Raw genomic sequence first — 70,716 nt, 5'->3', positions numbered from 1 at the left:
GCCAGAGTCTCTGCCAACAATGGATCATATGATCAGTCCCTAAATCACTGATCTATCACCTTGTTTTCAAAGGAGAATGATTGAGAAAGCTTATTGGTTTCCATGCTCCACAGATCCAGAACAAACTCTCCAAAAACCTCCAGTTATACCACCTGTAGATCCAGACTATAAACATGTTTACTGCTGCTTCCCCAAAAAGTTGGAGATCCTTTTAGTGATTCATTTTCATCATGTCTTATTTATTTATTTTTATCTTCATAGTCAGTCGTTCTTTTAATGCATTGCTTGTCTTTTATGTTATTTTTGCTCAAGTTTTTAAGCATTTTGAATCGCTCTGTGTATGAATGGTGCAGTCTAGAGGATCATACCTTGCTTATTGTTCAAGGGGAAACAAAAAATCAGTAAATCCCATCAGTTAAGGAGCAAGAAAAGTTCTGAACAGACAGAATAGAGAAAAGACACAGAGGAAAAACAACAAAAGGAATGATGATGATGATGGCTGGTTTAATGGTCCGGGTGTGCAGCTTGTTTGTTGGGCTGATATCTCTTTTTATTTTATTGATATGCCCCCTGTGAAGGTAAATGCCATGATGGCCCATGCTGCAGATGTCTGCTTGGTGGACGATTGATCGCTTTGGCATTTGATCCCTCGGCTCGCAGTGAAGGATGGGCCGCTTCGAGTCGTGGGAGAGCTCCCACGGCCGGCCTCCGCTCTGCTCCCCGCCTTCTTTCTGTCCCTCATTTATCTGCGGGGCCATAAATCCCTCTCTGTCTCCTCTCTAACACAAGTGCCTTTTAAAAACCGTGGTGACGTGGGGGTTTAAAGGTTTCATCTGTGCTCCTGTGGTGCTAAAAGCCTTATAAACAGTGGACACAGAGAAAAAATCTGCAGGTTCCTCCGGCTGTCAGACAATAAAAGGGTAGACTAATGTAGCTCAAAGACGTTAAGCTGCAAAAATCACCTCTGCAGCTTTCTTTCTGCTCCCCTTGTTTCATTTGAACATGTCACTCTCATAAGAAGCCCCCCGTTTTCTGGCTGGATAGTTTAAAATCTGGATATCGTTTGAAACAGGGTGTATATGAAAAGACGCCTGAATGAGCACACAAACCTCCCTGAATGGATGAGGGGAATATGAGAGCTGTAACAGCTTATCTGTGAATTAATTTGTTCAGTGAACATACTATGAATCACATCAGGTCATAAAAGCCAGATGGAGCAGCAGGAGAACTGGCACAAGGTGGTGAAGGCAGATATTTAACTGATCGGCGAAGCTTTCAGTGGTCTGCAGTGCCACCATGTGGAGGTCTGCTCAGATTACATAAATGATCTTTAAAATCTGCAAATTCTTCATCAACCACTAATAAAACATGTGAGGTGCTAAATACCACAGAAAATAATAAAGGTGTTTGAGAAAAGATGAAAAGGAAGAAGAGAAAGTCGATAAAATCGATGTTTTTTTTCTGGTCGAGTCAGAGTGAAGGAATGCAGGGGATGAAGGGGGTCAGGAGCTGCTCTTATCTCTGCCACCTCCTACAGCCAAATTTATGGAGACGTTTCTTTGGCGTGCTCCTCCTCCACGTCAGTGTTATAATCCTCGATAATCCCCACGGAGCGGGTGATGGAGGACGTCTGGGACAGGGAGGAGCGGTACCTTTCCCTGGGAGAGGCTCCATGTTCCAGAAAACGGGACGGCTGGAATGTTTCTGCACGTTCCTGCAGCCATGCATCAACTTGAAGGATGGAGCTGGATCTAAAAGAGGATTCACGTCGTAAATTAGGTTTTAAAGACCTGCATGATATCAGAGTAGAACAAAGATTTCATCACTTGGTATCAGTCTGAGGGTCTTTAGTACAAAATGCATGAAAGACGGATGGGAAAAAAAAAACGTTTAACCTTTTCTTTCCATTCCCCATTTATGAGTAAAGGAAAATAGAAAAATACATTTTTTTTCACCTCATTAAATTTCATCGACAGGACAGTAACAGTACATGACTCATCAATGCTCATACATTTATTTTTTGTTGGATTTGTTTAAAAAAAACAATCTTATTTCTGTACCTCACAATGGCCCGTAGAATTTACTGCTTTGTTTCACTAGAGTCAGAAAATTACGTTTATTTCTTAGGGTGAAATGATGTTGCCAGTGTTTATCAGAACTCTCCCTTAATTTAAACTCTCAGCACAACCATTCTTAAGTTTATATAGATTTACTGACTGCATAAGTCTGCAATTGTTGCTTAAAGGCTGGACCGCTGTAATCCACTGATATCAGGACCCCCTCCTTGTCAAAAAAAAAAAAAAAACATGTGTTGATCCAAAGTTCTTACTAACTAATCTAAAATGGGAGGCAGGTCTTTCAGTTTTAGTCTGTGCCAGAGACGCCCTGTCTGCTTTTAAAACTAGGCTTTAAACATTCCTTTTGTGAAGGTCATGGTTCGACTGTCTTAAGTTATTCAGAGCTATCTCTGTAGTTCTGTTGCTATAGGTTCAGGTTGCTGGAGGACATGCAGCCCACCAGTAGCAGATGGTGATACGGGTGGTGGTGGGCCATTAGAGGTCGGATATTACAAAACAGCAACTGGTTCAAAATAATTCTGTCCACGGTCACTTATCCAATTGATCTGCACATGGATCCAGAACCACAATAGATGGAAATGTGCCGAAAAAAAAATAAGGTAAGAAAGTTCAAGGGCAAAATAAATAAGGCAAGTACATCCATAAGTAAAAGAACAAAATGAATTAAAGTAAAACTATATGAAAGGAGTAAATAAATGGAGTAAAAATTGGAATGCCAACTAAATTATAAAACCTTGTCTAAAGCAAATAAATTGGGTATTTTGAATCTAAAAATAAAAGCAGACATTTGTCAATTTCTGTTTTTATTTGTACTTCTGTCATCTTCGGTCTTTGGCCGGTAGGTGGCGGTAAGGCGCTGCCGGCCAATGAGCGTCAGAGAAGAAGAGCCAGGTGTAAACATGGAGCAGTGAAGACAGGAGAGGAAACGACATGCTTCAACATATCTTTCCCGTTTTATGTTGAATTATGACCTAAAGAGGGAGAATCTCGATACGTGAGTTTGATGTTTTCAGGAACATTAAGATTTATTGTGTTTTGCATTTATTGCCGATGTCTTTCTACCAATAATAGGGGTTGACTGCAGCGTTTCGTGGCAGAATTTAGTGTTTAGTGTAATTTCGAAGTGCAGGACAGGGCTACAGTTTTTACTAAACTGTGAAGAAAAAAATACTAAACCGAAGAAGCAAACAGCTCTAAGAGAAGAAGACGCTTTTAAACATGCAGCGATGCTGTAGTTCAAACATGTGTAGTCGAAATATCCAAATTATTCACATTTATGGACGCTTTTCAGTTAAAAAAAAAGCACAAAAAAGAGACGCCCCGTTATATATTCAGTTTACCATTTTACAGTAATATTTCAAAAAGTCTTTTTAAATTACTATTCTTAGGTCATATCGCCTAAAGTTAGATTAGATTTGGGTCCCCTCTGCCTGTTAAGCCCATCTCCACCACTAGGGGGCGTTTCCTCTTGGTGGAATCAGTGAAAAGGGGCCAAGTTTAGCTGGCTGAGCTTAAAGTAATCCCAGATAATTGGTTATTAATTGCTGAGATATATTTGTGAACAAACTGAGCTCAAACGCAAAGAAGATTAAACTTATAGTTTCATCATATTGTAAATATGGTAACACACCAACCAATGATAATTCATTCATTAAGCTCTTGGTAAAATATTTTCAAAAAACTGAAAATTTTAGATGATCTGTGGAAAAATTAAAGCATTTATAGTTGGCCCCTGATGGTTTGGGGGCCCCTAAGCAGTGGCTTGGTTTGTTTTGGTGGCATTGTTGACTTGCAGTAAGAAGGTCCTGGGTTCAATTCCCGGCCTGCAGTGTTTTTGCCTGTTCTCCTCCTGCATCACGGGCTTCTCTCTGGGTTCTCCAGCTCCATCCCACAGTCCAAAAGCATGACTGTCGCTGCCACTTTCTGGCATTTCAAGGCTCAGATAACACAAAATTCAGAAAGTTTAAGAAATTGTGTCATTCATGGTAAAGCTTGAACTTAATGTATTCATTAAAACAGTTTTGGATTAAAAAAAATTGTGTGTGTTCAACAGACACAGGTGTAGCAGGAAATGAGGGGGTGTTTAGTCCTGGAGGTCATATTCTTTAGTGGATGTTCTGCCTCAGCGGTGACAGGAAATATCTGTTAATTGAGTTGACTGGTTTGACATTTTCTTTTAATGAATGATCATTAAAAACAGAACATTATGCTATTAAAAAAAGGGATCCTATTTGTATTATTTTGCAAAGTAAATGTTATATTATAGCTTGTAAAATTAAAATCAAAATAAAGAACTTTTTTTAAAGAGCAGTACACATAGTTTGTACTTTTCCACCAAACCAGTCGCATTTCTTTATTCACCGCCCGTCTTTGCAGCTTAAACAGACTATGGTGGGTCTGGTTACCTCGTGGTGTTTGGGCAGATTTGCTCAACAAAAGGCCTAAAATCAGACATTCCCGCTGTTGTAATGTTGATTTTAATGAGTTAAAGGCCACGGCGTTTATAAGGAGAATCCAGGCGAAGGAAGAGAAGCTGATGGGAGAAGACTTTACCTTTTACAGTTAAATTCGGAAATTAAGAAAAATGTTATGTTTTTTATGTTTTATCAGATAATTTGTGTTTTATTATTAAAAGCATGAACTAACAGACTTCTATATGGTAGACTTAAATAAACTCCTCGCCTTCACTTACACCACACATGTTTTTTTTTTATGAACCGAAAGGGACATTGTTGCCCGGTTCTGTCACTTATAGAAATTAAACAATCAGATTTTTTTAATATATCTTTCCAGCCGTTGTTGCTGACCAGTTCCAGAGGAAAGTTGTTTGTTTAGCCTAAAAATGTATTTAGAGCATCGAATAATGGAAGTTAAAATAAAAAGCAGGCCTGACTTTGATGAGAACAGGCTCTTAAACACTGATCTGTGTGTTTCCGTCAGCTTGCAGGCAGATCTGAGGACAGCTAAGGATGATGTTTCGTCTCCAGCTCCTCCAGCTCCTCCAGTCTGGAGCTCCAGCTCCCCTCGTCTGCCGTCAGATCCACAAACTGGCCTCGCTTCAGAAAGCAACGTCGCTGCCTCCCAGAAAGATGCAGAGCTTGCTGTACCCCTTCAGCGGCCTGGAGGTACACCTGGACAGGTGCTGAGCTGTGCCTCTGTCAATGTGGCGTTCAGCCCAAGCTCTCAGCTGGAGGGTTTTTAATGGGCTGCGGTCACTTTTCAGGTCGGTGGACAGGATGCAGTTTCAGCTCTTTCACCCCTCTGTGGAGGACATGATGGAGGCAGAGAAGCTCTACTGTTCTTCACCGTCTCATAAGATAGATTACCACATCTCTGCGGTGAGGTTGGACCACGCTCCTGCTCTGACGCAGCCAGAGGTCAGCACACGGACAGAAAGGCCGCTCAATGTTTTTTACGCTTCTGCATGAACCTTTAATGATTCCTGGAATTTCTGCCCTCAGAGCCACAAACAGCTCATGAACAAAGAGTCTAAGCCACCTTTAGCACCGACATGTTCACAGCTATAATGTCTAATCCTCCCCCAGGCGGTGCGGGTCCCTTGGCCACCATCACCTTCTCTATGCACCAACACATCAGTAGAGTCTTGATGTTTGGGACGATGGATGCTGTAAGCTCCACCCTGCTTACAGCTCCTGCCACATCGCCTGTGATGGTTGCTTGGTGTTGAGGGGGATTTGGGCTGCTAGAGGCACCCAAATCACTCCCAGACCAAAAAACCTTTGGTTTATCTAAGTGTCCAAACCACGTCTGAGTGCTGGGGTCCCATCAGGTGGCCTATGGCTCCCAGGGATGTGTCGGCCCTGCTGGGTTCCCAGAGTCTTGTGCCTTGCGCTGCCAGGCAGAGGAGGAACTCTGTGTCTGCAGCGCTGCTCCAAAGTGGTTCGTCACCTTAGGAAGATGAACAGTTTGGTTTTCTTTCGGTTTTGATCCGTTTGAGTTAGAGCTGGACGATATAGACAAAAAGCATACAGAGAAAATAGAAATCATATTGATTTATATCGATAATTATTAACAAATGCAAAACATTTATTGTAAGTGCAGCCCTGGACATTTTATGCTGTTGGTTACCGACTTATTTTTAGATACAGACACAAACACTGAATTCCAAATCAACCCTCTATTCAACCAACTTTTTACCAAAACTGCAAGTTTTTAAAAACGAAAAAAGAACGTGTGCTCCCTGAACTCTCTGAAGGGGGCGGAGCTTGGTTCCTGGGTCTGAGTTTTTATTGGTTGGAAGGATGAAATGACTGTAATATTAACCTACATGGCTAGACTGCAAAATGAAGGAAAACTGTTATTCTATTGAACTTTTTATTTTTTGTCTTTTAATCGATATATATTGTTATTGAATTATCGTCCGGCCCTAATTTGAGTATCGTTTAAACTATATTCATATCTAGATGACTTTGGTTAAACCCATTCTGAAACAACAGAGCCATCAGTGACATTTAGTAAAATGTGTCGCTTTGCTCTTTAGGAAGTAACATCAGGAGGCCTATGAGCTAACCTTAGCTGGTCTATTAAGCTTTTTAGACAAACACAAACAGTTTTATTTTATTTTATTTTTAGAGCAGCAGTAACTAGTGTTTTAGGGAAGCCATGTTTCTGGTTTTCTCAGCCAGAAATAATCATCCCCACAGACGGCTCTGTCTTCTTTTAAAGAGGGACCAACATTAAGGGAGGGAAGTCAAAGTCCCATCTTTCCGGGTGGCGTCCTGATCCGGCAGGCGTAAACCAGCCTGGGGAATTAACTCCCGGTGTCCTGAGTTTCTGCAGAGCTCTGTTAGTGAGCTGCTCGCCTGATTCAGCAAGGCTGCACACTGCAAAAACGGATCTAAAAATAAGTAAAATTTTCTTAAAGTTGGTGTATTTGTCCTTGATTTGAGCAGGTAAATAAGATTATCTGCCAATGGAATAAGTATTTTTACCCCTTAAATAAGATAATTAGACATCCTGCAACTGAAATAAGATGATGGAGATCAGTTGTTCCTATTTTAAGTACAAAAATCTTATTCCGTTGGCAGATCATCTTATGTACCTGCTCAAATCATGGACAAATACATTGATTTTAAGAACTAGTCCAGGCATCATACACAGCTGACTGACAGCTCACAGCCGTCTAACTCTCTGCACAGTCTTCCCTCCCCAGGAGCAGCGGTTTGCCTTTAATCAGGGTGCCGCTCTGTTGCTATGTATAATCAATGCATCGTGTCCAGCGTATAGAAATGACTGACTTTCATTCCTTCCTATAACTTAGGTTAACATGAAGAAGTATTAGGAGTATTTTTCTTCTTACTCAGCCCTGCCTATGAGGGACTCTGGAGTCTATATTTTGTATAGAAATAATGAAACAGCAGAGTTTTCGGAAGAAAAAAAAAACAGGAAGTAAATCCCTATGGAAAAACACTGAGAGCGAGGGACCTGGTGTCTAAACGCTCTCCAGTACTCCTGAAATATCGACCCGGCCTGCAGAAAATCTGCCATAATACGTCTTTCCTCCCCTGCAGCCTCATGCATTAGTGAGCAGGAGCAGGCGGCTGATGATGAATGTGCAGATTTACCGCCGGTCAGACGGGACAGCGGGCTCTCTCCGGCTTCGTTCCCACCCTGCCTCTCTTGGAGGAAGATGTGCCCACAGATGGCTGCCATCGCCGGCCTCCATCCGTCTGTGTGCTGTCACGGAGACGGATGGGAACCAGCCGTGTCCCGCGGGACGAGGCTGGCCGCTTGCTCTCAGAGCCGGCGCTCTAATGAAGGCGTTGCAGTAGAAGATCCATCAGCCGACTGCAGCTCAGGGCTCTGGTCACATGTTGGAACTGTAGAAACCCACTGACAGAGATTTACCTGCGTTTGTCTTCCCAGGTGTGTTTCATCGGCAGGAGCAACGTGGGGAAGTCGTCTCTCATCAAAGCTCTGTTTTCCCTCGCTCCGGAGGTAGAAGTCCGGGTCTCCAAAACTCCAGTGAGTACTTGAACACGACTTAATGTCAGCCGGACTTCACCGCGACACCTTCAGCTTCTCCTCCTTCCTGCACAGACAGGTTGATTCCTACTTCCTGTCAGGTTCTTAGTTCCACTGCTCTCTGAGCTTAAAGGCGGGTCATCTGTTCATGTTCTGTCAGACGTGTTGCGCTCAGATCGGACCCGCTACACAAGTTTATTTTTGATGTTGGCAGCTCCCTTTCTATATTTTTATTTATTCTGAAGCAGAGGTGGGTAGAGTAGCCAAAAACTGTACTCAAGTAAGAGTAAAAAAAAAAGTATTCAGTAAGAAGGCCACTCAAGTACTGTATTTCTTGGACTATAAGGCGCACTTAAAATCCTGAAATCTTCTCAGAAATCGATAGTGCGTATTATGTCTGATTACCGTTGTGCTTACTGACCGATTTTATGTGGTACAATGCGAAAAAATATAAGAAAAGAAAAAATATACAAAGAATAACATAATTACAAAACATCAAAATCTTTAAGTTGAACTTGAATTACAATACTTACAGTAGTTAATGTATTTACAGTATATTAGAACAGTGAAAAGTACTTTCAATGACCTCCAAATGGCTCAATAAACTCAGCAGATAGAAAATAACTTTAAAATACCAAAGCTTGGTTACAAATCAAAAGTCTCACTTTACCATAAACTCCAGGTTTTAGTCTCTCTGGTGCATTTTTGGTTAAAACAAGTTTGTTTTTTATTCGTGAAGTTACTCGCAGTCGGTAGAGTAGCCAGAACTTTTACTCAACTAAAAGTAAAAAATACAGTGCAGTAAATTGTACTCAAAAAGTTACTCAAGTAAATGTAACATAGAGAAATCTCAGCTTAGAGTGATCTTTATTTGGAGAAGTCAAAGCTGAACTTGTGTAGAACTGACGGTAAAGATCAGTCAGAAAAACTGGAGCTGAACTGATTCCAGAGACTGATTGGCTGATTTTTATTTACTTTCCTGAAAAAAATTTAAATATATTCCCTAAATATTAAGGGAATCAAAAGTAAGAATCCCACTATTTCCGTTCTTTAAACACATCGACCAAGAGCCTGTGGTTGAGACCACTTTCTTTGTTTAATTAAAACAAACAAATAGGTTAGAGATTCATGTTTCCATGCATAAATGGAAATAGTTTTATCATTTCTTCATTTGCTTTTGGATTCAAATTTTCTTCCCTCTTCAACGGAGATGTAGCACATTTTTGTCTCTTGTTGGTGTTAAACTGTGTTAATAGAAATCAGAATCAGCTGATCGGTGCATGATGAATGCAGCCTTGTTAAGTTTTAGCTGAGGGTTCAGCTCACATTTATCCTCTAATAAGGTTTATTATTAGAAACAACAGAGGAATTCAAACAGTCAGTGAATGCTTTTTTCCCCCTGGTCTCCATCTGATGGCTGTTGTCTGAAACTTTAAGAACGTGATGCTGAGCGAAGAGGACGATAAGAACAAATCAGCAAATACAGGCTGGATGCAGATCGCTGCTCATCAGTCTTGTTCTCCCTTCAGATCCTTCAAGGATTCTGTTCTCTCGCCCTCAGGGCCACACCAAGAAGATGAACTTCTTCAGAGTGGGAAAAGCTTTCACCCTGGTGGACATGCCGGGTTACGGTCACAAAGCGCCCGGAGACTTCGTCGACATGGTGGAGCCGTATCTTTACACCAGGAAAAAGTAAGTGGCAGCTTTCTGCTTCTTCTCACAGACAGCAGGAGGAGAAGGAGGCGTGTTTTACGGCTGTCTAACGTTTCTGAAAGTCTTAAAACCTCTTAGATTCTGGGCCGTTAGGAAAGAAAGACACTAATGTGGAATTTTGGTGATTAACTCAAAACTGACTGCAGGTTAGACAAACTGAAGATCTGCAGATTAAATGCATCAAAACAGATCTTAAAGCTGCCTTTATTATATTATCTTTTAATGTGTGATGCCAAATCTGACTATCACAAAAATATGAAATTAAGCAACAAACTGGAAAAGATAATAGAATCCACGGATTGCCCTCTGTGACATCCAAGTCCAGCCCCTCCATTCTGGTGTTTCCAGGCCAGATGGGAAATATTTGTCCCTCCAACGAGTTCTGGTTCTGCTCCGGGGTCTTTGCCCCGTCCTCTGAGGGCCTCCAGGAGCTACAGAGGCCTCCGGATCAGATGAACCTCCCCAGCCGACTCCTTTTGATGCAGAAGAGCAATAACTTTACTCTGAGCTCCTCCCTGTATCTCCAGGGTTGGTCCTGCAGAGGAAGCTCATACCAGCCTCGTTTCCAGGTCCCATGACCACCTGCAGGGTTTCGCGCTATCTTGGCGAGGAGGCCGCCTCGCCAAACTCACGCTACCGCCTCGCTAACGTTCCAAAAAATAAAAAAAAAAAAAAAACCCCAAAAAAATAAAAAAATAAAAAACTCGATATGCTTGCATGTTTATTTGAAGTTAACACGCGTTTTTTTTGTTGCTGCTTTCGCGCGTGCATATAGTGAATGGCAGGGAAAACATGGATAACGAGGATTTTCTCATGTTCAGGGGGGGGGCTTAAGACTTTTAAAATGTCAAATGCCATATAGTTTTATGTTATGTTATCAAGTACTGAGAAAGTCATGTGCTAAAATATTTTGCATTTTATTCATTTAAATATATATATTTAACATTTATAAATATATAAATAACAATATACAAAAATATATTTACATATGTGTATACATATATACATATACACATACTTATATATACATATATATATATTTAATATGAATAACATGTAAAATATTTCAGCACCTAATTTCCTAGTAGTTGATAGTGTTAGTACATCCACTGACTGTAGAATTACCTATGAAACGTTTTCACACAGCCAGAAAACTGCTTGTTGTTGCAAGCAAATCCTATTGGATTCTGTGAGAGTAGGGAGGAGCAAGATGGCGGCCAGTGACTTCAGTTTTTCGGCAAAATCAGCACTCCAGTGTATTATATAGCTCAGTGGAAGCGACACGTTGGGAACTCAGATTACGTCCTGGATCTTTGTGGCTTTATCCACCAGGAGGCGCCATGGAGCCTCATGTTTTGTTGCAGGTCGTTGCTGCTGCGCCTGAGATAATTATTTGTCTTTGCTTTGAAGGAGGTGCTGTAAACCGTAATCAGTGAAGAGTTTTGCTGTTATTTTACTTCCTGCGACTGATCTAATGATGTCTTGTTTCTTCCAGTCTGGTGAGGACCTTCCTGTTGGTGGATGGCAGCGTTGGTCTCCAGAAGGCTGACCTGATCGCCCTGGAGATGTGTGAGGAGACCAGATCTCCATATGTGGTACAAATCTCACCTCTTTTCCTCTTTTGAAGTAAAATGAATTGAAATTAGCTTCAAAATAGCTGCAGTTTACTCTGACACAGACGTCATAATGAGACTGAAATCCTTTTCTGACCTACTGTAAGAGAACTGATGCGCGTTGTTTTTAACTTACCAAGGTTTAGAGTCTAAAGTCTTATAAAATTCAACTTAGAAATCCATAAAGCTGCTCTGAAAACGTCAGGGCCCAAAGTGTTCGGTGTTTCCAGTGCATGATGGAAACCGTGGGCCTAAACCCATTACTCCCTCCTTTTTAGCTTCGACTCATCCTTCTTCCAGATGCTCAACGTGTCCACAGTGAATTAATGCTGAACGTTCCCACTCAGCTATTTAAAAACATCCAGAACTGCCCCACTGCGACAGAATAACGAAGCACCGGCACTCTGAAGGGACTCGCCGTTCAATTATTCATCCTTTCGGGTTATTAAACTCTGTGAGAGATCAGCGGAGCTAAAGGGAGAGAGCAGTTAGAGGAAGCGAGGACGGAGAATCTGGACTCCAACAAGTTTTAACATCATTCCTGCAGATTTACTCCTTCGCTTTCTTACATACGTCTGGGTGACAGAATCTACTGAACTACAGCTGTCAGTGTCAGAACCACTAGTGACTGCTTGGATGCTATATTTAGTCAGATAATATACTTCAGTCAAGCTCTGCATATTGATAATATATTATTTTGCAGTGACAAAGATGAAAATTATGCCGTGTATCTGGTGAGTTAGATGGACTCCAACTGCCCTCAAAGCACAAACCTGATGAACGTCTTTAGTGGCTGAGCTGTAATTCACAGAGTGGTGGAGACGATATGCAATGATAAAATGTGGATTAATTATACCCGTTAATGATTAAATCATTCCCTGATGTCGTAGTCTGGGTTGTGATGAGACACTTATGAGCCACTTCATTGGAATCTGTTACTGCCTACACTGCTTCCTAGTGGGGAGCCAGTGCAAGTGCTCAAAGACATTTCTGGGATTTATCCCCTTAAGAACATCTTGCCTCTTCTATAGTATAACACTGTTGCAGGTAAAACTAATTGTTAACATCAATAGACATGTAGGAACTTAGAGAATTTCTAAAAAAGCTGGTTTTGTTTTATGTTGAAAGGAAATCGTGAATCAGTGGCGGTGCTTTATTTGAGCCTCTGACCGTTACTGTGGTGAAATGTTCTGGCAAACACTGAGTTGAGGTCCAGTACATGACCCAAAGACCTGCAGGTAGGGCTGGGAAGCTAATATTTAATCCCAATCAGGCCGATGCTTGTCGCGCCGCTCATGGGTGCCTCTCAGAACAGGAAGATGCATGATGTATTAGATGTAGGGATGTTAGAGCTGACGCTGCTGCTCAAGCTGAGGATTTGTAAGCAAGTATTCGTATAGCAACTTTCAAATATAAAACAACCCCAGAGGGCTTCATAATCAACATTAATCCCCATGAACAACTCTCTCCTGAGTACCTTAAGGCTCTGGATGTTGTGGGGCTGTGTTGGTTAACGCGGCTCTGCAACATTGCGTGGACATCGGGGGCAGTTCCCCTGGATTGGCAGACTGGGGTGGTGGTCCCCCTATTTAAAAAGGGGGACCGGAGGGTGTGTTCCAACTACAGAGGAATCACACTCTTAAGCCTCCCTGGTAAGGTCTATTCAGGGGTTCTGGAAAGGAGGGTCCGTCGGATAGTCGAATCTCGGATTCAGGAAGAGCAGTGTGGTTTTGGTCCTGGCCGTGGAACACTGGACCAGCTCTATACCCTCAGCAGGATTCTTGAGGGGGCATGGGAGTTTGCCCAACCAGTCTACATGTGCTTTGTGGATCTGGAGAAGGCATTCGACCGTGTCCCCCGGGGGATCCTGTGGGGGGTACTCCGGGAGTATGGAGTACCGGACCCTTTAATAAGGGCTGTCAGGTCTCTGTACGACCGGTGTCAGAGTCTGGTCCGCATTGCCGGCAGTAAGTCGGACTCGTTTCCGGTGAGAGTTGGACTCCGCCAAGGCTGCCCTTTGTCACCGATTCTGTTCATAACTTTTATGGACAGAATTTCTAGGCGCAGCCAAGGTGTTGAGGGGATCCGCTTTGGTGGCCTTAGGATTGCGTCTCTGCTATTCGCGGATGACGTGGTCCTATTGGCTTCATCAGGGCGTGATCTACAGCTCTCACTGGAGCGGTTCGCAGCCGAGTGCGAAGCGGCCGGGATGAAAATCAGTGCCTCCAAATCCGAGACCATGGTCTTGAACCGGAAAAGGGTAGAGTGCCTTCTCCGGGTTGGGGAGGATGTCCTGCCCCTAGTGGAGGAGTTCAAGTATCTTGGGGTCTTGTTCACGAATGAGGGGAAGATGGAGCGGGAGATCGACAGGCGGATTGGTGCAGCGTCTGCTGTGAAGCGGGCGCTGTACCGATCCGTTGTGGTGAAGAGAGAGCTGAGCCAAAAGGCGAAGCTCTCGATTTACCGGTCGATCTACGTTCCTACCCTCATCTATGGTCACGAGCTTTGGGTCGTGACCGAAAGAACGAGATCCCGGATACAAGCGGCTGAAATGAGTTTTCTCCGTAGTGTGTCTGGGCTCTCCCTTAGAGATAGGGTGAGGAGCTCAGTCATCCGGGGAGGACTCAGAGTAGAGCCGCTGCTCCTCCACATCGAGAGGAGTCAGTTGAGGTGGCTCGGGCATCTGGTCAGGATGCCTCCTGGACGCCTCCCTGGAGAGGTGTTCCGGGCACGTCCCACCGGGAGGAGACCCAGGGGAAGACCCAGGACACGCTGGAGAGACTATGTCTCCCGGCTGGCCTGGGAACGCCTTGGGATTCCTCCTGAGGAGCTGGCCCAAGTGGCTGGGGAGAGGGACGTCTGGGCCTCCCTACTGAAGCTGCTACCCCCGTGACCCGACCCCGGATAAGCGGAAGACAACGGACGGACGGACGGACGGACGGACGAACAACTCTCCCAACTCCCGACCCAGAGACTTGACACGATTATCCAAAGTAAAACCCGAGTCAAATGTTGTCACCTGAAAGAGTTCAAGGATAAACGAAAGAAAACGATCAGTTATCTAAAAACCCAGAAAGAAGCCGCTTCAGTGTGGGAGAGATGCTCACGTGTTGTTTCCACCCACAGATTTTACATATCGTCAAGTTAATTGATGACCTGTCTCCTCTTGGTTTAGTACCATCAACATTTGCTTAGGTTTTATGGAAATATTGCTGCTTATAATACGGTTCAATACGGATGGATGGATGGATACGGTTCAACAAGAGAAGGTAAAGAGAAAAGGTTGAAATTATATTCATTAATTTACTGTAAAATATGTGATACTTCACTGTTTTTATAGTTTTTACTGAATATCCTGCTCAGGAGAAAAATCCTGCCTGAATAATTTAAACAGTTCAAGCAAGAAAAGGTTAAAGTTGTTTTATTTCTAAGGTTTAATGTCGGTATTTTACAAGAGGCCATGACAGATTGCTCAGTACCTTAACGGTAATGAAGTCTACATGCAGAAACATCTGCTGTACAGAACCAGCTGAAAACTAAAAAAAATTTTTGTTTGTTTTAAACCCACATGCACCTTGGGACTAGTTAAGATGTAAAGCTGTTATTACTGGATAGAAAATGAAGCATGAATCTGATAATGAGGAGTAAAACTCCTAAATCTCAGAGGGTGAATTTAGCTGCCGCAGTTTATTTTAGAAGGTTTGTACATGCTCGTAAAGCTCTAAAGCGGCAAACATTTTGTGGTTCAGATGGTGGTGACGAAGATCGATAAGTGTGGACAGGGAGCTCTGTTGACGAACCTGCTGAGTCTTCAGGATGTGGTTAAACATCAGACCACAAGCTGCTTCCCCCAGCCCTTTCTGATCAGGTGACTTTGCTTTCACTCTTCTCTGTCTCTCACTGTTCAGCTTTGGATAGAATAAAACCACAAGTGATGCACATTGTTTCTGCGAACTTTGAATTTAGAGTCATGTTTAGCTTAATAAAGCTCCCTCTGAACACATTTTGAATGTAATCTGCTGCGTGCGCAGACCGGCGATGGGGAAACGGGTCTTGAATGTCCACCAGACAGAATAAGCGTTGTCATCAGGAAGTTACTGAAGCGTCTTGCAGTCAGTCAAGTTTTGTTACGATACTAAAACTTCAAACTCGATATCGATATTAAATTACGTCCAAGAGGTTTACTACTTCACTGTTGCAGGTACAGGAGCTTTACTGACCTTTTTGTTGCTCTCAAACATCAGTGTTGTAGCGTTAGCTTAGCATGTGACATCATTCTGCATTTAGATTTCTCTCATCCACCTGCCTTCAGGGAAAGTTTTTCTGAACAACGCGTTTGTGTTTGTCTTGTCGATAAAGAGGGTTGCATCTTTCTTTCTGGCTGAACTCGACATGTTAGCAAAGTTTGAACTTCTGACTGCAGACCATTGTAGAGATTAGCGGCTCTGTTGTTGCAGCGCTGCGGTAGGAAGAATTTAAACATTTGGGCAAATGTGAACGGGTCAGCTTATGTCGATTTCAATGCAAATGCGTAACTGTGAGTTTCTTTGGGGTTTTTTTAAGTATTGATTATATTGAGATATAAATTATTTAGAGAACCCTAGTCAGCACTAGAGAGAGTTTGTTGGGGTCAGATTGCCTATTTAAATGAAGCAGGTAGAGCTGTCCAGAATGTGATGTTTGTACCATTAGCCATAAATTGTGCTTTGTGATATGAATTAACAGCCCTTGGAGACATTTGTATGAAAGTATGAATTATTACTTTTACATGTTTTTCAAGTTTTTATGGGGAAAAATTATGGAGCAGGGAAAAGTGTTTGTATTTCCTGACATCTTTAAAAAAAACTGACACATTTAACACCATAATGTTCCTTACTTTCCCTCTCTCCCTCCCCTTCTTCCTTCCTTTGTTCCTTCCTTTCCTTTCTTTCCCTTCCTTCCTTCATTAATTTCCTTCCTTCGTTCCCCTCCCTTGCTTTCTGTCCTTTCCCCTCTCTTCCCCCTTCCCTCCCTTCCTTCCTTCCTCCCTCCCTTCCTTTATCTCTTTCTTTCTTTCTTTCTTTCTTCCCATCCTCTTTCCTTCCTTTCTTTCTTTCCTTCCTTTCATCCACAGCTCTGTTCATTATTGGGGTATCCATCTACTGAGATGCTTCATTGCTCATGTGACAGGGAGCATCAGGCTGAAGAACACCTCCAAAAGTGGATCAGACACCAGTCGTGTTCACTGAGGAGGAAATGGGACCTGGCAGATGTTTTCTCTGTTTGTTAACTGTACAGATATCGTAAATTATGACATGTCGGCCACTGCTCTGGTCTTGTTTTCTAAAAGAAATAAAGTTTTTGTTTATATTTGATTGATTTTCCCTTCATATTTTATTGTCATGTTTGGCATTCTCTTGAATTAAGATGAATATTCTTCCTGTCCTGTCAGCAATAATATTTTTTTTCAGAGTTATAGCAAATCTCAAGAATCATCAGGTTACCTGGTGATCAGAAAGACTAAATTGTTTATTTACATAGTTTACCATTGTGGTCTACATCTAACAGGTTCCTGAACACTGCCTCCCCAAAGAAAGATGGTACGTGTAGCATCATACTGTGGGGATACTAGATGTTAGAATGGCCTAGTCAAAGTCAAGCAACTCATAATTTGTGGCAAGACTTGAAGATAATGTTCACAGACCCTCATCATCCAATCTGAATCACTTTTAGCTGTTTATAAATGAAGAACTGGTGAGAGTTCAGTCTCTACATGTGGCACGCCTCCAAAGACTCCAAAGCCTTGACTCCAAGGATTCAAATATAGGTACGCACAAGAGGTCGGCCGATGTTTGCGGTGATACAAGACAAAAAAGCAACTATCGGCCGATAATATCGACAAACCCGCAAATATCGGTCGAATCGGGCCATGTTTGTGTTTTTGTCTTGAATCGGCCGATACACGTGCATGCGTTGGCCGAGCCATCAGCTCATTCAGCTGCCATGACGTCACGTGAGGCGCACACCTTGCCGCCGCCTCCCTGGCAGAGAGCGGCAGGTAATGTTGTCAGACTGATTGCCAACAACAACAAAAGTAAGTTTTCAACTTTTACTGTGTTTTTAATATTTCTAAATTATCTACATTTGCCCTTTGAATGTCTGCCTCTGTGAGCAGCGGGCGGGGGCAGCGCTCCGTTTCTCTCTGTGAACGGAGCGGCCGAGCGGGGCGGCGTTTTTACTTTCACTTGCACTCACTGAAACACGCGTGTCAACGTTGGTTTATAAATGATTGAACCGCTTAAAGTCTGTATAAAACTCATTTCCCACCGTCTAAAAGCCCATATGTGGCTTCCAGCTGACCGCCTGCCGCCGCTGCGTGAGTGCGCGTTAAGAGTCGTGTTATTTTCTGCAAAGTATTTCTGCAAAGTATGAAAACAATCACTAGTTTAAAGCCTTTAACTTTGCAGAAAATAATGCTCAGCGGTGGTCAGCCTTTTTTCTCCTCCTCTTCCCCACAACAAAAAGTTATTTTCTCGCTGTGACGCGTTCCTTAAATTTCGTTTAAGAGTCGCAACGCTATGTGAAGCAAGACGGTGTCTAAGCAATAAAGATGCGACAGTGTGGTGGAGATTGGCTACTAGCGCGCTCTTTCTACGTGCGCGTGCGTAATTCTTCCTGTGCGCGCACGTCTTTCTCTATGTACATCTTTGACAGTTTCCTTCTGGCCAGTTATGTATGGTTAAAACATGGTCATTTAGAAAAAAATAAGTTTGATATATAAATTAAACAGAAGATGTTGTCAGGAAGGTGATTTGCATTGATGACCTGGTGTAAAAAAAAAAAACCCTCCAACATTCAGATTGTTCACATTTCTTTAAAACGTGTTATATTGCTGTTTAAAATGTGATTAGGAAGGTAATTTGTACTAGAAAGGCCTGGTACTGCTACACGAAGTGCACAAACAAAATGGTGTTTATTTTTTATTGTTAGATTTTAAATGTTCTACATTGTTTGCTATCCATTGTTAATCTTTTGTATTTTAAAAAAGGAGGTTTGCACAAATTAGAAGCTTTTTTTATTTTTATTTCTTATACATGTTGGACATGTAAAATGAGTTTTCCTCCATTTACTGGTGTTGTTTCTACAGCAGGGGTCAAAATTGTCAATTCAAAGGAACTTAAATTAAAAAAAAAATATCATGTTATTGTTTTACCTGCTCTACCAAATATATTAATTTTAAATCAATAAATTAGTCAGATTTTTTATTTTTATTTATTTATTTCAGATTTATTTTTTTACAGGAAATGAATGTGTAAATTATTGTAGATCCAAAATAATAAAAAAAAGGATTTTGCTCATTTGTTGTATTTATCCAGTTTGTTAATTATTTTTGAATAATTTAATTTGTCTCTTTAACAATAATAAACTCTTATTAGAGTTTATATTAATAAACTCTTTTTGGTCAATATAAGAACAATATTTGGGTCAGTTGTTTTTTTAAAACACTTGCTGTAATTAGGGCCGTACTTTGGACATGCCTGCTCTACAGGCTTCATTAGTCAGTTTAGGAGAGTGATCAGGGTCGTGTTCCCTGTACTTTGTGTAGTCTCCTTCATCATTGATGCATTAGCGAGAGAACGCAGCCTAACTTCAATATTTAGAGCCATTTTATCTTAGAAGACATGACACCCAAACAAAAGAGCTGTGCAGTCGCAGCAGCAGATGCTTTTCCTCTTCTCCCATGCACAACAGTGGTGTGATTTTAATGTCTGGCCAGAGGGGGGAAACTTTTGCAAAGATGGAGCTATGCTTCTTTTAATTAATGTTTCTTTTTTGGTTTACATTGACACCTGTGTAACTTTTGTTAATATTGTGTCATTTTTCTTCTCATGCAAATGGAAGAAGAAAAATATATCAGCTTCAAGAATCGGCCCAAAGAAATGAGCCCCGCGTATCGGATATCGGTTTGCCTGATGTCAAAATAATCTGTATCGGCCTTAAAAAACCTGTATCGGTCAATCTCTAGTCCATACAACACTTTCCATGTTTTTATCTGCAAATAGATCTCCCTCCTCTGGACTCAAAGATTTAATTTATTGATATCCACTACACAAGGCAAACACAATTTAGTTTTATTGTATAGTTTTATAAAGGAAAATAATAAAAGATGCTTGTTATTTGCATAAAAATATCCTCCTTTTAATTTAAGACCAAATGCATGTTTTTCTAGATGAAATGGTTGTTTTTTCAAACTCAACCCTCTTGGATCAGAGGTTATGCACATAATCACACTGTGGCTCATTTAAATGAAAGACTTTGGCCGATGTTAAAGACTGAATAAAAAAAAATCCCAGTCAACCTTTTTAATATTTAACCTATACTCATTGGCACAGTCGCTTTGGTTTATTTAGTGTTACGAGTCTGAGGACATTTCAGTGTTTTACTTCACTGTTCTGGCATTATAAAAGTAACAAAATTAGACATTACATGCTGCATTTAAATAATGTTCATAAAACCAGTATTAAAATGCTATTTATTGATTGAAAAAAAAGTAATTCAATTGAAAATATAAGGAGTGTCTGCTGTAAAGATGTCATGTAGAACTAAATGTGGTCGATCAGATGCTGATGGCTTCATCTGTTGAATAAAAACCTGCATGATCAGGGATAAGCACTCAGGGATTAACAGTGTTATGTGTCTCATAAACTTTATATAATATTATCTCATAAACTTTATATGATTACATGAAGCCCAGGTAGTATAGGCAACTCATACAACATCCATAAACAAAAGGAATTAAATAAATCCCAACATAAAAGGGAGATAGACTTTTTTATCTCACCTGTCTCACCTTTACTGACAGATCTAGTAGTTTGACTTTTACATCTTTAATCAGCCTTATAGTTTTCCTTTTTTTTTCCTTCTTTCATAACACCTACATATTGGTTCACCACTGTTAGAGAGACAGAGAGAGAGATAGAGAGAGGGAGAGAGATAATAATTCATTGATCGTGTTCATCAGAGACAACCTGAGGGAAAACCTGTTTCTGTTGTGGTTGGTTTTAAATAGCTCTGTAGCGCCGACCTGCAGGTAAAAGTCTAAACCGTTTGTGTCCAGGATGTGTGGGGTCTGCAGAGACGTTATCTACCCTTATCCTGACCCTAAACCTGTACATGTCCTGTTTGGACGGACGATCTGCCGCGATCTTCTCAGCAGGCTTATTTGTTTGTAGCAGTTAGGACCTGTCTTGTTGTGCAGTTGTACAAGAGATCCAACTTAATTACAAACCAGCAAACAATTACAACAGGAACGACGAGATGTAGCTGGAGATGAAATGAAAGGTCATAGAGGCACATTGATGGTCTGATTTGCTGTGGAACAGAATCATCCTCATGTTGCATCTTGTAACATTTTGGCCTAGCTGGCCTTTGACATCTCCCAGGTTTGTAATTGATCAGAGTGGATTTCTGAGCTGAAACGATGTTTGACTTGGAAAAGATGAGGAGACCTCGCTGGTCGCAGAAGGAGTTCAACGCGGCACAGGCAGTCTGTAGATACATTTTATAAAGGAAGGCTGTCCTAAGCACACATTCTTTGTGTAGACATGTGTTTTGTTAAAAGATTGTAGCAGGGTGCTTTCTCCGAAGGGCTGACATAAGGTAGTAGGAAGTCCTTTGACCTAATCTTCTGAGTCTGTACCAGTGGTGAAAGATGGATGGCTGCCTGGCTGTCCAGTCTAAACTTAATAAAGATCTATCACACCTAAGTAAATAAAGTTTTTAAAGGCGACATAACATGAAAAATCGACTATTTCAGCCCTTAAATACATTTTGTTGTGTGCTCGGAGCCTCTGGAAGAACTGAAATTGTTCAATTTGGTCTTGTAAAGTGTTGTTTAGATATCTTTTATCTTTTGAGTCTTTTTGGCCTCGGCTAAAGTCTTCGGTGCTGATGCAAAGAGAAGAGAGGGCAGAGGACAACCCTGCCTGGTACGTCTTTGCATGGCAAGGCTGATGACTACACAGTTTGTTATAACACAGGCTTCTTGATCCATCCCATAAACCCCTCCCCCTACGCAAAATGGTTCTGATACAGTGAATTGGTATATCCTCTCTAGTCTATCAAATGCCTTTTTTGGATCTAAACATATGGCAAAGCTTTGTAATTTGCCTGATTTCAGTATTGTATAATGCTTAGTAATCGTCAAACATTTGTAAATGGAAATCAATTCTGAATAAAGCCCGTTTGATTGGGGTTTATAAGAAATGAGAGCAAACCCTCCAGTGTCACTACTAACATTTTGGACAGTCATGAGAATTAACACTGATGAGGCTGATTGATCCAAACATATCTAATGATTTGTCTTTCTTTAAAATTAATGAAATATTAGCCCATTATAATTGTTGGCAAATGTCTTCTGTCCATTACTCACTGTTCAGACTTACTGTTGGATGCTATGGGAACTGCCAGAGAACGTTGCTTAGGTCCAAATCATTGCATTCTTTCTGGATGCTCAACTGGCTTTTTCAACAATGTGTGCAGTGTTTTAATCAGAAACTACTTTATTTAAGCTTTGATCTCCAATCTCAGGTTTATAAACCCTTGTAGAAATTTGGTAACAGTTTAAACACTTTTGCACTTGTTGTAAATTAGTATTGGAAAGATTTCCATTAGGCTTCAGTCACGTAAAGGACTATAAAGCATTTTCCAGGGACTTGCACAACTGAATTTGAGGAAACATAAAGGCGTGTTTGGTGTGTCACTGTCAGTGGTATGAGGAAGGGGATCCTGAGCCTCCCTCAAAGGGAGTCTTATCAGATTTTATGTGACCAATCAGCTTTTATCTTTTTATCTCCATCTAGCTTGTCCTTCGTTCAGTTTGCAGTAAACTTTAAGTATCTTCTGCTTTTGTTGTGTAACAAAGCGTGCAAAGGTTTGTGAGTTCGCTTGACCATTATCTTTGGAGATCAGCCCTCAGATAACGATCTGATCTGGTGCACGCACATTTCGCACTGCTAGAGCTCTACAATAAAATAGGGAAAAGAGATAAAGCATTTTGGGATTTTATCCGACCAGCTGGATCGTCTCTGATGTAACCAGTGGACTGTGCACAAAATAAAGGAAAAGCTATGAAGACCTTGACCCCTGTAGAAGTTCGTCTATATAAAATTATGAGTCAGATTATAAAGCAATGTGAATAGGTTTTATGGTCTCTGTTTGAAATGTGGCTGATTTAAACAGGAAGCAATAGATAGTAAAGAGCAATTTATTTTTTAATGTGTAAAAACAAACAGAAAACCCTGGATACAATTTATAGAATAACATGTCAAACGTGAAACCCCGTAGAATCGACTTTCTGACATAAAATTAACTCTAACAAATGACATATTTAATAGTAATAAATGTGTTTCTTCTCTGATGATTAACCTATTATAGGTTTAAGATTAACAAATGATTATTATTATTGTTGCTGTTTCAGATTTTCCATTTCAGGGATCACCACAGCGAGTCATGTGTCTCCATCTAACTATATCTTCCGCATCTTCTTTCACACCAACTACCTTCATGTCCTTTTTCACTCCATCTATAAATCTCCTCTCTGGTCTTCCTCTAGGCCGCCTGCCTGGTAGTTCCAGCCTCAGCATCCTTCAGCTGATGTCCTCACCATCCCTCCTTTGTACCTTCTCAGTCTGGCCTATCTGGCTTCACCTCCAACACATTAAACTTGTGCTGTCCCTCTGATGAACTCGTTTCTGATCCATCCTCACCACTACCAAAGAGAACTTCAACATCTTCATCTCTGCTACCTCCAATCTCTGGCTCCTGGCTCTTCCTCAGCGCCTCTGTCTCTAAACCAGACAATGATGCTGGTCTGCCTCTCACCACCTTCTTCTACGCCTTTCCTTTCAATCTGATCACAAAGTTATCTGCATACATCACAGTCCGCTCCAGAATCTGTTTGGTTGCGGACTGAGACCACCTTAAAAAATGGGTCTTGGTCTTGTTGTTTGTTCGGGACCAGGGTTTGCTTGAATGTATTCACACCTACAGAAAAAGGTCCAGCTCCTCTTTCGTCTCTCTGTCCTACCTTTTCTCTAGATTTACAAAAACACAATGCAGCTCCCTCTTGCCTTTGTACATATCCTTCAACATCCTCAAAGCAAATTCTGTATCTGTAGTACTTTTTAGCAGTCTGAAACCAGACTGACTCACAGATATTCACTTCTGACCTCAGTCTAGCTTCCAGTACTCTTTCCCATAACTTCATTGTATGTTTCATCAATGTTATTCCTCTGTAGTGCAGCACATCTCTCTTGTTGAAAAGTGTACACATCTCCTCTGTTCCTCAGGTATCTTCACACACTCTAGGATCTCATTGGACAGCCTAGTCAAATACCCTACTCCTGTCTTCCCTAGACACTTCCATACCTCCACAGGTCATCAAGCCCAACTGCCTTTCCACTTTTCATCCTTTTTAGTGCCTTCCTTACTTCATCCTCGGTAATATTTGCTACTTCCTGATCCACAATGGTTGTCTCTTCTGGTCTTTGTTCTCTCTCATTTCCCTCATTCATCAACTCTTCAAAGTACTCCTTCCATCTTCCTATCACTGCACCTGTCACTACATTTCCATTTAAATCCTTAATCAGCCTTAACCTCCTGAACATCTCTTCCTTGCCAACATCTATAAATCCTTATATAGATGTTGGCCTTAGCTACCTTTACCTTTACTTTATGCTGCATTACATAGGAACAAGTCATGATGATCTTTATCTTTATTGCTGGTGACTCTATTCAGTCCTCACAGTGTCCCACTTCTTTGCTAATCTCATTCTCTGAACACACTCCTGTACTTCCTCCTTCCACTTTTAAGTTTCCTTGTCAACTTTCCTGCCAGAACAAACACCAAGTACTCTCCTACCTCTGTCTCCCTGATAGCCTTAGCTGTAGTTGTCCAGTCATCTTGAAACACCTCCTTGCTACCCAGAGCCTTTCTCAACTCCTCCCTGAAAGCCACACAACTTTCTTCCTTTCTCAGTTTGCGCCAGTTTGTCCTCTTCATCTTCCTCACCAACAGAGTCCTACATGCCACCATCCTTTGCTCTCTGGCAAACCACCTCTCACCAACCACTACCTTGCAGTCACTGGGTTCATTCAGGTTACATCATCTACACAAGACTTAATCCACCTGTGTGCTCTTTCCTCTGCTCTTCTAAGTCACCTCGTGTTGCTGCCTTTCTTAGAACAAAGTATTCACTGCAGCCATCTCCATCCGCTTTACAAAGTCTTCCATCATCTTTACTTCTGCAATCCTGTTCTGGATACCAAACCTGCCCATCTCTTCCTTCCTCGTCTCTGTTCCCAGCTCCAATGTGTCCACTGATATCTGCCACTCCCTCATCTCTGGTAACATTCTGCATCACTTCTTCTAATTCACTCTAGGATTTCTCCTTCTCCTCTAATTCACTCTACCTGTCTGGTATAACCACAAAGAACAATGAGCATCACACCTTCAGTTTATTGCTTCAGACTCATCACCTTATCTGACACCATATTTATCTCCAGAACATCCCTGACAAACTCCTCCTTCAGGATAACTCCTACACCATTTCTCCTCCCATCCACACCAAGGTAGAAGAGCTTGAACCCCACTTCTAAGCTTGTAGCCTTGCTACCTTTCCCCTTGGTTTACTAAACACACAGTATGTCCACCATCCTCCTCCACATTATGTAAGCAACTTTTAAGCCTTTCCTGTCACAGTCCCAATACTCAAAGTTCCTATTATCAGTCCAAGACTCTTGCATTTCCTCTTCTGTCTCTGTCTACAGACACATCGTCCTTCTCTTCTTCCTCTACTTCTTTGCTGACCAACAGGAGCCGGATTTCCACCGGCGCCCTGTTGGTCACCAGTACCAAAAAAAGTAAAAAGCAAAGCAACTGGACGTTTCGCTTCCTCTCCAGGAAGCTTTCTCAATTCAAAAAGTCTGGAGTAATGTGCAGTACCAAGCTTTATACTACTGCCCAAAACAAAGGCCTTGTAATGGCTTAGACAACATGGAAATTCAACCGAAACAGTTGGCTTGGACACAATTTGCATGGTACTGCACATTACTTCAGACTTTTTGAATTGAGAAAGCGTCCTGGATAGGAAGCTTTTTTTGGAATGACCATGACCTGGATGACTGAGAACCTTCACCAGCAGTACTAGTGGCAGTCGTGGTTGAGCTGTGCCTCGACCGTTTTCTATGGAGATCCTGTTCTTGACTCACATGGTAAATGTGGCAAAGATTTTACGCCAGATACCCTTCCTGGTGCAACCCTCTGCATTTCTTTGGGCTTGGGATGATCACAGAATAGGACACAGCGCACTGTGTCCCCTTTGGGGCTGCATTTCAAGATCCACAGCTTAATAAATGCTATTCTGTAGCCTAAAGATATAGAAATAAAAAGATTAATTCTCAGGGTAACTATCTATTCCCACAGCTATTTGTCTGAATTTAGCATAATCCTATTTTTGATCACTTTCCTAAAACCCACATCATGATGGTGCCACCACGACTAGGATGGTTGTTTTCAGACTTGTGAGGTGTCTACTACAACGGTACATACCTTAACAAGAGACCAACTGAGTGGATCATCTGATTTGTTAAAAAAAAAAAATATGCAAAAGGGCTTTCACACATTCACCCCAACCAGGGGGCGAGTTGTTCCTTCATCACTGAGCAGGAATGTCTTCCTTCTGGAAGAGGTTGGATGATGTTGAGCAGCTGTTCATTTGAACTGACCGATCAACCACAGAAAACTTTGCAATGGTCCTTTGTGTCTCTGGTCGCAAAGGCTTGAAAACATCAGCCTGTGTGTAATTACTCCATATGGCTACAAGCAATTCAGCGAGCTGATACAGAAGGCCGGTTCTGTTCTGAGGACTGCTGAAGAACCTCTGGAGATGATCAATAATCCTAAAATAAAGAGCAACCTGATGAAGCATCCTCTTCATCAGGTTGTCATACAGCAACAGACCTGCCCACAGCCGTCAGCATCTACAACAACTCTAAAGAAATCTGTATAATATGTTACCACAACATTTATTTTCCTTTTGGCAATAATAGTGTTTTTGAATGTAAAACATTATTATACAGGTGTGGATATGTTGTAAGGGCAATCATCATCTCATTCTCTTTAAAGTCGTGTGCCAGTAAAATCCTTTTTTTCTGCCAGTAACAACTCTCTGGATTTTATGTTCCTGTCACAATTTTAATGGCGTCTCCGTTGGAAACACTAGGTAACCAAGGTAATGGCCGTCTGCGTCACTGACTTTTTAACAAGTGCGAGCAAAGTGCGACTTGAAACAGCACATTTTGAAAGACGTGCGTAAGCCTGTAACGGCGGTCTGTAAAACAATGTGACCATAAATCAGCGTGCCGCCATCGTCCTTCCACAGCGAGGAGCCATCATCAGATGACCACGTTTTTAATATCATTAAGACTAAATAAAGTGCTGAATAAAGGAGGACTGGTGCCGCATGAAGAAATCCAAAATATGTTTTGTTCCTATGTAAATATTTAGGGGACACACTCTCAGCCAGCAAGTTGTAGATTTATTATACATAAAAATGTAAGTTTTTTTCACATTTAATTGGTATGTGTGTTGCCAAATGAAGCAAAATTAAGTCAACAACATCATGACAAACTGGATTTATTCATTCTTATTAAGCAAAAACTCATAATATATCAGAATATGCATTCTAAACAGGCTTGTTTGTAAGATTAAGAGTGCCTTTTGAAAATATTTAAGCAGGGTTTTTTTAACATACTTTTCAATGCGATGTTTCTGTATTGTAAATTGTTTTTCATATATAATGATGTAATATTCTGATCATGTCTCTCTAGTCATGATAATCAGCAGAAATAAAGGCTTGAAAACCTCAGTCTGTAATTGGGCTATATAATGTTTCACTTATTGAAATAAATTACTGAAATAAAAGAACTTTTCAGTAATGTTCTCATTTATTGAATGGGTCTGTAAATGAATATATATATAACCACATTCTACATGAATTTAACTGACCTTTTAATTATTGGTTGGCTGGTTGGTTGTCCTTTAACTACCCAGTTAGGCATACCTCTTCCCGACAAGCACAAAGCGACATCAAGGTAAGAACATTATATAGATTTAAAAGCTATTCTTTTATAATAAGTCGCATTGAAAATTTCTTTATTGTTTTCACACCTGGCATGTGCAGCTTAATCAAAATCTATAAAACTCCTTCTTGGATTGTTTTTATTTTATAGTTTTACTACCTTGTAATGTGTATCGCTACACCCTCGACCGGGAAAACATTGTGAGGATGCAAAACAAACTTTTACATCTTTGCAAACATAAAGCCGAGACTTCTTGTGTTTTATTGTATTAATTTATGCCCTTCAGGCTGTAGCACATTCCAAAGCAGGTTAACTTTTCAATCTTTCACAGACTTCAGCCATGTTTCCTGCAAATACGTGCCTGCTCCCTGGGACTGAAATGCTAATTATATCATTTTCTGTGCTGCCAAATATTCAATTGACACATTCCCATTAAAACAAACTTTTTTTGTTAAGAAAACAATCTGTTTAGTGATTACTGTGAGAGATTTCCAGATAGTGCCGTTACACTTATGAGTTTTGAGCCGTACATGGTTCCAGTTTCATTAGACCCGACTCCAAAGTCTAGAAAAGCACATTTTGAAATTACTTAACCTCTTTAAAAAAACAATAAAATGGCTCAATATATTTCAAATTACAGAGATTTTTACATTTTCTGGCTGCAATTTTCAGTTTTATTTATTTCCCTGCTCTTGAAGTTTTTCTGATTTGCAGATTTTAGGATCTTTTTTTTTTTTTTTTTTTTTTTAAAACAAATAAGGCGCTAATACTTTTACAATGCAGATAACAAAAAATAATCCTGTATGTGCACCACTTTGAGCAACGTTTAAAGAAATAAATGTAAGGGTGCTAATCCAGTTGCAACCAGAAATGTCAAAATATATAATATATTTGTGAAGTCAAACCCAAAACTTGCCTGACTGTGGAATATGATAAGAAAGAAAAAAAAGTGTGACTAAGAAACAAGACATTCAGAAAAGAAAAACGGGTTTAGAAATGGAACCTAATCAGGATTGCACTCTGAGATGGTTTCACAGAAACCTTTAGTCCAGTAGCAGTAGAATACACACGGTGTGAATTTAGGCATAATTCCCTATGGTTAAAGCTACATAAACTGCTCACAGGGAGATAAATCTGTGGCCATAAAAGAAGTTTAAATAAAAAACATGCTGAATATTTGACATGAGCAGATCTAGAGTGGCCACATCACCACACGCGACGCCAGGGGTCTGCAACCTTTATCATCCAAAGAGTTTTTTTCTGCCCTTAGTAGCACAGCTGAATAACTTTAGAGCCGCAAATGTTCTAACACCTTTTGAAATAAGATAAATAATTGTATGTCAAATAACTATTAAAGAAAATTTGTTGTAATTTTTAAAAAAACACCTTTATATTATTGTTATGTTTTAAAATAAAGGCTAAGACGTTTACAAACAGGACGACTGCATTTTATTGTATGGGATGTTAATTTAATGGAAAAATGTAAATAAAAAGAACATAGTTTTCAATGAAAGGACAAGACAAATAGATCTAAAAGGTTATCACTGGTCATTTTAATGTTATTCTCTTGTGGAAAATCAAATGCAATTATTCTGCATTGGTTATTATACCTATATTTAAAAACTCATTTTTAGCCACAGAGCTGCAGCTGGCAGACCCCTGGTCTAGTCTCAACCTTTTGTGGTAAAATCTAAAAACAGCCCAGAATCATATGTAAAAACTGGAAAAGATGATAAAATATCAGTTCAGTCCAACTTTACCTGACCCGTTTAAACTTTGAGTGGTCTTCATGCTGTAAAGCATGGCTGAGCTATGGAGCTCCTAATCATGCTGAATGTTATTATGCTTTATTTGTTAATGCTATAAACACTGTTATATCACAACAGTAAGCCACAGTACGCCATTAGCGATCAAGCTGCATGTTTTAATGTATTGTTAGATTTTCTAACAGAAATCTGCTGAACAGTAATTATTTTCTGCCAGCACCCCTAAGTACCTGATTCCTCTGTTTAACTGTAAAAATGTTTTACACTCAATCAAGGTCATAACTTTATCCTATTCCATATTAATAATAGTTAATTATGCAAGATATCCGCCAAAGTGGCTCATAAAACATCAAATCCTCAAGACCTTGAGCAGAAAATACAACTCTGCATCAAGCTGAGTCTGCTCTTTATATTCGGGTGGACTTTAAGCTTTTTTCTCACCGATTCTTGTAAAAACGAATGTAAATCATTTCTACACGAGAGAAGCTCGCCACACCCGCTGTAAAAAAAAAAAAAAAATTTTTTCCAAAAACATAAAATGAGGCTGGAGAAGGTAACTTTATGGAAAATGTGCAAACACGTGCTCTTCCCCGTCGTCAAGACGTGCAAGCATCTTTCCCCGTAGCTGGCAATCCGTGCCGATGATGCTGCACAGCGAAACTGCCCAATAAAGTTTTAATTGCCCACTGGCCATAAAAAGTTGCAGCCAGAGCCATGTTTCAGTTGTGTTTTCTTTTTTATTTGCACAATCCTTTGAACACTGACCCCATAAAACATTTAAGTATTGGTTAATTTTTTATTTTTTCTTGCTCGATTATCCCTCCCAACCTTATTTCAGCGCGGCAGCGTGGGCATAAAGAGCAGAGAGCGAGGCGCTTCCTCCCACTGTCACCACCATCCTCTGGAGCAGAGCCGAGGGACACACTGGGATCATCCTGTGGGATCTAGGAGCTCGACCTTCTCCGTCCATCATGTTCTTCACAATGAAGCAGTCCGCTGTGGTAACATCCACCTGTGACTCTCTCGCCACGGTCTGTTCAGGCGCAGACTGCCTCGTTCCTCCCAGTAACTTTAACGCCATCCTGAGCACCGTGTTGAGCGCGGTGCTCACCGTGATGCTGGCCTTGGTCATGTTCGCCATGGGGTGCACCGTGGAGGCCTCAAAGCTGTGGGGCCACATCAAGAAACCCTGGGGCATTGTCATCGGCTTCCTCTGCCAGTTCGGCATCATGCCCTTCACGGCCTTTGCGCTCTCTTTAGCCTTCGGGGTGCTTCCAGTGCAGGCCATCGTCATCATCATCATGGGCTGCTGTCCTGGAGGATCCAGCTCAAACATCATCTGCTACTGGCTGGATGGAGACATGGATCTGAGGTGAGATGGTTAGACTGGGTGGACGGTGCATTGTTGGGTTGGGTTTGTAGAAACTCCATGGTAGTCTACGTCTAGTCTAACTTTGAACCAGTTTATTGAACCATTTACTGCACAGTTTTATAGGTATGGGGGGGGGGGGGGGTTCCTTTCCGTTAGGATAGAAAGAGTGGTGGTGGCATATCTAGCACTTTATCCAGGAGTTTGGAGACTGATGTGTACGAGGAAGGGGGCAAACTTTGATTTGCCCAAACTACTTCTTGTTTATCGGGTCAGTACAGCGGTCTGGCTAATCCATCGCCATGACCTCTTCATCCTCATCGGTCATTGTCTGACAGTGTGCCTTGTTCTGGACATGGAGAGGTGTTGGGCTGGAACCTTGCTTCCATTTACCTGTCCCAAAAACCTTAATTTTGGTGGGGATCGCTAAAGCGCATTAATGGAAGCCAACCATGAGTAGCGAAATACTGGCAACTTTACATTTACCCCTTATTTGTGCTTTAGGCATTTAAGTTCAATGCCAACATAAGTGGAAATTTAAGTCTTTTTGCTCCTCAATTGATCTTTCTTTCTTTTTTTTTGTTTTGCGTAACTCCATATATTCCCATTGGGTCAATGATCTTGGCTTTCCTTCTTCGCAGTATCAGTATGACTGCTTGCTCCTCCATCCTGGCCCTGGGCATGATGCCGCTCTGTCTGTTCGTTTACACCAACACCTGGACTTCCAGCGACTCCATAAAGATTCCTTTTGACAGCATCGGTAAGCCTCTATGCTTGTGCAGAAGCAGTTACTGTTGACATTTTGAAATGTCTGGGCCTCATTTGTGCCATGTTTAGATTATTTATGTTTGGTGTCTTGATTCAAATGACCATTAACTGACATTTTACTCGTTCTTGCTCAGGAATCACACTTGCAGCCCTCCTTATACCCATTGCAGTGGGAATTTATGTAAAAAGCAAGTGGCCTCAAACGGCGAAAAAGATCCTCAAGGTAGGAATGTTTTGGGTTTGATTTTAGCGTTTATGAAGAGTCCTGGACAGAGTATAAAGGAAGCGTTTTTCTGCTGGTTTTCCACAGGTGGGTTCTATTGCCGGGTTTGCGCTCATCATCATCATAGCCGTGGTTGGAGGAGTCCTCTACCAGTCCTCCTGGGTCATTTCTCCCTCCTTGTGGATAATTGGAGCCGTCTATCCGTTCATTGGGTTTAGCCTGGGTTTCTTTTTGGCCCGGTTTGTGGGCCAACCTTGGTACAGGTGGGTTCGAACAGGAAATGTTCATGCTCAGAACAACTTAACCATTTTACTTTCTTACGAGGATGCTCATTATTTCTTCCTTTGTTCAGGTGTCGAACAATTGCACTAGAAACCGGTTTCCAGAACGCCCAGCTGTGCAGCACCATTGTCCAGCTGTCCTTCAGCGCTGAAGAGCTGGAGGTCATGTTTGCGTTCCCGCTCATCTACAGCATCTTCCAGCTCGTAGCTGCACTCTGCGCCGTGATCGGTAAGAGTCTCCCAGAGAAATAAGCTAGCAGTAAATGCTTTATCTTAATTAAGATTAAGGTGGTAAGGCATGTCTCTCACTGTGTGTGCTTCCCTCTGCAGCCTTCCAGGGATATAAAAGGTTGTGTGGAAAAGGTGATGATGGGCTGGACAATGAGGCCAGGACCCGAGACGATGACGACACAATTAAACCGACGGGCTACGCTCTGGACAACAAGGCTTTTGACTCTGATGAACTGAAAGGCACCTACACAAACATAAAACTGTGAGACTTTAAACCTGCTGAAGACCATGGCGTTCTAGAACTGTGAACACACACTGCCCTCTGCAGGCTGAAATGTGCAAAACATGCAACAGTTGGGCTGTCTGCAAAGATTTCTGGCTGAAATACCAGCAGTCACATGGGGGAAAGTGCTGGAAAGTGTTTTAAACATACAGTCCTGATTTCTTTTAATTTATTTATGTAGATATTTAAAAACAGCATCCGGTAACTTCCTGTTTCCTAGTTCAGAAACTGAATGTTCGGGGCTGTTTTAGAAGATTTACTCAGATATATTTTAAACTTAGTATAACTGAAGAATAATTTTGTGACTGAAATGACAGAATAGGGACACTGAAAGAAGGAGAAACGAGGTTGTGACAAAGTTAATGTTTACAGGAAGCTTGATTTCAGGCTCTTTATTATGTCGAAATTCATATATTAGAACTTTGGTCACAACTTGTGAGTGAAATCCTCCTTTCAGAACATTTACATTATCCTGAAAGTAGACCAATAAAAGGGGGACTGAAGTAAAGCAATCACCCAAAATTGCTATTTGTTCTGATCCAGATCCAACCTCCTGTGGGTTTCTTCTCCGTTTCGATTTTCTCATTTTCTACTTTGTTTTTAACATTTTACACTGAGACTCTTTTTATAATAAAACAATTTTTGTGCAATATTGATAATTTTTCATCAAACTGAAGTCACATACACAGTACCTACTCTTTACTGCAACAGCTATGTATTATTAAATATATATATTGTATTACTTGAGTTTTTATGAGTACTGAAATAAAATGCTTGTATAAAATGTAATTTATCAGCTGTTGTCAAAATGCTCTCTGAGAAATTGTGGATTTGTTGTAATAAAACTGTATTTTTGTTGTAATGGTTCTTGTTTAGACATGAATGAAATTACTTTTGACATCTTGACTTGCATAAATAAACTCCTGGCAAGCTGTGCTGTCTTACAGGCAACTATTCAGAGGACAGAATTGTTTCAAAATCTGATGGTAAATGAATGTTTGGATATTATCAAAATAGTTCAACAAATGCAATGAATATCTACTTTTTAATTTCTAAAAGGATATGGATTTATACATGAACTGAACAACAATGTAAAAACGCTATCAAACATGGACCCCAAATGCAGTATGTAAAATGAAAACAAGACAATCCCACAACGGAGCCTGGAGGAGCTCTAAAGCTGAAGAATATTAATTTACAGCACCCTCCATGATTATTAGCCACCTGGTAAAGGGTAAGTAAAAAGCCATTCAAATAAGTGAATCTGTTATTGTTGGATATCCTCACACTGATTTGTATTTTAGAAATCTAACCTTACATTAAATATCATTAAGCATTTTTCTAATGTATACTCTATTAAGCTGATCAGAGTGTCTAGAAACCTTTTCTGAAGGATCAATGTCCTCCATTTTCCCAAGAATATAAATATGATGAAGCGGAAAACTTTCTTTTAGCGACTCTTCAAAATGGGAAAGTCAAGGAGCGTTCAATTCATTCAAGTCAGGCAGATGTGCGTTGGTCTTCATATGTCAGGAAATATGTTCAGGAAATCAACTGCTGACCTAAACCTCCCCGTAATCTATTCAGTTCAATTCAATTTTATTTATATAGCACCAATTCATGAAACATGTCATCTCAAGGCACTTTACAAAGTCAAGTTCAATCATATTATACAGATTGGTCAAAAATTTCCTATATAAGGGAACCAGTTGATTGCATCAAAGTCCCGACGAGCAGCATTCACTCCTGGGGAACCGTAGAGCCACAGGGAGAGTTGTCTGCATTGTACATGGCTTTGCTGCAATCCCTCATACTGAGCAAGCATGAAGCGACAGTGGGAAGAAAAACTGGGGTTACAGAAGACAGAACAGAGACAAAACAGGAGAGACAAAAAAGCACAGAAGCACACATTGATCTAGTAATCTGTTCTACATTAGATGGTAGTAGCGGGTGAGCCGTCTTCCCTGGATGATGTCACAGTTAACAGAACGCCAGACCAGGTGTACCTACTATGAAGATAAAAGAGAGAGAACAGAAAGTTAAAGCAGAAATGACAACACATAATGCATAATTGAAGAACAGTAGAACTCTATAGAGGGAGAAAATTAGATCCTGATATCCTCCGGTAGCCTAAGCCTATAGCAGTAAAACTATAAAGGTAGCTTAGAGTAACATGGGCCACTCTAGTTATAAGTTTGTCAAAAAGGAAAGTTTTAAGATTAGTCTTAAAAGTCTACAGTCAGAGCAATATTTGCAAAGTTTGAAACAGCTGGAACTGTGAAAATCAAGGCTGGACAAAGACCCAAGTTTATCTTCCATCTCTGACATCTCCTAAGCTCACTGATAGAGAACATATAATGACTGTTATGGAGACTCTGCCTACCAAACTGGTTGTTAGGGAGTCATGCGTCTGGACTAACTGTCAGAGAAACTGTATTCTGGTCAGATAAAACTGAGCTTTCCATTCATAAAATCACTCCAAGTAGTTTGAATGAAACAAACAATGGATATTTGGAAAAGCACTTCATGTCCAGTGATGAGTAAGATGGAGAATGTGGGTGATGCTGCAGGGCTGTTTCCCCTCCCTGGGAACTTTGTTAGCGTGCAACCTCATGAACTCTGAAATACCAGGAGGTTTTAGGTAAAAATCTGAGGAGATGTGCCTGAAAACAGGTCATCAATGAGACATTTGGCTAGAATGGCCAAATCAGCGTGATTATAGTAGAGCTCTATGAATTAACATGAAATATTCAAACTATTAAAGTAGTAGGGTAATCTTTAAATTCAGTTGCCATGTAGAAAAGTTTGGAACACTTTTCTGTGGAGGTCTGAACAGAGAAGGCTGTTTAGAAAATGGAAAAACACTGTAAGCTCACAGTGAGTCATCAGAGTGAGACACATTTCAAGCATCCAAGATCAGCTACTACATCCCCGTCCCTACAAGAAAAAAAAACTGAGCACTGACGGATTTGTTCTTACTACCGTTGTTTTTGTCGGCAGGGTTCAATAAATCAATAGAAAGATTTTTCCGTCTCTGCAGCTTCATTTCTCCACGTTTTGCTGATGGAGGATTTTCTGAAGTTTCATGTTCAGTTCCCATTCAGCCACAATCTTCCTGTTTTTCTCTAACTCAGATGTTTTGGAAATTTCTCTGTGACAATGCTATAGTAACACATTCTTTTGGTTTCCTTATAACTTTTTTCATTTGAACCCACAATTAGTAAATAAAACGGGTTCCTAGTTTCAGTTTATCTTCTTTTTTTTAACATGTCCTGTCTGGCAATGTGGCAATAAGAATTGTTGTCTCAATGCCAAAAAGAGCCCAACAGGTTTTACTTTCATAAGTGGAGCTTTACTGCTTTCGCCATAGTGCTCTGCTTGATTTATATATGCAAGCTTTATTAGATTTTATTCTGGGACTATTTCATGTTCAGTGGACAGAGAAACAGGTAGAAAAGGAAAAAAAGGAGAGAAAAAGATGAGACAAAATGCTAAAAGGGGGAAGAGAGGAAAGAGAGAGAGCAATATAACATCCTGAGTCTGCGTCTACACCTGCAAAGACAGATTTAAAAAGAACAGCAAAACCACAGATAAAGTATTACAGGTACAGACAATCAATGCCTTGATAACATCACTGAAGAATATACAGTGTTATTTAATACTAGATGTAGAAAGTGACAGGAGAAGATAATACCAGGGGTTTTCTGTATAGAAGTGAGTCTGTAAACACCTGAATCCAAGCACCTGTAGGTGTTTGTGAGAGCGCTTATGTCTGTGAGGTTTATCCATGACAAAAAGGCTCAATAGTTGCTGTGGGGAGCTAAAAACCTGTCCCCAGAGCACCGAGGCAGACGCCAGGGGAGCCAGGAAACTAGATGCCCGAAGGGACCCCCAAGGAAAGGTGCCCGAGAGGGGCAAACCCAGAGAAAGCTGCCTCCCCCGCCCAAGGGGAAAAGCAGAGAGGAGCCCTAAGATACCCTCAACAGCCACAATACTGAAGCCCCCGGGAGCCGCAGGGACGAGCCTGTGGCCTCCACTGGCAGCTACGCCGGAGGGGATCCAGCCATAGGTACCAGGGACCCGAGGCCCATTTAGCAACACAACTATCAGTCATGCGCTCCATAAATTTAACCTTTGTGGATGCAAGACAAAGTGCTGAATGAAAGCCATTAAAAGTCACATTTAAAGGGTGCCACAACCTTCGTTAACACAGAAACCAACATGGAAGAAGGTGCTCTTGGTGGATTAGATCAAAATTGAGCTGTTTACTTGCCACACTCCAAGTGGAGGAGGTCAACATTGCATATCATCTTGACCACTCCAGCCGTGAAGTGAAACATGAAGGTAGCAGCATCATGCTGCTGTGGGGATGCTTTTGCCCATCAGGGAAATTCAATTAAATTCTATTTATATAGTGCCAATTCATAAAACACGTCATCTCAAGGCACTTTCCAAAGTCAATTTCAATCAGATTATACAGACTGGGTCGGATTATACACATTGGTAAAAAATATCCTATCTAAGGAAACCAGCAGATTGCATCAAGTCTTGAGAATGTGAGCAAATGCAAATTACTTGAGACAAATGCTCATCACACGTTTGATATTTTGATTTTCACAAATAATTTTCCTTCCACCATACAATTATGCACTATTTATATTTATCACAGGAAAATCCAAATGTTTTATCAATGCCATCCACTGGGGGTAATGCTTTATAGCTGATAATACACCACTTAGAATTTAGGTTTAAGATTGTGGTATTCAGTAACTACTTCAGATTATCAAGCATTACATTAAAAAGGTGAACTGTGATAATAATATGGTCTGAACGTATTTAACCTTATAACTTCATCTGCTAGGATGTGTGCATGTTGTAATCACTCACATGGCAAATGCTTGTGTGCACTGCAGAGCTTTAATTGTGCTTCAACACAGCAGAACATGGTTATTTACATTTCCAGTGCAAATCTCATTGCTCATCCATGGATATAAGTCTTTCCAGCTGTAAAATCAACACACATAAAATTTTTAATGGACTTCAAAGTCCACAGTGTGACAGTAATCCCACGTCCCACCCTGGTTCATTTTACATCCACCGTGCTGTGCATGAGACATTCCGTGATTTTCAACATGGAAGCCTTCTAAACATGCCTGGTTCTGTTCCTTGAACGCCCCTCCTTATGGAGCTAACTTCACTGTCACACGAAAACCTGCGTTTTCTATAATTTAAAACACGGACCCCCTGGATTTTTCACAGGTTGCGTGACATATGTAAATACTCCACTTTTATAGGTTATTATACTGATATAGGACTACTTTAATTTTTGATCTGGAACAGAAATGACACAGAACTAGCTCATCACATTTATATTCACGTTTACTGATTCTTTAACAGTACGTTGGTTGAATATGGTACAGAGAAAGTACCAAAATTATTTGTATTATTGATGCTACGTCGACGTATCCGATCACAAAAAGTGTGTCAATAGCTACGAGCTAGATTGTTTTCCGTAGTTGGATGAGTTGGTAGATTTCCGAGGGGTCAGTGAATGCACCAGATGTTCACGTTCTAACCTGAACAGTCGAAGAACGAAGAACGAAGAGGCCCTGGAAAGTTAACGGAAGAGTAAGATGAACGTTCTTTATATTGGTACACCAACGGGTTTTTTTGTTTTTAACAGAAACGGGTTTTACCACAAAACCAGTTGTACAAAAAGTTTTATTTACTCAAAGATATTTTTATTTAGTTGATTAACGGTCGTAAACGATCCCAAAACGTGTCGTTTCCTCCTCCTAAATGCAGGTGCTTCAGATCGTTTACGGGCAAAAAGGAACGTGTTTCCTGAGCTCGGTGGGTCGTGTGTGTTCAGACTGAGGAAACTAACGTTGGGCTTCGGTTTGTGTGAGTTTTCGCATTCATAGCGGCTGTCCCGCCTCCGTTACGGGACGTTACGGGACCGTTTCCTGACAGAACGGTTTACCGAACCGCGGTAGCAGCTACTCCGGGGGGTCCAACCCGTTTTTTACGATTAGTTACCGTAACTGGCTTTGTTGAAGTCAGACACTATGTTCTTTCTTCGCCCCAAAACACGTTTTAACCGGATAAACAGCAGCTTTGTCTCCAAAATGTGACGGAGTTCGGTTCGGTTCGTGTTATATAGTTTAATATTGTTATATGACAGATTTCCTAGAGCGTAGAAAAGTCCTTTAATTGCAGATAAAACAGCATCCTTCTCTCTTTGAGGGCACAAAATCAGTAGGGAACTTAAGAATGCACAAAGTTGAGGTTTTCTAGCCGATCTCTAACCTACCGATATTATTGGGGACGGGAATATATATTTTTTAGGTTCAATATTTAGTATTATTTATTGTAATGACCATAAAAGTGATCGTGAAAATCAAAATCCACCAGTTATTTATCCGAAAACATCACATACCACAATCAAACACCCAAAAAAACAAACACTGCTCTGAAACCTACCAATTATCAGATAGGCTGCTGCTGTTATAGGGTTATAAGTAATTACACCATCATACTGCCTCCATGTTGGTTTCATTCCATCTCTCACAGGGGTGTGAATAGTTTTGAGCCAACTGGAGAACGCAGCATGAAGGAAAAGGGTTTAATAGATGTTCCTGCTTAACTCTGCAGAGAACAAGAAGCCGCTGGTAAACTTCAGGAGATTTTAAGGTCTGTAATAAATGGAGGGAAATAAAAATCTACAAAAACTGGGTCTGGTGCTGCATAATCAACTGGGGTAGTCTGATTTTCTTGTGTCGACTACGCTCCTTTAATTTAAAGAAAACCTGTTGAAACAGATCTACCTTACAGCCTTTACACAATAACAAAGGAAACAGCATTTTTTCCCACTTCCTTTTGAAGCACCTCCAAAAAAAACAAAATAGCTAACTTGGAGTCATCCTCGTTAATCGCAGTCAGTTTAGTTTGTCTTCTCTTTTTTTTTTTTTACTTTTTTTTTTTTAATTGTGATTCTTGCAGGGAACAAGCTCAGATCCAAACAAGATCCTTTAGAGCCTGGAGAGCCTGCACCGATCCAGTTTTATCCGATCCGATACCGATACCTGGGTTGAGGTTATCAGCCGATACCTGATACGATCCAATACTACTTTTGAATGAATAAACCGTGTACCTCGGTCTTTAACACGGTGCTTTAGGAGGTGCTTATTTAAGTTTGTGGTACTGTGTATGATATTAATTAAAATAAATGAAATGACAGGATCAGAGTGCAATGCCCTTTATTGAGTTTAATAAAAGCCAGATAAAGGTTCGGGTAATAAGGACAAACTTGTAACTTCTTAATTTTCTTTTGCATTAAGAACTACTTCCTTTGTGAAAGAACCACATGTTTCTGTCATGTCAATTTGGTTAAAATCAGAATTGGCAGCTCAGACATCAAAGAAAATCGGAAACCGTTACTAGCCAGGCAAAGCCTCATCGGTGCATCTAGTGTTTTTGTCCTGGGCGTATTTTATTATTATTATTATTATTATTATTATTATTATTATTATTATTATTATTATTATTATTATTCAGACAGGTTTATTAATAGACTATAATAACTCAGAATGTGTTTACCTGAAACCACGTGCAATCTGTAGAGTGTTTAAATCAGCAGAGATAATAAAAGTAGAATCCTCACATGAATATTAACAGAATAGATATTATTTTATGACGCAGCCGCTCATAATTTCACCCCGCCTGGATCTTGTTACACACCTACGGTGTTAAATGTTTCATCATCTGAGCGGCTCAGGTGTCGGAGCGCAGCGACCAGCGACCCGTCGGGAAACCTCTCTTTGTTTTTTGTATCTCGGATTTTTAAACTCCCGCTGATTGACAAAAACGCGGAAAAGAGAAAAAACAAATTTTCTTTATTGTGGTCAGGCCAGATGGACGATCAGCGTCGCCAACACGGATCATGAGTGGATGGTTCTGGCGTTTATTACCATGTAGAACCAAATCGAGAATAGAAAACACTATTTAATGTCTAGAAACAGGAAGGATGTGAAGGGATGTTTGATCGCCCATTAATGAAGGACCTGCTGATTAGACAGTAACAGTGCAGGAGTCAGGCTCTGGCGACTCGTGACTCCTCCCATATCGGTAGTCAGGTGAGTCAGAACATCTCAGGTGAACCACCTGAGCAACCAAAGCTGCCTGGCAAACCTCTCCGCTGTGCCGTGTCTTATTTTATCATTATCCCAGCGGGTCTCCATGGAAAGTTGCTAATGGTGGAGTTATGCTCCAGCTCCGTTTATTCTTTTTTAAATTTCTGCAGTTTTCTTTTGTGCTTATTTGAGCAGTAAACAGCAAAGGTGTTTACTTCTTCTTATTCAAATCAGGTGCGACTTTTAAGCGTAGCCTCCAGAGCAGCAGCAGCGTTAATGTCTGCCTTTCTGACAGCTTTGTGTCTGTTTCTTGTTTCTCTCTGCAGAAAATGCTCCGGCCCGGCTGAGAGATGCCCGCCACGGGTCAGACGAGCCCCTGCCTGTGGACGCCGCTGCCCCAGAGCCGCCTGGGTCCGTGTGACCGCTACAAACACGCCTGCTGCAGCTACGACGGCACCGTCTACGTCCTGGGAGGCAGGGACAGCGGCTGCCTGGGAGACTTCTGGAAGTACAGCGTCGGTAAAGGCCCTCAGCGACCCGCTGGCAGAACCAGAACGCCACCTTTCTACCTGGTTGTTGGTCGGGTTTCTGAAGTTACACACGTTAAATTAGAAAATGTCATCTTTTTACTTTGGTCTAAACCGAGAGACACGAGTTTGAGGGACTCTGGGAAACCAGGAACTGTTCACAGAGCAGTTTCTCCTGTGAGGCTTTTATCGGCCAATCTGGATGAATCCCGTCTGCTGGGGACTCTTTCCTGTCTTCCCAGCACTTCCACTTGTTGACGTCTGTTTCTCCTCCTGCTTTTTGAGAACTTCACCACAGTGGGGTTTAGATCATAGTGTTTCTGGATCAATGGAAGACGTTCTCCTCCAGGACCTTTGGATCTGACTCTTGATCTTTGGCAGAGTTCAGAAGTCCGCTCCAAAAAAAGTAACTCCAAACACGCATCGTGTCAGGACTCAGGGCAGCTCTCCATCTCCCAGACAATCAGAAGGATAAATCAGAGAAACCTGGGTGGCCCCCTACCTCTGTAGCACCCTCCTGAGGACGAGGTGGTCCTAAAGCTTCCTGGAGCCTTTGCGACGGCTCTTAAACGCAACCTGAAGGGTCCACCTTGAACTTCTTGATCATTCAGGAAACTTATTTCAAATGCATTGATTGGTAGCAAAGGCAGAGCAGAATCTAACTACAGACCTTTAATGTGAGACCTGTACACACAGAGCCCAATAAAATTGGATATCATCACAAATGTATTTTTTTAATACAGGTCAGAAAGGGATTAATTATAGCAGCTCATGAAGATCCCAAATACTTTATCCATGATATTACAAAGTGTAAGAAAATGTATCCTTTTAATACAGAAGTGTTAAGTTCGGTCGACTGACTGCCTGCCAGCCTCCGAAATATAAGGAAGATGGCCGTAGGCAACCATTATAACGGAAAATTTAGTGGAAGGAAAAAACACAGTAGAAAAAGATTCACAAGCAACACAGATAACAGCAGCCCTGAAAGGATGTTGGAGCAAAGGCCTTTTGAGAGTTTAGGAGAGAGTCACAAAAAGTGGACGGCAGCTAAAGTCAAAGCTTCACACAGGAAGACGTGTCCAGAACCTGGGAAGTGTCTCAGCTGGGCTCAGGAGACCATACTGTTGCTCACTGGTCCAAAGTCTGCTGTTTGCATTTCCTGTGGAAATTTTGGTCTCAGAGTCAGTAAGAAATCAAATTTAATTAAATGTTACAAATATAGTAACTCTTTGTAAAATAACTTTATGAGTTATACATTTTAAAACAACATGCCTGTGCAACTTCTCAGTTATCCGTGTCATCGCAACAGCAAATCAGAGGCAGCCGGACTTTCGCTCAGTTTATTCTGAAAACATTTCATTTCAGAAAAATTTCAGTAATTTTAAACTAAATTACTGAAATAAATTAACTTTAGATGCTATTGTATTGAAATGCATATGTTTTTTTTTTACTGCATCTTCCAGATGCGTTCATTAACATAGGGCAGGTTAAAGTTTTTAAATGTAAATGCAGGCCGACCAGTTGGCAGTAGAACTGTACAACAAACAGAAAAACAGACAATTTGATTATCCTAAAGGAACTGATTTTCAATCAGACTTCTGTATGATGTAAATTTATAAACTCTTGTAAAGTTATGTTTTTTTGTTTTATGTTGTTTTTAAAGGCAAATTAGCCGTAGCTACAAATGTTGTAGTGTCTAATGTACACACTGTAAAATAAATCAGCGAAACAAGCAGCGGTGTCCTCACATGGTGTTTGTTTCAGTGTTGGATGAATGGACCAGGCTGAGCTGCACAGGCGAAGCTGCACCAGAGGAGCTGGAACAACATACTATGGTGGCACATAAGGTACAAAATCACCAACTTCACACAGTTTTCCAGTTAAACAACATGAAGAACGCTAACATGACGCTGCTTGGTGTCTCTTCAGGGTTTCCTGTATGTGTTTGGAGGCATGTGGGATTCTCCATTCACCGGGCGCAGATGCCCCCTCTGGGTGTTTGATACCGGTGAGTTTGTCTCAGGAGGAGCCTGGAGGCCGTTTTCACCCCGGCAGCCGATCCTCAAGCTGCCAGCAAAGATCGCAGCTTCCTAAACTACAAAAACATGCCTGCATCTGCTGGTTCCAGCCTGGAAATCCCTGAAAACATTGATTACTACAATTCACTGCTCTGTGGAGCTTTCCTACACCTCATTCTACACATTCTGTGTTTCTAAAAGAGAAAGGGTTGTTTCTACTGATGAAAAAAAACTTACTTTAAGCAGGAAGCTCAGTGTTTCTGCAGCGGTTTCCTTCAGCGTCATTACTTCCTGTGTTTACTAGAGTTGGCTGCGTAACTTTGCAGATTTACACGGGAACCTTTCAACCAGTATTTTTTCATAGCCAGTAGTCGGCATATTAACTTTAACTATTTAAAAACTCATTTGTAAATTAATCAGAATATTGGCTCCTATTTTTCTGCCGACTGAAAAGCCGATAAAACAAACGGGGTCTATAATTTTCATCTGCAGCTTGTTTCTCTCCTGCATGTTTGTGCTAAGGATGAAGCATGTTAGGTCTGGAGTTTTTGAAATCCCTGTTTTGCTTTATGTGTTTCAGTAAATCAGAAGTGGGTGCCCTGCCAGGGAAAGACCAGCTCCCCTCAGGTACGCACCACCAAACGGACACAATCTGTAGAAATAGTGCATAAATGATCACCTCTTCAGCACATGTTATCGTGCCTTTAACAATGCCATCCACAATTATTGGCATATGTGTATAAAGCATTAAAATAAATTAATTGTTTATTCTGGTACATCATCCCCCCCTAAAAACATCCACCTTTAATTTGATAAGTTTTCCCAGTGGGAAAAACATCTCTTCCAGAAATGTTTTCATAAAGTCTTCAGCCCCACATTTACTGGCATCTCTGCCAACCTCTACAAAATAAATGTTTCCCTGGAGTGTAATATAGCAGGGTTTCCTGTAATCACTTTTCAAAATGGGAAAAACAAGAGAACATGCTGGCAGATTGGTATCGATGATAGAAAACAGCTTCAAGAAAAGAACCACTGGCCTGGATTTGCCCACATCTCCAGTCAGAGGCGTATTAAACAGTTTTAAAGTGTTGGAATTGTGACGAACAGCTGGAAAGGACCCAAAACGACCCTATCAGCACACGGGAGAATGACCTGCGGGTCCAAAAATACATATTTTCTGTCCTACCATGACAAACATCTGAGACTAACGTTGAGCTTTTCTTTACCAAACAGCTTCAGGTGGATCTGGTGTAAAGCAGAATAACTCAGTGTTGGGTGTAGAGGGTGGAATGTAGCACAGGGAGAAATTAAATCTGTAATATTACGACAGATTTTCACAGATGTCTCGTGTTTAACGTCTGTTGTATTTGCAGACCCAAAGGCCCAGCAACAGGAAAGGACACAGCGCCGTGGTGCTGGGGTCCGCCATGCTCGTCTACGGAGGTTTCATGGACATCAAAGGACCCGTGCAGGAGTTTTGGAGTTTAAATTTATGTGGGTTTATTTCAGCTTTTATTAGCACGTGTAAGAAAAAAACACTTCTGATGGTGTTTTATCCAAACTAGAGTCCAAAAGGAGCTGATCTGAGTTTTAGAGATGTTACTAGAGATCAGCTGATGTGGAACTGAGATTTTAAGGCGTCGTGTATCCTGGATGAAGGAGGCGTTTTGTTAATCTCTTGCTCTCCAACAGATACCATGGCTTGGTCTCCACTGAGCGGTTCTGAGCGGGGCTCATCAGGTCCGGGACCCAGACACAACCACTCCGCTGTGGCCTACCAGAGCGACATGTTCCTGTTTGGAGGACTGAAGGGTCTGCGGGAGCAGAGGGACTTCTGGAAGTGGAACTCCACCAACCACACATGGACCTGCCTCAAGTGAGGACCCAGTTTTACTGTTGCTAAAAAAAAACTGGGTTTGGACTTCCTCTGTCCCTCAGTCTGGTGTCATTGGGCTGACTGAGAAATGATGAAGACGGTTACTGGACTAATTACTATTAAAAGTGTATTAAGGTTGTCAGTATAACTAAGGATGCACTGATGTGAACATTCAGGCTGACGCAGTCCTGGTAGATCAGTGGAGACGTCATCGTTTGTGGCTGCTAAAGGTTTATTTTACTGGAGTTACAGTTTCTGCTACTGGCTCCACTGCAGGAAAAGTTTTAGAATAACTTCAAAGCATTCTGACAGAAGTGTAGAACACTGATGCAGTGACTTATACGTGTATTTCCTCTCCTGCAGGCCGGGCCCCCCTCGGCTGACGGGCCACGCTGCCGTAACCTACAGGGACAGCATGCTGCTGTTCGGGGGCGGCGAGAGCCACAGCTCTCCCAACAACGGCCTGTGGAGGTACAGCTTCTCCTCTCAGAGCTGGAGCCGGGTGGCGTCGCTCCCCGGCTCCGACGCTCCGGGCCGGATTCACCACTGCTGCGCCGGACTGGGTCGCAGCTACGAGGCCGACACCGGCAGCTCCAGCCCGGCCCCGGACTCTAAACCCAAACACTTTAGAAATAGGTGCTTCCCCGCTTCCCAACCGGACATAGAGATGGAGACGTTCAGCAAAGGCCTCAGTTCTCCGGCGCCGGACGCCCGCAGCGAGACTGGGAGTGATTGTTTGACGTTTGACAACAAAGCTTTCAGGAAGCAGTGGAGCTGCTCGGACGACCCGCTGCTCCGCCAGGAACACGGCGATCTGCTGAAGAATCTGCCCGACGCGCTGCTGGTGCTGGGAGGAAGACCGTACAGCAGACACAGCCCCATCTCCATCTGGAGCGTGACGCTGACTGACTGCTAACAGTCAGACATGAAACGTTTACAAAGAGCCAGTGTTACACGTTCACCTATGATCACCACGGTTAGTCACAACTTGTACATAAGACGGTGTAAAGCTGTTATATCAGCAGGTCTTCTATCAATTCCTGAATAAAGTATTAGAAGGACACGGATCTCTGTTTCAGCTGTGAAGACAGCCGGTGTAGGTACCAGATTGACTCGGGTCCTGCCCCTTCTGATGACGTCACTATACATAGTTGGTTTAACGTTTGCTCAATTGCGCAAAATATTGAAATTGGTCTGGACAACTTACTAAAGTAATTATAGCGGGGTGTAGGTTTTATTCGAGAGCGGGATTGCGTTTGTAAATGGACAATTTTACGAAGAAATTCGCCATTGTCCATGCGCCTCCCGATGACGTCACATTATGGCAACGCCAGTCAAACAAACTACATTGAGCCCGCGGTCTGCATTTGTAACGAATCAATTTTGTTAAGTTAATTTAGTGGTTTCTTTTTTCTCAAAAGCTTGAACAATGTACCAAATACCACAATAAAAAAATAATCAAATTCATCACAATCTCATCTGGAATAATAAAAAAAACGTGATCAGAAAGAACAACATCAGTACAAAAAGGAGGAATGAACGTTTTGATTTTAAAGTGATGAATGCCGTGATAAAATTTAATTTGGCTGCTGACTTTTATTAAAAATGAAATGAGTTTATGGTTTAGTTTCCCTTCACAACTTAAAAAAAATTGGAGGAATGAAATCTCTCTAAGGTTGTAACTTTGATCCTGCAAAATGACATTGCAAAATGATGTTAAAAGTTTTCATGCCTTGACTAATTTACGGGAAAATAAATAACCATAAATTAACAAAATAAAATTGATTTGTAAATGGAGACTGCGGGCGCAATGTAGTGTGTTTGAGATGAGTTGCCATATATTGACGTCTTCGAGAAGCGCAGACACCGCCCCGAGTCGATCTGGCAGCCCGAGACGATCTGGTACCTACACCGGTTTTGTGTGGGGCGTCATTTAAAGCTCTGGAGATGTTTGCATTGAAATTAAACTTCTGAACTGTGATCTCGACTCTGTCCAAAAGAGGGCGCCAGAGCTCGATATGCTCAACTCGTGTTTGACGTGTGAGGTTGATGCATAGCGGGGGTCCAACTCCAGTCCTCAGCCTCCGGTTTCCTGCAGCTTTCAGACGATTCCCTGCGTCAGAAACACTGAACCGCCTCCTCACCACATCCACGGTTCTGCAGAGGCCCGGAGATGAATTCAGACGCACTGAACCAGAGAAAGATCGCAGACATGTAGGTCAACTGTCAGCTACATCTCAATAAAGGGCTTTCTTTCTCACAATTTCACTTGTTAATTTTCACTATTCTGACTTACAGATAATAAAACCCATATTTCTGCTTCTTGGCAAATAATCTATAAAAATAAAAAGGATTTTTTACTACAAAAAAATGCTTGACGGTTTGTTGACTTGTCTGTACATGCAGTCAATACTTGTTCAGGGCTGGTTTTGCGTGACATGCAGGCGAGTCTGTGGCTCTGCTGAGTTAAGGAAGCCCAGAAGGCCCGGCTGCATTGGTGCTGGTGGGGTTTTCTGGTTTCCTGGTTTTCTGGAATTTCAAACGTCATCGCTCAGTGGCTGCTGCTCTTAGACGTCTCTGCCTCAGTGCACCTTAATCAGATAAGAAGGAATTGGTACGACTATGTGGAACAAGTAAAAACTGAGTTAAGTCATGGGCGGTTCTGGACGTGGGCGAGCAGAGGCTAGTGCCCCTATAGAACTGGGCCTGGTTCCTGTTCTGCCCTTAATACTGAATAATTTTCTGATGGTGATATGCACTGGTACAGAAACCGTAATTGATTGGACCCATTTTTGACCCTTTACAGTGTTACTGCAACAGTGATTAAAAAAACTTTCAGCTTCGACTTATATATCAAATTTAAATGGTAGTTCATATTGACCAGCATGAACCAAGGAGTAAACATTACCATCTATAGCCACAAGAGGGCGCTCTAGGCTCATGACAACTATTCTGCTCCTGTACCACTGTATTGAAACATTAAGTTATATGCAACAAAGTCTGAACACGTGGGTTGTTTCACTGTTTCAGTATCTGAGACTGAGACAGAGCCCTGCTATAGGGCTGTATGTGAAGCTAACAGCAGCTAGCGCTAGCTTACAGCTCTGTTGTCTGGGCAAGTTACAACTTCGCCAATGCACTGAACTTTATTTTGCTCTCAAGCATCCATATCTTACTGTTAGCTTAGCATGTAGCACCGTTACGCTCACGGTCTAATTTAGGCGTAGTTTTGACAACTTTCAGTGTAACGTTAGGCTGATGTGCGATGGATAAAACCTTGCTGGTCAGAGCTGCTAATTTACCCCATTCATCCTCCCAGGTATATTCCATGTTATTTAGCCGGTTGTCGACTCAGCTGTGCAATTTAGTAAGTTGTTTTACCAGATTAAATATTGGTTTTTAGTCTTGGGTTGTGTGAAATAAATGTCTAAATCATGGGGAATGGTTTGCTTTTGGACCATAGGGACATGTCCCTACCAATAATACCATGCCTGACGACGGCTGCTGCTGCTCCGTCTGGGCTGCCAGTGCCTGCCCGGTCTGTCCTGTCCCTTTAAATCGGCAGCGCACGTGACTGCGTTGTGTGCTGTTTAACTCCATTCTCATTGGTTGTTCTGCCTTAAGTTCCGCCTTCCCTCTTCCTGTTTTCCAACGCCTGCGTACATGCGTGCGTGCTTGGAGCGCGAGATTTAAATTTCTTTCATACTGGGATACTGCGGTTACTACGATTAATACTAGGCTACGAAACTAGTCCCAGTTAAAAAAACTAAATGTTAGCTACACTAAAATAGGTGAAAGCTGCTGAATACTGTTCTGTAAAGAAGCAGGAGAATTTTTTGATTTGTGGAACTTGAGAAATGTAAGTAACCAACATTAGCGTCTCAAAATAGCATTTAATTCTCAAGTATAATATGTTTATCAACAAAAAACTATTCTTTTTTTTTTTTATAAAACTAAATATTCTGTGTCAGGCAGGAGTTCTGAAGACTGCTGGGAAGATGGAAAGGCAAAGACTGTAGGCTATTAAAAATTCTGATTCTTAGCCACAGCCGCATGAAAAAGAAAAGGTGAGGGTGTCTTATTTACTATTTAATATTTTGTTGCTAACTGCTTTCATTTTTTTTGTTGACCCTTTGAGGCAGTTTATGTATAAATAGCAGGTGTTATTTCTTTTACATGATATACAGTATAACAGCACTAGATGGCACCTAAACACCTGCTATTTTCTTATTTAGACTTTTGCTTAATTATAATAGAATAATTAGGGTTCCACATAATAATAGTGCTATTTATTTTACTATTTCTACTTCTAGAATTACGGTAAAGACAAATACAAAAAGGGGAACACTATTTACATTGGTTTTACTGTACAGAGATTGCAACACTGTGCATTAGTAAATTAGTACAAACCAGAGGCGGAGCTAGACATTGTCATCATCAGGGGCTTAGCTCACAAAATATTTCATCATTACGAATTATTTAATCTGTTGATGTTCTCGCAAAATTTATTTAATATAGGCCTTTACATATCTTAAAGTTTAATCTGCTGTTGTTTAATAGTCACACTAGTATATACCAGTAGTATATTAATATGTTCTCATTTCACTGATGGTCAACCACTGATATTATTCAGTCTTGGTGTCACCCGTCTTACTCAAAGTACAGTATTGGGTCCTCCATACCGGTTATGTATCAAGATTTATTGCACATTTAAACATTATTGACAACTCAATATAGTTATGGAAATAATTAGATGTCTGAGAGGATGTAGGTAAGGAGAAGCTGTTATCTACACGTCAGATGTATGATGTAATATATGTCAATATATATATATATGTCAATACATATACATGTCAATACATATATATATATATATATATATATATATATATATATATATAACCTTGAATCTCCATATGACATCATCATCTGCCTACTCCGTTTTCTTTTGTATTTTTATTCTTATTTTTTTCTCATTTTCTTTTTGATCCACTGTATGTATGAAGATACGCTGTATATAACTGATGCACCTTTTCCTACTTTTGGCACCTTCTTCTGACTATGATTGACTATTGAGCCGATGGGACAAGTGAATTTCTCCAACGTGAGATCAATAAAGCCTATCTTATCTTATCTTAAGAAATTTGTTTGGAATGTTAAGATAAATTACAAGAAATGGGCTAAAGAGAGTACAACCTAGATGTACATTTGTTGATATATTGAAGTTAATATTTTAAATGCTGTCAGTGTCAGTTACACTTCTAGTTCCAGTGCAGATGTAAGTAAAATACATTTATTTGTGGTCCCTTGATTGTATTATTTTGCTGTGTTTTATGATACAGAGATAGTATGTTAGATAAAACAAATAAGGGTTGGGTTTACCGCTGAGCATTTGTATTTCTTCAAAAGAAAATACAGGATAAAACTACAGACAAAATATTTTGACTATATTTGGTTAAATAGGCATGTATTTTATGGTCTGTTGCTGGTAAATTCAAACGCAAACCTTTTCAAATCAGAAAGAAGTCCCAATTCGACATTCATCAGAGCCGGTGATGCCTTAAACATTGACAGACAGCATCTAGTGTGTGTAGTGCTTATAAAATTTGTATAACTGTGGCAAGAAATGCTTTTTTTTTCTTTAGACAGACGAAACACGCCCTGAAGTTCAAGTCAAGTATCAAAAAATAGGAGCACGCATGCATATTGTGTAGGACCAATGACATCAGACCAATGAAGCTTAGGACCAATAGTGTCTCTACCAAAGTAGAAATCCAACCTACGCCCTTGGTCTAAATAAATGTGTATAGTCCGGTGCAACTTATGTATGTTTTTTCTCTCTTTATGACACGTTTTTTGACTGATGTGACTCATATTCCGGAGCGACTTATAAAAATACGGTATGAAACAACAAAATATTGACCCTATGAAAAGCACTGGCCTCTCTGATAAACTTGGTCTAGAACCGGCACCAGATTCTGGTATTTTCCAAAGGCGAGGTACGCCCTGGACAGGTCATCAGTCGAGTTGAGATCCTTTACCATATCAGAGTAAGGATCCTTTTCCAGGCATCCTTCGTTTGATGATTCTTGCAGACCTTCAAATCCACATTAGCCAGAAGTGAAATCAGCAGTGTTGGCTGCCTTCAGCTCTTTAGAAAGATGCTTCCAGAGATGAGGACAGGTTACAAAAAAGGTTACAAATCAATTTAAATTTGAACCTTAAATTCCATCAAAAGACCCCCCCCCCCCCCCCCCACACACACACACACACACACACACACACACACACACACTCACACAGAAACAGTGACAGGTAGGGTAAGGGAACATTTCATTTGTAGGATTTAGATTCTGGATGCTTTAAATATCAGTAAAAGAAGCTAAAGTGCATGGGCAACAAATGGCTGGACCTAAAAATGTGATGTGAGCTCGCTCTCTAGCCTCTGTTAGCATTTAGCAGCTGTAATCTGAAGCATCTGTGGTTGAGCAAAGCAACAACTCCAATCTCTGCATCGGAGCGAAACGCTCCAGCTCTCCAGACGTGTTCAGGTTACAAAATGCATTCTGCAAAGCTTTAATGTGCTAGAATCCATTATGGCACGTTGACTTTACAGTTCACTGACTGCACTGCGTCTCAAATATCTCTCTTTCACACCTCTGATTTCTTCAAACTGACTCAAACCAAACATTTTGGAAACTATCAGCACCCCTCAATGATACAACTGAGAAACTTGAGAAATGATTGTAAAAAAAAAAGTTTATTTTAAAAACCACAAAGTACTAATCAATACAAAACGTATAAAAAGTACAAAAAAGTTGGTCTAAAAATATCTGAGATGACTACATTTATGGTGTACTAATGGCACTGTGGTTACAGGTCTGAATACAACAGCGGTTGCAATCAAAGAATAAATTCACATTGTAGCAGTTTGTTTGCAGCACAAGTAAACATTTCAAGGTCACACACAACATGTACCGAATAAAAAACAAAAAAAACGGAGCGACCGACTGATGGGGGGAATAAGACCCCATAAACTGCTGCAGTTTTAACTTTCAAACTATACTGAACGGCTTTCAGAACGCACTGGTTGACTCTCAGAATCCGGCCGTGGAGAGCAGAGACAGCAGTGAACGTCATTCCTTTGAAATATAGGATCCTAACAACAATACTCAGAATACAAAAATAAAGAACAGTATCAAACATTTAAAAAAAAAACAACGCATGGCAATTATCAAGAGTTACTTGGTTCTCCCATTTCAAGCATTACCCAGGTTTGTTTGTTCCTTTGGACAAAAGCACCTCAAGTGTTCCAGTCAGAGGCCTTTACGGCAAAGAAGGTTCATCGCTGACAGATTATAGAGAGCAGCACAACAAAAACAGCTCCGAGCTGAGGAGGAGGGACTCAGAAAGACAAGCAGTGGGACCAGTTCCTGATATGGATGCACAGTAGATCCTTCTCATAAAAACCCAAACCCCAAAGGAACCATGCAAATCCAGAGCCTCCTAACCGTACCTCCTTAACAGACGCCTCAGCTCTTTACCTGGGAAGGTGTTTAACTCAGTAGCCTGCAACAAGGCATACTGGAACAGAAAGGAAGCAAAGAAGAATACAGGGTGGAAAAACTTAATAGGACAGGAATAATGGATATACAGAAGAAAGGACACAGTAGAGGGTGGAATATTTAGACCAGGGATCACCAACATTTCTGAAACTGAGAGCTATTTCATTAGTATTGTGTCATACAAAGAGCTACCAGTACTGAATGAGAATGAGAAGAGTCAGAGTTCACCTTAACTTTAAATAAAACAAACATTTTTCATGCTTTGTTATCGATATTGTCATTTTTAAATCTGTATAAATGCAACTGTGAATAAACAGGAAGAGTAATCGAATAAAATAAAGTTTAGATGCAGCTCGCTGGTGGGTTGTGCTATTTTTAGAACTGGTTCTAGGGCACCACATGTGATCTCAGGGGCTACTTGGTGCTTGCGGGCCCCATGTTGGTGACCCCTGGTTTAGACAATGCAGGACAGCAGATAAAATTTCAAAATACAATTTTTTTTTCTTAGTCAGACTAATACAAAAAAATACTAAAATCTAATTCTAGACAGCACAGGAACCAAGGAAACCTAAAGGAGGAAAGGGTTTGATTGGTTCAGAAGTCTCACTTTAAACCAAAGTAAGAGTATAGAAATTATAAGTAGGAATGCTTCAAAGATGGCCTAAAACTGGCTTCGCCGTACAGGCCACAGGTTCAAGGATTGGAAAAGCAACCGGTTCAGGACCGACTCTGACATTAAAGACAAAAAGAAAAGGGGACACTTGAGAGAAGCCCTTGAGTGATGATCAACATCTTGTACAGTCTTCATAAACTACTAACACCTAGTACCTGTCTTTGATTTGAGGTTGCCCTGTTCCACTTTCTGCTCGCTTCCACAATCAACCCAAACTCACTCTCACAAAATACAAAAGTTACAAAACGACCGGCTAGGCCTTTCCTTATCAATATTCCAGTTCAAGTCTAAGGCAAACTTGAGATTTACACACGGACCATAACAATAATAATTATAAAGAAAATTATAAAAATGACAAAACGCTCCCGACTTCATAATAAAATATCCATATAGTATCTAAAAGTTAGCTGCCCTGAGGGAGATGTACATGTCAACCTTTACCACATTTGTTGCGCGATGGCAGTTAAAAAGCACTTTGGGTCTGCCGTGGGGAGTTCTGCTGCGCTGAGACGACGCCACAGCGGGATGTAACACTGGGAGGCCTGGGCTCTGCATCCATCTCAAGCAAGTCAGCTGTTTCCCTTTTTGATCTCACTGTTCGTCACAGTTCATGCACGCAGACCTGTGAAGACATTTAGGCCAGGTTGGTCATTTTTCCTTAGATGAATGCAACAATTTAAGTGTGTGCGTTCTTGTACTTGCAGAGGAGCGAGAACTTATTTTGCACATTTTACTAGTAAAGTGAGGACTTTTTTGGTCCTTTCTGGGCTAGGGGTTAAGTTTAACACTTTAAAAAAGAAATTTCACCACGGTAACACGCGGTGACAATAAAGGATTCTTGATTCATGAAGGTGTCAATTAGGTTTGGGTAGGATTACACTGCAGTAAAATGTTCTTGAAATGAGTCATGTATTTGAGCAGGTACATAAGATTATCTGCCAATGGAATAAGATTGTTGCACTTAAAATAAGAACAACTGATCTCCATCATCTTATTTTAAGTGCAGTATTTAATTATCCTATTTTAGGGGTCAAAACACTCACTCCATTGGCAGATAGTTTTGTTCACCTGCTCAAACTAAGGACAAATACAGTTAATTTCAAGAAAATGTTACCTATTTTTAGTTCCATTTTGCAGTGGGTATACACTGGTAAAGGTAAGGTTTAGGGTTAGGGCAGAGGTGGGTAGTAACCAGTGTCCGAAATTAACTTCCTTATTTACCGGCCAAGTTGGCCAAAATATTAATTCTGACTGACCCCTGCTAAATATCTCCGCATAATCCCTCTATGTATTTAGCCTGAGCCAAACGCTAGTTATTAGAAAACGCACATGGTGTATTTGCTGTATTTTCAGCATCACATGTGTGAGTGTGACAGAAAAACACGACTTTTTTGGTGCAAACATTTACTCGCCATGTGGCAGCTAGCCCTCTGAAATTTACTCGGCAAACGGAAAATTTACTCGCATTTGGCATCTGGGGAGTGTTAATCTCGGACCCTGGTAGTAACTATTTACATTTACTCAGTTACATTTACTTGTGTAAGTTTTTGAATAAAATGTACTGTTAGGAGTAGTTTTACTGCCCTGTACGTTTTTACTTTTACTTGAGTCATATATTGTACTTTATTTTTGGCTACTCTACCCACCCCTGGGTTAGAGTCCGGGTTAGGCCATAGAAGGGTTGAAAATTAATGGAAATATAGGTCCTCACTTTGTATTTTAAACAAGGACAGGTGTGTGTTTGTACACGGCTTACCTTTGTCACAGGTGCTGCTCTGCTTCTCCTGGGCAAAGTTTAGTCTGTTCTGCTCCACCGCAGTGCCGTTCGACTCTGGACTGCTGCTGCGGGGCGGGGTGTTCTCCTCGTTCTGGTACGCCAAATCTAGGTGCTGCTGAGCCAGTCTCAGGTGTCTGCGCAGCCTCTCCAGCTCCCGAGTCGACGCCTCATCACCAAAGGACTCACGGCCCGAGTCTCCCAAGTTATCCCGGAAGCCCAATTTTCCAGACGGGTCCTTCTTCACAGCAGTGTGATAACCCGGAGGCGCCGAGGCCTGGCGGCAAATCGAGGATCTCTGGCTGGCCTGGGCTGGATGGCGAGAGGCAGGAGAGCGAGGTCGCGGCCCGCACAGACAGTCCCGAATCCCGCTGATGCCGAGATGAAGGATCTCCAGCAAGGTGAAGAGCAGGCACAAAGCGCTGACAGCATACATGATGCGCAGGAAGATGGTTTTCTCAGTGGGACGTGACACAAAGCAGTCCACCGTGTGCGGGCAAGGGGAGCGCGTGCACACATAGGACGGCGCCACCTCCAGGCCGTAGAGGATGTACTGCCCGAAGAGAAACGACGCCTCGAAGACAGCTCGTGATAGTAGCTGGAAGACGTAGAACTTCATGAGCCCATTTCTCTTGATGCGACGCCGGCCGTCATGCTTGTTTTTGGGAGTCTTTGAAGCCTCCTTATCCTTCTCCTTATCTGGCTCAATCTCCTCTAGGATCATGGGATCCTCCTCCCCATTATCCTCCGCTTCTTCGTAGTCCCTGTTGGCTCCCCGGTTCACTATCGGTACCCTCTTCTTCTCACGGGGCTTGTAGTCGTCGTCGTCCATGCGGGCGATCTTGTGCATGGCAAACCCGAGGTACATGATGGTGGGTGTGCTGATCATGATCACCTGGAACACCCAGAAGCGAATGTGCGAGAGAGGCGCAAACGCATCGTAGCAAACGTTCTCACAACCAGGCTGGTGTGTGTTGCACACAAATTTACTCTGTTCATCATAGTAGATGGACTCGCCGCCGACCGCCGTCAGCACAATCCGGAAGACGATGAGGAAGGTGAGCCAGAGCTTGCCCACGAAGGTGGAGTGATTGGAGATCTCCTCCAGCAGGCGAGTGAGGAAGCTCCAGCTCATTTTGGTGCCAGATGAAGGAAGTTATCAAACCTGTGCGGAGAGAAGAGAATAAGGAAGATAAACTTTACACCAAATAAAATACGGATTCTAAAACAGCCAAATTATAAACGGCACATCTCTACATCTCTCTATAGTAAGTAGAAAAACATTCTAACAATGGTTCGCCAAATCAATTGTATCTGATTTCGCAGATGTGTGCAGCAGGCAGACTTAACCCCACAGAGATACGTAGACGTTGTTAGAATGAGAAAACAGCACTAACCTCTGCCTTTGGTAAAATTATAACCTTCTAATGGACTAATTTCAGTTTGCGTTATATCAAATTACTACAGATGGCCACTACAAAAATAAGAAATGTGAGGATTTGCTTTTTGATGTTCCAACAAGCACAAAAATGACAGATCACAGGTTTCAGCAGTCCTAGTCAGATAATTTCATCATTCTGCATTTACACCTGGCTTAGCTACTTTTGTCTTTTAAAACTGGGCTTTTATTTCTGAGCACTTTGAATAGTTTTCAAATTTGTGTTAACTTTAACCTGCCAAAGGATTCTGGGGTGTTTTCCATTAGCTCTTCCAGCATTTAAAAACCTACAGATGTAACTTTTTTTTAACCTCAAATATAACAAGGCTTGTATTAAATTCATCAAATCAAACATATGCTTTTATGTTTTCTGGCTAATTGTCTTCCCTCCAGGAGGGAAACCTAGACATCCCTCTTCCTAGCAACATCCTCCAGCTCATTCTGGGGGATCCCAAGGCTTTCCCCAACCAGATGGGATATATAGTCCCTCCAGTGAGTTCTAGATCTTCCCCGGAGTCTCCTCCCAATGGCACGAACCCGGAAGAAATCTAAATAGATGCACCCAGGGGGCATTTTTAAGCAGAGAAATACCGGCTCTACTTTAAGCTCCCCTCAGATTACAGAGCTCCTCACCTTATCTCTAAGGCTGAGCCCTGCCTCCCTCTGCATACAAGCTCATTTCAGCAGCTTGTATGCAGAATCTTATTCTTTCTGTCATGATCCGTACCTCGTGACCGTAGGTGAAGGTTTGCTTTTTAACTCAGCTCTTTTTTTTACCACAACAGACCGGAGCAGCGTCTGGATTTACTGCAGCCGAAGCCCCAATCCGTCTGTCCATCTCTCATTAAATCCTACCATCACTCGTGAGAAAGAAACTCCTTCGGTTCAGGCAGAAACTGTTCCCATGCCAGAGGGGGCAATCCATTGACCATGGCCTCAGACCTGGAGGAGCTGACTCTTGTCCTGGCAGCTTCACACTCTTGCAGCAAACATTGGAGGTCATGGCTTAGAGAAGCCAACAGAACCACATCCTCCGTTAAAAGCAAAGACACCACCCTGAGGTTCAGAAATCAGACACCCTCCTCTGTACGACCACGCCTTGAGATTCTGTCCATGAACAGCACAAAGAGGACTGATGAGAAGGGCCAGCCCTGGTGAAGTCCAATGCATAATGGGAACAGGTCCGTCTTTGTGCCAAGAACAATGTGGAAAAATGGTAACCATCACAGGTCGAAACAGAAGCCATACCGGCCCAAAATGGGTGTACGAATTGGCAAAGTAGCCCAAAAAACAACAAAAGGGGAAAAAAGAGGTTTTATTCCCCTGTAATCTTTGTTCTTTTCTGCAGAAATTCAAAATATATATATTCATTATAAGAACAAAAAAAGGATGGATTACCCTTGCATCCATTACCGTTACTGATTATAGTGTAAAGGAAGGCTTAAGATGCACATATAGGTGTCTGGTCAATGCAATCAACATATAAACTAAACTGCCCTCTCACCCACCCCTCATACTAAGCAGGGAGGGTGGCTCTCCATCTTTGAAGCTCGGGTCCTCAGAGGTTTCGGTAGGAGCCACTTCTATCTATCTATCTATCTATCTATCTATCTATCTATCTATCTATCTATCTATCTATCTATCTATCTATCTATCTATCTATCTATCGATAAATATTCTGGATTCATTAGGAACAGATAACTGCAGATAAGATTTGTTGAAACCTCGTCATGTTTATGAAGGTTCCTCCTGAATATTTAGTTTTGTGCCGTAAAAACAGCACAACAAAATAACATGAAAAAACAACTGTGGCATACATGTGGCATGTGACATGTATTAAGTTATTTTCTGATCCTATGAGTCTTTATAAGTGTGTTCTTAATTATGGCAGGATTGGTGTTCCACAATGCGCTGCTATGCAGAACAGAGACGCTTTGTTGCCCCAACATCTGGGCGGAGGTTTAAAAGTGGAAAAAAATTGAGCCTCATATTTCTAAGAAAAAAGAGAGGGAAAGGGGGGGGGGGGGGTTGAGCCAGGGAAGAAACTCCAACAGGGCGCTCTCAGTTATGTGAGAGAACCCAGAAAGTCCGGTTTGGCCAAGCATTTCACACCATGCAGCAGTGCAACGTGAACTGGAAACTGATCTCATTTGCGGAAAATACGTGGGTGATTGGGGGGGGTATCCTCCTCGTGGCAGACCACGTAACGGAGGGACCCCGCAGAACCCGAAGGGAGACCGGATCTCCGGTCTGTCTGATGGACAAACGGAGTAACTTTACGCACCGATGGCGCAAAATCTGGAAGGGGGAGGGTAACTAAAGGCAATGGTGAAAATATTAAAACGTTCCTGTAGATTCTCCTACAACAATAATGAAATACCATAAACCAACGTTATGTAATCTGTTACAAATCACCACACGCTGAACTAACTGAGCCCGTTTTCTAGCAAATATGCGTTAAAACAGCGGTAATTTCAGGCATTCCGGGTGATTTCAGCGCTGCCTCCCATCACCTTGTGCGCCTAAACTCTAACGGGGCTTTAAGCGACACGTTGGCCCGGTTCTGTTCACTTTTCCAGCTTTTATAGTTAAAAAAAAACAGCTTTCCACACAGACCATGAAGCAACACAGAGACGCTGAAGTCACAGAAACGTTTGTTAGGAACGAAAAACGATTCTACCGCCTCGCTTTGTTTGTGGGATTCTGTCTGTATTTTTTACCTTCAAAATGTCTTCTGGTATCCTGGAAGTTGTCTTCAGTTTTCTCTCCTGAAATGAAGCCCTTGGATCAAATATCAAGGCCTTCAGTTGCTGTTTTTTCTCTCCATTCGCTGAGAGGAGACAACAGCTTCTCCGGCAGTGCTGCTTGAACTGCTGGGCGAGGACAAAGAATATTCCCCAAATCCCCTTTTCTCCTCCCAGTTGCAGCTGCACACCCCACCCCCTTGTCTGCGCAGACCATCTACTGGCAGCAAGGAGGTGCAGCTCTTCCTGATGCAATCTGCCCTTGGCTTTACATTCATTGGCTGTAAAACTCATCTGAGAGCACTGCAGTCATGTAAGATCTGCTGTGCCTAATGCATAAAATTAGGTTAATTTATTGTTATTATAGTTTTTATGACGATGAATCAAACTGGCTGCAGCCTGCAATCTGAAAAGTTGTATGTGCCTGGCCACGTTGCCCAGGATGAAAGCATCCGGAGATCAAAAGCTGCAATCAGGTCCTTGTTCTTTGTTCAGGGATTGTAAAGAGAAGCACACTCATGACGGCTGCCCCTTTTCCTGTCCACCACAATATTCGGAAGTTGTTGCTAAACTCCTAAACTTATGTCACAGCTACAGGAACACATGGACTTCCTGAGAACCCACCCCCCTCCCTAAGACGGCTTGCACCTACGTGTTAAAAAGCCATGGCATAGGGAGCCTACTGTTGAAATCTCAGGAAAACAGTAAATGTATTTGATTCAGTCCCAGGGCTGTCCAAGTCCTCCCCTCGAGAGGTACTGAATTCCTTCTTCGGCTTATCGTTCAGTGCAGAGGCCTGTTAAGAATGTGTCATGTCTCAGAGAAGGAAACAGCGGTCATCCAACTGGCTTAAACTTAATCCATCGAAGATGAAAAGCAGCTTTCTACTTCGATGCGACTTCCTTACTTAAATTACAGGCTGCAATTAAAATATGGGATGCTTCAGTTAGGCTCAAAACATGAGACATCCTGGAGAGTTGGCAACGCCACCTCAGAGGCTCGCAGAGTTGGGTTATAAAACAGTATCCCAAGGTTGGAAAACCTCATATAGCTCTGTTCAATCCATCATCCGAAGATGGAGAGAGTTTAGCACAACCGTAAACCTAGCCAGACATCCCTGTCTACCTAAACTGCTAGGCTGGCAAGGGAAGCAGCCGGAGGCCTTTGATAACCCATAGCCAAGGTGAGGGAATCTGTCCACAGCACAACTGGATGCCATGTACTCCAAAAATCTGGCTTTTATTGAAGAGTCGCCAGATAAGACATGAGAACGTCTGCTTGCATTTTGCCACAAGTCACACAGACAGCAAACACATGGAAGAAGGTGTTCCTATCAGGTGACAGCAATTAAACTTTTATGACAATTTGCTAAATATGTGTGGAGAAAAACTAACGCTGCACATCAGCATCATCTGCACTGGGGAAAGACATGGTGGCAGCATTGTGTTGTAGGGATACTTTTGTCTCAGGAAATTTGTTAGAGTCAATGGAACAAACATAGACCTAGACATGATGAAAACATAGACCTAGAGCTGCAATGGAATTGTTTAGATCATGGTAATCCCTGTGCTAGAATGACCTAGTCAAAGTTCAAAACTTAACTTGTGGCAATACTAACAAATGTATGTAGAGGGAAACTATCCTTCCAGTGAGCTGGAGACATTTTGCCAATAAGCTTTGGACATCTCTAGATGTATGTCCACAGACATACCCCAAAGACCTGCATCTGCAGACAAAGTTGTCTCTACAGAGAATAAACTCTGGGGGCTGAATACAGATTCACTCCACGTGTCTCTGAATTTTATTGTAAAAGAAAGTATTCCTGAAAACCGTGCATCATTTTCCTTCCACAGTCATGGTCTACTTTGTCTTGGTCTGTCACATAAAATCCAAATAAGACACATTAAAGTCTGAGGTTGTAATTTGACCAAAGAAAACAAACTTGGACAGATATAAATACTTTTGCAGGCCACAGTTTACAGTCTGTCCAGTGATATTTGCTCTATCATTAAACCAAAGTAAGACCTCCTTCAAGAAACAGATTTTGAGGCCAGCTGATTCAGCAATTTCCTGGAAGGTGCCTCAAAGCAACATACGGTCACGTTGATTAAAATTACTGCAACCAGGTAGTCGGCATTGTTCTCTCCAGGGAATGGCTCAGAACAAACACATTTTCTTTTCCATTTATCGTGAAATGACAAATCTCCAATGCTTACCTCTGCAGACAAAAACACATACAATAGCCATCAGTTTCCCCCTCACACATTACCTATTAAATCACAGCTCCACCTCACCTTCCCGATCAGTGACTGTTATTGGTGAATGCACACAAAGGAGAGCAGTTATTGTTTAATATCTGCTGCAAACAGGTCAGTGAAGGAATGCATTGCCCCTCCCCCTCCTCAGGGTGCAGCCACAGCTCCATTGTGAAGCACAAGCATGCTTTCATTCATGGGCTGGAATCTGGGGCGTCTGTGTAAACGCCTGTCTAACTCACAGAAAAAGATGATGTCTAGACTGAGGCATGTGGTTTCTGCAGAATACGAGCTGAAAATAACTGTTTTAATGGACTTTTCATCAACAATTTGCTCTGAAAGCAGAGTTGGATCATGCATATTGAAGCTACGTTGCTCTTATTGTTAATGCTTTAGATCAGCCTCTTCGATTTTTATGCACCATGTGCTGTGACATCCACCAAGCTACTGGCATCCTACATGCCTAATCCGACATGTTAGACACTGTTTACTGATACACACAGAGTGGGGCTGGGAGGGTAGAAGTTGCTCTATTGTTTCATCTTCCTTCCATATTGAACATCTGCTTTCATCCCCATGAAAACACATCCCAGAGCTGAAGTGCTGACGAAAACACTGATAAATTCTGGAAACAGTTAAAGAAGACAGTTTTCATGGAACTCAATCCAAATGCAAAGATGAAAAGCCAATTGGTTTATCTGGAAACCACATCCTGAGATGCAATAGAGCAAACTGTGCCCTGTAAGTGCTTTCTGAATCAGCAGACAAGAATGAAGGGCTTGTTGTGCAGCTGCAGCGGACTTTTCCTTTAGGGTAGGTTTAATGTTAACCTTCTGGTCAGCCAAATAGGTGATCATTAAATTTTAAAAAAGGGACCTAACTCAAACTGATCGAGCCAAAAACAAGAAAATCAAGCATTACATCATAAATGTTTTTGGATGAACCTCATAAGCCATGGATACTTTTTTAACATTTTTATTTTAAAGACCTTACTAAACCAAATTATAACCCTTGATGCGATACAAACATTCAAAAGACATATTTAAAACATTTTTAAAAACACACTTGACCAAATGGTCGATTTGTCACGTCCTGGTTTGGGGCTTGAAAGTGGGCGGCGGCTTCACCATTCCCATGGACAATCCTTTGTCCTTTTACCATGCTTGTATGGATCATCCCCACGCATCCTAGAGATTTTTTCAAGATAACGAACCTTCAGAGCAGGATCTAGCTTATTTCTTTAGTACGGTCAATTTTAAGAGCCCTTTGCATCTCTATCTCTCACAGCATGGCAGCCGAATCAGTAATGTAAACAAAACTGTTGCCTGGGAAAATGGCGACCGCATCCCACAATGCATTGCAAAATCACGTGCCCTTCCGAGACATATATTTATAGCTTTCTTACCTCATAAGATATTATGCCTCAAAAAAAAGGACCTGTGCATTTGCAGCGGCAAATGCTTTGCCTCTTCTCTCATGCACATTCACGACATTGGTGTCATTTAAACTTGTTGCCAGAGGGTGCAGACTAGCGAAAAAAGACCTGAAGTTATGCTATGCTCCTTTAAGTTTTAGTACATTATGAATATGCTATGATGATTTAATGCCTTCCAAAATGTAGCCATCTTCCTCTTATGTGTATTTCATAAAAACCTTGTTTGCACCTCTTTTTGAACTGCTTTATATGTGGCATTTCCTCTACATCCATGTTCAAATTAGCCCTCTGTTTACCTCCGCGCACAGTAACATAACATCTTTTTCTAAAGATCTGCAAAATTAATGGTTTTGAAGTCACAAACACCGTGATTAGCTAAAACCAAACTTCAGTAGGAGGGCACTGGGTGTCGCTTTGCCCAATCAGCTCAGAAGGTTCTGCTGAATGTCCCTCCTTTCCCTGAACCGATTAAATGGGAGCAGGCTCAGTTTGATCATGTGTAGATGTAAACCGAGAGTGCTACGCATTATCAATCTGGTTTGTCAGGTTCACTCTGAACAGGTACTGGAGCAGAACCAGCTGGGAACCCTACATCTCCTCTAGTTGTAATGGGATCTTGCAGAATCAGATGGAGAGTGACACTGGGGTTTGGGATATCAGGATTTTATTTCATGGACCTCTTATCTTCACAACATACATTGAATAAGAGGCATTGACTTAATAGATGGGTGGATCAAGTAATAGACAAGTTGGACCCTAGTATCCTGAAAACTGTGATCATGTGCATGGAGTAGATTTTTGAAAGGTAAATCATTGCTTGTCAAAGTGTGTACAATATAACTCCAAGGCAAAACAAATCTGATGGTGTTAACAGAAAAAAGTTTGGTATGAGCAACCATTCACACCTGTCCCTATCACAAATATACATACAGCTCTTGCTTTCACTGCAAAATGCTCATTTATTTTACTCTCCAGCTGCTAAACCTGTAAAAGCAATTTTAAATGTACGACTTTTGTTGCCCAAAATCTTATAAGTCACTATATAAATTTATTTCTGGGAGCTGTTTTCAGCCATTTCAATCAAGTGGAAGTAAATGTTAGCAGCATCAATGTTATTGGCAGCTTTTGTTTTCAACCTACAAATTGTTTAACCACTGCTGAGTCTTTTCTGCCTGGGAAAGAAGGATATGGTGAGATATAGAGAGCTGTATCTTATTGTTTAAACAAAGGTTAAAAAATATCTATAACGTCTAAAGAATGGAAGGCCATCCTAGTTCAAAGAGACACAGCTGGTATTTTTTTTATTGTTTTCCTGGAAAGCTGGCAATAAAAGCTTGCCCTAATACCATTTAATGAGAGTCACACCCTTGTGCATTGTGCTGATGGACATGTTGGCTTGATGAACGCCTCGGGAATGTGAGATAATTAACACCGTAACCACAAGCAGGAACAACTTGTGTACCTTTAACTTACAGTAGTACTGAGGATAATGAGATTCCTCACTCAATAGTTCTACTCAGTAAAAATGACAGTTGAAGAAAAACAATGGGTTACATCCCAGACCTTTTTATAGTTTCATTTAAACTTTCTCTTGTGCTGTTGTCAAGGAGCTGACCGCAAAGGGGAAATATTCAGGCTTTTTTTGCTCACAGTTTCCCCAGTGTTCAGGCTTAAAACCAGATCTAGACTGAGTTCTTCATCACGAGACAAGAGTAATGTCTGTATAGGATGATTCACTGTGGGTTGGGTTGTGAAGCAAACAAGCGGACAACTCTCTTCCAGTGCCCTTTTCACCTCCTCTGCTGGATATGATTTTGCAATGTCATATCTTAAATTATATTTAAAAAAACAAATAGGGGCAAACAACAGGCATGAGACCATATTCACACTGTTGGAGGTGACTCATGAAATCCAGCTCTGAGGAAGACTGAAGTGTACATCGTAACGCCCACAGAGCTTCTGCTGCGACACCACGTCTGGTTGAGCAAACACATCATGGGTGGCAGTAACTACATGCCAATCGCAAAAAGAGTGTCTCATTTAGGAATAATTTAGGGATCAAACAAAAGGCTCAGTACATTTCTGCACCCAGATGGTAAATTTATAACTGAAGGCACTAAAATAACGTTGTGAAATCTGGTGAGTTGTTAGTAGAATTTATGTTGTCAGTGGAAACAGCAAGGACTTGCTGCGTTTGCATGCACAAAAGGCTGTAAAACACACACAGGTCTTGCAAGATTGCATAAAATTATCCAAGCTATCCAAGGGGGGTATTTCTCTAAGGGTGGTTCAGTAAGCTTGGCTTCTCTTCATGGCTTCTGAGATGAGTTCAAAATGAAGGAAGAAATTTGATTCAGAAATGACACATAGCCCAGCTGTTGGAAGCGGGTCTTCTGGTGCGACCATTTGCCACGGAGCTCGAAAGTAACAAGTCGCAGACTACGTCATATCCGCCTTTTTGCGTTCCAGTATCACTCATGTTGGATAGTGGGAAAAAACATGGACGCTCGCACAAAGACCATTATAAAATATATAAATACAACCAACCTGACTCTCAGGATGCATTTTAAAGTCACATTTTACCACAAAATCTTTTTTTAAAGCTGCGTTTTACTGTTCAACTGAACATGAAACGTTAAACAACAAAGTTGCAATCATTCATTTCTGGTTTTGTCACTATGGCCACTGTTCTTAAAACAAGAAAAATAGCAATATTGCTGTTCTCCGTGGTGTTTTGTCCACATACACCAATGCAAAACACAATGCAGAAACATCCTGTGTTATGAGCACTGAAAAGTAGTACATGTACAAATGACTAAATGTTACAAGAGTAATATATAACTGCTAAAAACAGTCAAAGGACAAAGTTTTACTCATTGCTGCTGCGAGTAGCAGTCATCATGAATTCAGAAGTCGGGTACGATCCTGTTGCACCGACTTGTCGACTCGTAAATCTGTCTTTAGGGGCCGTTCCATTCCAAATTTTCCGACTACCGATGACAAATGGAACACACCATCATTTAATACTGTTGAGAGTACATTCCAAAAAAATGTAAAAAAAACAAAGCAACTGGACTTGTTTTCCGTTGTTGAAGACGTTTCGCTTCCTCTCCAGGAAGCTTTCTCAATTCAAAAAGTTTGGAGTAATGATGAGTACCAAGCTATATACCACTGCCCAAACAAAGGCCTTGTAATGGCTTAGATAACATGCAAATTCAACAGAAACAGGTCCACCCCTTAGTAATGGGCGGTTGTTAAAGTCATTAAGTCAGCAGATTGAACCGAAACTGGTCCACTCCTCTGTAACGAGGAGTCGTTGGGTTGTTATTGGCCTGGCTTGCAGGAACAATGATTTGATCATTTGGAATGACCATGACTTGGATGACTGAGAACCTTCACCAGCATGTTGAGAGTACAGCTCTGGGTCAGTCTAAGTCCTCAGCACAGAGGGACAGCCGCTGTCTATGAAATGTAAAATACAGATTTTACATTTTGTCACAGTATAATACCTTTCATCATTTAATGTATGAATAATTTGACTTCAAATAAGACATTTTCACATTTACAGCAAATCCAAGATCATAGTGTCTCTCTGACATATCTTGTATTTCTAAGCAGGAACACTGGGAACACCAGATAAATTCAGTTAAAAGGAAGCCTCACCTAAAAATCAACTGCTTCCTGGTGTGGCTTCATGGACAAAATCTAAAGAAATCACACATAAATGTGAGCCTTCACAAGTCTGATTTGTCCTTGGTTGCAATTTCCCAGTGCCTGAAGCTGCAGAGTCCATCTTTTCAAACAATTATGGACAAGTATCATCTGCATGGGGATGTCCAGCCATCATAGTTTTCAGGAAGAAGACAGGTTCTTCTCCAGTCCCTGCAGAAGGCATTACTCCAAATACACAAGCAAATACCATTTTTTTTAGAAACGTGTTCTATGGTCTGATAAAGCTAAACTTGAATTGAACTTGAACTTTACAAAAAAGAAAAAGGAGGAAGCCTTCAATCCTGAGTACAACATCCCAATTGTGCAATACGGTGAAATATGTGGAGATATCGGCACAGCATTTCAGTAATCTGCCAGAGAGTTAAAGCTTTTCTCCAAATGGGTCTTGAAAAGGACAATGATCCTAAGGACACAGTCAAGTATTTCGAGTTGCTATTTCAAAGCCCTGATCTCAGTCCCAGAGGAAAATTATGGTCAGAGCTGAAAAGGCGTGTGGAAGCAAGGCGGCCCAAAAACCCGACCCAGCCGCTCCAGTTCTGTGAGAAGCTTGTGGAAGGACAGGCTAAGTGTCCTTCCACCCAAATAATTCACTTTAAATAGCAATTCTACTAAATACATAGGAGATGTCTATCAACTTCTGAATTTGAAGAAAGTTAAAAACAATCCTCAAAAATCTTTATTCTGTTGAATTTGGTAACCCTAACCAAACTAAATGATTAGCCTGATATAATGTCAAACTAAGAGGACAAAAAATTTGTTTTAACATAGTTTCTGTAATCTGGTTTCAAATGCAAATACATGAAACTGTAATGTTTTATAACAAAAGTATATGTGCGTTTGCAGGCATTGCCAATTAATTTACTTTGAGGACAAATTAGCTGCATTTAGCAATAAAACTCTATCTACTGCAAGACATTCATTGAAAATACAGCAGAGAGCTGGAGTTTCCTGCCAGCAAGGCTAATGTTTTCCATCTGTTTGTGGTTGTGGAGTCCGTCGGTGTGCCTATTAAGGTTCTGCCTCAGATCAAAAGGACTCACTTTAATGTGACCCTACAATGAATGAAAAACAGACCGATTAGAACGATTATCCGACGTTGAGCGTCTTTAAATGCCTCACATGTCTGTAGTGTAACAAGGAGAAAGCTGTATAAGCAAATAAACATCATCCTGAGCAGTTTTGACACAGGCACACATGTTATTAGTGTGCCTGTGTCAGTAAGTGTTAGTTGGTAAGTGATGTTTTTAGGAGTGCAAGTCAGGGTACCTAAAACACACTTTGAAAACCTGAAAAAAACTAAAGTGGATTCTTTTAATCATTAGACATAAGATCATGGTTAGTTTTTAACACATATATAGCCTTATTTCTGTGAGATATATAACATTTAGATTGAACTTATCTGACATCTGCAAGGAAACAGTCAGTCATTGTCTCTCTGTTTAATGTTATTCGCTTGTAAGTTTACAGCTGCCATTTCCTCCCCGTCACTTCACCTCTGGACAAATCCATCGGGGGAGGGCGGGTGACGAGGCGTCGTGTAAAAAGGGGGTTGCTGGGGCTAATATGCAAGGTCACCTTCTTGTGCTCGGGTGAGGGGGGACTGATCTTCTGCATTCTACCGAGGATTTCCCTTTTTTTCACCACCAATCAGCAGTTTTGCTGGTCCAGTTTTTTGCAGAACAGGCCCTGATTTGAAAGATCATGCGATAGAATGCTGAATATACACATCCTGTCACACTAGAAACGTGCTTCTGACCCTTTGCTTGGTTTACAGTCAGAGCATAACGCACGTGGGCCACACAAAAGACGGCCACATATTACAGGGGGAGGAGGGGGTGGGGGTACACCGTGGCCATAGAAACAGACAGCCCGACCCCCCTCAGCAGATGGTGGGTGTTAGGATAACGGGGGCTGGGTGTCAGGATGGCGGGACCCTCTGGAGATGACTGTTCCCGCTTTTGTTGTGTCCTCTTCACAAAACAGGTGGCTTTGTTCTGGGTTGAAGGGTTTGCGTGAGAGGCGGGCTTTGTTCTGTGGGTGACAGTGAATCGCTTTAATTTAAATCAACTGTCTAAATAAAAAAAAATATGGTCAGGGATTTAAAAAAAAAAAGTTTCATTTTGTTAGATGAGAAATACCTGTGTTGTCCCACAATAGGGAAATTTGGCGGTGGCAAAAAACACAAAAAACAGAGTTACACACAATACGTCTTTAATGAAAAACAAGCTAATCTAGAGTTAGGAGTAAAGCAAGAGAGAATGACATTATCGTAAAGGCCAAAATAAGAACAGAATCAACAGATTTTTGTAGTGGCCTATACACTCTGCATTGCAGCAGGATTTTAGTTCTTAACGCAAAAGTAGAAAGTTCCAATGAAAAGAATTCATTTTAGCAACAAAATGCTGGTGGTTTCTGCAGGTTACAGAAGCCTGCATAGAAATGTACGTTTTTTTTAATTAAAATTAGCTTAACAAATCAGTTGCCAATACAGTGACAGTTTCAGCAGGTTAATAAAAAGTTAATATTTTACTTGTAGTTTGCAGCAGCAAAGTAGCCCCCCAGGGATGTGTCCTCTCCCCACTCCTCTTTTCCCTGAACACAAATGACTGCTTCTCCATGGACCCGTCTGAGAAACTCCTAAAGTTTTCAGATGACACCATGCCATCGGTCTGATCCAGGATGGTGGACAAGTCCACATACAGACAGAAGGTGGATCGGCTGGTCCACCTGGTGCAGCCAGAACCACCTGGAGCTTAACCTGACCAAAACTGTGGACTTCTGCAGAAACACCCCCCACATTTGCCTCCCATCAACCATCCTCAACAGCACTGCTGTGGATTACTTCTGGGTTACTTATAAACATAAAAACCCTGACAGACTATCCAGCTGTTGGGAAATTGTCTCTTATGTCTTAAAGTGGTTTCATTATTAAAAACAAATCTGCCTAACATCCGCTGTTTTGGTGATTACAGACTAAGTTGTACTTTCCTAATGAGTTCATCCAAAGAAACATCACCAAATATCTTACTGGGTGGATAATTATTCATTGGCTGATATATCTACCATCCTAATGCAGTTATTTGCCATGCTGATCTTTGGTATAGGAGATAATAATAAATACTGTATGTGATTTTTTCAGCACCTCTTATTGTTTAACAAATAAAGTCTAAAACATTTTACAACTATTTCTTTTGCTTTTCTTAAAATTTAAACAGATTTAAAATGAGAGAATGGCCACAAAAGTACATTGGCTTCAACCTAATCACACATAAAAAAAGTGATTCAAAACAATGTTTCTAGTGCCGTCATTTTCATTTTCTTGTTAAAAATACTTTGCATATTTTACATGAAAGCCCTTATATTTCTTTTTTATATCTAAACACTGCTCAGTTTTATAAAATTACTGGTTAGTTATTGGGAGCTACTGTGGAAGCCCTAAAGAGCATAGCAGTACAGCTAGCTGCAGGGGGGAAAGAAGACAGGTAGCGGCATTAATCATCTCACAGGACATTTGCCTTAATGTGTGGAAAAGATTAATGCATTTATTTTCCTTCTCCATTGACTGATTTTTTTCAAAGTGAGGCAAAAACTTTAAGTTGGTTTTACTCAAAAATCTTGTTCAAACTCAGAGATACAGCCACAATGACATTTGTCATTATGAAATTCTGGTTTATGACAATTGTTATTGTGGCTACAATTTGCTCTAGCAAGAGATTCGTAATCACAAGTCAATACAAGGATATCTAAGAAATCAATCAATATCTCCCAGAAAAAGGCGTTGTTGCACACCTTTCTTCAAACTGATTGAACCCAAAGATTTCGGAAACTGAAACAGCTTAAAAGTTTAACATGTGCAACTGAGTAAACTTTTTCCTGCCAGCTTCAGATTTCATTTGTACCCCCATTGGATACAACTGAGAAACTTGAAAACTTGATTGTAAAAAGAGTTTATTTTAAAAACCACAAAGTACTAATCAATACAAACGTATAAAAGTACAAAAAAGTTGGTTGAAAAATACCTGAGATTACTACATTTATGGGGTACTAATAGCACTATGGTTATGAGTCTGAATACAACAGTTAAAGAACAAAATAATTCAAACATTGTAGCAGTT

The 70,716-nt window shown here is 41.2% G+C and overlaps 4 protein-coding genes across 7 annotated transcripts; 3 read left to right on the top strand and 1 right to left on the bottom strand.

Moving 5' to 3' along the window:
• Positions 1 to 2,933: 2,933 nt before the first annotated feature.
• Positions 2,934 to 16,745, top strand: gtpbp8 (GTP binding protein 8 (putative)). Of its 2 annotated transcripts, none has more exons than XM_012878330.3 (8): positions 2,934 to 3,072; positions 5,019 to 5,217; positions 5,302 to 5,455; positions 7,965 to 8,063; positions 9,625 to 9,755; positions 11,272 to 11,371; positions 15,139 to 15,257; positions 16,503 to 16,745. In XM_012878330.3, exons 2-8 carry the CDS (start codon positions 5,048 to 5,050, stop codon positions 16,615 to 16,617), a joined length of 888 nt encoding a protein of 295 aa, XP_012733784.2. In that variant the 5' UTR covers positions 2,934 to 3,072; positions 5,019 to 5,047; the 3' UTR covers positions 16,618 to 16,745. The 2 variants fall into 2 exon arrangements, with proteins under 2 accessions (XP_012733784.2, XP_012733794.2); XM_012878340.3 differs by having other exon boundaries at positions 2,940 to 3,072; positions 5,026 to 5,217.
• A 13,359-nt stretch (positions 16,746 to 30,104) lies between these two features.
• Positions 30,105 to 33,374, top strand: slc10a2 (solute carrier family 10 member 2). Its single transcript, XM_012878318.3, has 6 exons — positions 30,105 to 30,649; positions 31,288 to 31,406; positions 31,549 to 31,637; positions 31,725 to 31,900; positions 31,990 to 32,147; positions 32,249 to 33,374. Exons 1-6 carry the CDS (start codon positions 30,249 to 30,251, stop codon positions 32,413 to 32,415), a joined length of 1,110 nt encoding a protein of 369 aa, XP_012733772.2. The 5' UTR covers positions 30,105 to 30,248; the 3' UTR covers positions 32,416 to 33,374.
• Positions 33,375 to 37,975: 4,601 nt separating this feature from the next.
• On the top strand, positions 37,976 to 46,048 carry si:dkey-3d4.3 (leucine-zipper-like transcriptional regulator 1 homolog). 3 transcript variants are annotated; one of them, XM_012878306.3, is made up of 8 exons: positions 37,976 to 38,060; positions 40,891 to 41,083; positions 42,856 to 42,938; positions 43,021 to 43,099; positions 43,690 to 43,736; positions 44,483 to 44,603; positions 44,802 to 44,985; positions 45,349 to 46,048. In XM_012878306.3, the coding sequence occupies exons 2-8, from the start codon at positions 40,915 to 40,917 to the stop codon at positions 45,899 to 45,901; spliced, it is 1,236 nt and encodes a 411-aa protein (XP_012733760.2). In that variant the 5' UTR covers positions 37,976 to 38,060; positions 40,891 to 40,914; the 3' UTR covers positions 45,902 to 46,048. The 3 variants fall into 3 exon arrangements, with proteins under 3 accessions (XP_012733760.2, XP_021180055.2, XP_021180054.2); XM_021324380.2 differs by lacking the exon at positions 37,976 to 38,060 and adding an exon at positions 38,248 to 38,336; XM_021324379.2 differs by lacking the exon at positions 37,976 to 38,060 and adding an exon at positions 38,356 to 38,462.
• A 5,867-nt stretch (positions 46,049 to 51,915) lies between these two features.
• Positions 51,916 to 59,364, bottom strand: LOC105937113 (gap junction gamma-1 protein). Its single transcript, XM_012878266.3, has 3 exons — positions 59,156 to 59,364; positions 54,980 to 56,162; positions 51,916 to 53,845 (listed from the first exon to the last, which is right to left on the bottom strand). Exons 2-3 carry the CDS (start codon positions 56,130 to 56,132, stop codon positions 53,832 to 53,834), a joined length of 1,167 nt encoding a protein of 388 aa, XP_012733720.2. The 5' UTR covers positions 56,133 to 56,162; positions 59,156 to 59,364; the 3' UTR covers positions 51,916 to 53,831.
• Between the last annotated feature and the right edge of the window lie 11,352 nt (positions 59,365 to 70,716).

The sequence above is a fragment of the Fundulus heteroclitus genome, unplaced genomic scaffold (assembly GCF_011125445.2).
Source record: "Fundulus heteroclitus isolate FHET01 unplaced genomic scaffold, MU-UCD_Fhet_4.1 scaffold_611, whole genome shotgun sequence".
Lineage (NCBI taxonomy): Eukaryota > Metazoa > Chordata > Actinopteri > Cyprinodontiformes > Fundulidae > Fundulus > Fundulus heteroclitus.
The sequence above is the reverse complement of the archived record's forward strand: the minus strand, read 5'-3'. Positions and strand labels throughout refer to the sequence as shown.

What these genes read in the sequence shown, in the direction of transcription:
- gtpbp8 (XM_012878330.3), top strand. Translation starts at nt 5,048, where the DNA reads ATGATGTTTCGTCTCCAGCTCCTCCAGCTCCTCCAGTCTGGAGCTCCA. An exon ending in TATCTTTACACCAGGAAAAA is followed by an intron (nt 9,756 to 11,271) that starts GTAAGTGGCAGC and finishes TGTTTCTTCCAG; the next exon opens with TCTGGTGAGGACCTTCCTGT. An exon ending in AGACCAGATCTCCATATGTG is followed by an intron (nt 11,372 to 15,138) that starts GTACAAATCTCA and finishes TTTGTGGTTCAG; the next exon opens with ATGGTGGTGACGAAGATCGA.
- slc10a2 (XM_012878318.3), top strand. Translation starts at nt 30,249, where the DNA reads ATGTTCTTCACAATGAAGCAGTCCGCTGTGGTAACATCCACCTGTGAC. An exon ending in GATGGAGACATGGATCTGAG is followed by an intron (nt 30,650 to 31,287) that starts GTGAGATGGTTA and finishes CCTTCTTCGCAG; the next exon opens with TATCAGTATGACTGCTTGCT. An exon ending in GATTCCTTTTGACAGCATCG is followed by an intron (nt 31,407 to 31,548) that starts GTAAGCCTCTAT and finishes GTTCTTGCTCAG; the next exon opens with GAATCACACTTGCAGCCCTC.
- si:dkey-3d4.3 (XM_012878306.3), top strand. Translation starts at nt 40,915, where the DNA reads ATGCCCGCCACGGGTCAGACGAGCCCCTGCCTGTGGACGCCGCTGCCC. An exon ending in ATACTATGGTGGCACATAAG is followed by an intron (nt 42,939 to 43,020) that starts GTACAAAATCAC and finishes GTGTCTCTTCAG; the next exon opens with GGTTTCCTGTATGTGTTTGG. An exon ending in CCTCTGGGTGTTTGATACCG is followed by an intron (nt 43,100 to 43,689) that starts GTGAGTTTGTCT and finishes TATGTGTTTCAG; the next exon opens with TAAATCAGAAGTGGGTGCCC.
- LOC105937113 (XM_012878266.3), bottom strand. Translation starts at nt 56,132, where the DNA reads ATGAGCTGGAGCTTCCTCACTCGCCTGCTGGAGGAGATCTCCAATCAC.